Genomic DNA, 72089 nt, shown 5'->3' on the forward strand with positions numbered 1-72089 from the left:
ATCAATACTTTGTTACCTGATCAAATATGAAGGACTGTACTTTCACACATTCATAGTTGTTCAATAAACAGCAGATACAGATTAATTCAGTTCAAAGTGATTCACCGTTTTCATTATTCTAAGGTCATGTTACATATATTTTACCCCTCTGTGTCTCCAATCTGTGATAAATGTAAATCAAATGATGGTACACTGTTGTATTTATTTTGGGACTGTCCACTAATTCATCCATTCTGGTCAGTTTTCTTCTTTTCTTTTTTTTTTCTGGGGTTCAATTCAATTCAGTTTTATTTATATAGCACCAAATAACAACAAAAGTTATCTCAGGGCACTTTTCACATAAAGCAGGTCTAGAACATACTGCGACCGTATGCAAGGAAAAACTCCCCTTTACCATAGGACTCTCTCTCCTGATTCAGCCTAAAAACACATTTTTGGATGTGCTGTTGATGTACACTATTCTCCCACAATATAATGCACAAACAAATGAAACACCAAAAAACAGGAAACAACTGGCTGCAAAACAGTATATGATAAAGATTAAAATTCTGTACTGATGTTGTCTTAAGTGACCCTGCTATTGTCCCTATTTTTCATCCTATTTTTCATCCTGATCTTTGTCTCACACAGGCCTCATTTACACCTGGTATGAAATGTGATCAGATCTCAATATGCAAAATAAGCTGGCAGAGCTGGCTGACTTGTCAACAAACATGACATGTCCAAGGTCAAGTAAACTTCTGCCACAAGCTGATGACATTCTTTTTGTTTTTTGCGAGGGAACACTTCCAGCTGCTGCAACTTGTAGTTTTTGAGAGGCTTTCTGATGCTTTCAGAAGGAGGCGGAGCTAGATGACCTTTCAACTTATGAATGTACAGATTATCTGACCACCTCCAACTGGGGTCTGACTAATCTGATTGGATTCAGATAACAATGTGTTCTGAGTGCATTTACACCTTGTGTTGTCATGTGTTTTATCCAGGTAACGTATCGAAAGTTACGATATTGTAACCCTAGTTAGCCCTCCACTGGACTCTATGGGTAATACTCTCCTCCAATCACACTGAACCTTGCATAAAAGTAGCTGGCCAATCAGGAGTTGCCTACCTGAAAACGTGAGGAGTCCACTGTATAAAAGGCAGCATAACCACTTTCCAACCCCCCACAACCTCTTCAGCAAGCGATGTAGGAGCGGCAAGGCCCGTAGGCGTAGGTGGAGGACGCCGCCTGTGCTATTAGAACTAGGGTTACGATATCGTAACCTTCATTCTATCTCACACAGGCTCCACCCTCCACTGGACTCTATGGGTACAGTGGGTGGAGACCGATGGATGAACGCCCGGCCACAATACAATGTCCAACCCAGCCCCACTGGTCCTGACGGGCTAGAGGTTAGTCGCTGCAGCCCACCTACTTCTCATAGCCTAGGCCGCCATAGCAGAGAGGTAGGGGTCCCAAGTCAACCCAGATATTTTCCCAGGTCATCAAGGAGCATGGAAAAAAATGCAGGTGTATCATGCCTAGAGGGGGGTCAGGTGAAACAAAGCTGACAGACACACACACACACACACCTTTTTCCCCGGGCTTGGGTCAATCCAGTGAGCACAGGCTGTGAAAAGGAGCTCAACATGTCCAAGAGATAGAACTGGCTCAACATTCAGGGCGTAGACCATGATGCTGCCGTGCATATGTTCTCCACACTCATCCCACTAAACAAGGCCACTGACACTGCCAGACTGCATGTGAAGTGTACGTGGACCACAGTGGGAGGGTCTCTTTCTGCCTCCCTATATCTTACGACATCAGGGAGAACCACAGGGTACACTGTTGTGCTGGCTGGCGGACAGATCCACTTTCGCCTTCCAGAACTGGTTTCACAAAGGTATTTCAGACTGGTCTGTAGTGTTAGGCCAGTCTTAATTTTGCTCATAGATTAATCTAATGCAAGTTAGACTGTTTCATGAAAATAAAAACTGACTAATTTTAATCCAAAAAAATTAGACACCTTACCCCCAGGCTAACTCGGGCCTAAGACCAATGTTACTATGGTAACAATCAGTGACACCACCTGATCAGTAGCACCCAACAAAAAAAGAGGAAAACATTTCTTTCTTCGCATCTTGTACCATGTTTTTATATCTTTTTTGAACATCATTGATGCTCCTCTCAACTGTGGGATTAACACTGTTCACTGTCACTGTGATTTTTGTCCATATCAGATTTTTTTTAATTGTTACACTCTTCACTAAATTTTCCAAGTAAAATCTCCTTGTAAGTGTTGAATTCCTCCAAAAGACATATATTTTCTGCTGGGTTAAACAGAGCTGAGCGGTTAGATCTAAGGTCTAGGTCGGCCATTTTTTTTGTTTTGAAAAAGGTCTTAATTTACCCAGAATTCATTGTATTGTAGTCCTACCTAAGATAGTCAAGAACTAAACTGCTTTGTGCAACGGATGAAGACATCTACCTGAAGTCTGGCTATCTGTTATATCTAAGCCATAGTCAAAGTCTATCTTTGTGAAACCGGCCCCAGATCTGCTTCACCACCTGGGGTTCAAGCCTCCACTTGTCTGGCAGGGGGCCACCCCTCGACGTGGAAATAATTCCTGAATATTATAAGTAAGGCTACAGTTTAAAATGAGTGTGTAAATCATTATAAATGCCTCTGTGAGGGGGGTTTGTTGGATGATTAACAAAAGTTTAATGTAATGTCAGACTGTTTCTGCTGCAGCAGAGAGGAGAGGTAATGCCTGATGAGGTCTATCTGAATCCATGTAGGAATGAAAGTAACTGAGTTAAGCCCAAAAATAGCTGCTAACACACTAGTCTCGCTTCATGGTAGAGGCCCCTGCTGAATGCTTTCACACAAACACACACACACACACACACACACACACACACACACAGACGAGATCTCATAAAATAAAGATCTCATTATTGATCCTTTCACATGTTCCCACTGTGGCCTCAGCTGAAGACAGAATGAGAGATGATCACAGTCACTGTCAAGAGTTGCTGAGACAAATAAACCAGGATAAAGTTTCTGTCATGTGGCTGGTTCATTGTGCTACATGACACTTCTTTAAATGGACTGTTTGTGTTTACATGTGACCATGTGTTTGATTACATGCTGCCACGTTGGTCAGGCCCCACATTCATCATATTTCTGATAATTACACTCAGACTGCTCTTAAAAGCAAACTGAGTAAAAAGGTTCTCTGACAACAAAGAATAAGACACTTTCATCAGTGACAGCTTACATACATATAGCTGAAATACAGCATTTAATAAAGTTCAAAGATAAGCCAGATCAGTGTTTTGAAGGCGATACGTCAGTCAAGCAACAGTCTGGACCACGGACAGCTTCAGGAGGAGGGAAGGAGAGAGAGAGAGACTTATTTAGGCTATTGCTGTCTATAATATTTACAAAGAAACATTTGAAAAATTAACTCATCACTTAGTGAGAAATTTTTATTGTCATAGCCAGTAAAAATTTTAGGAGGGTGTTTTTTTACATGTATTATTGTCTGAAATCTTATTTTTCTAAAAGAGAAATCTGCTTCATGACGGTATGTGACGGGATCAGCAGCTAAGTCTGACAGACGGAGGGGACACTCAGATTTAATGCAGAAATGATGAGAGGCTGCTGAACTGAATGCACGGTTAGGATGTGCGCTCCAGCAGCAACACTGCACCGACCGCATGCTGAGAATTGTTGATCTGACATGAATCTGTGCACAATAATTACACAGAGAACAGAAGTACATGACACATTAACACACCCTGAACATGTCCATCAAGCAGGTTATGTTGCACCATGTTTCGCACGCACTTTTAAAATGACGGGACATCAGATTTGAAATAGATTTGTTTTGTTTTTTGTCTTTTTGAAGCCACAACTAGGGGCCATCAGTGGCATTGCACTGTAAGGTACTGCTTTGTCTTCAGCCTCAAAGCGCAGTAGTTGCCACTGAGGTGGAACATCCTTACAGAAGTGTGTTGTAGATAACAGCTCACAACTAAAACTGCTTCACAGTGAGATATTGAGATAGTGATCACTGTGATATTGACCAATGAACTTCAAAAAAGGGCTTGGGTCAGCACATAAATAGAACAACAACTGTTCAGCCAATCATCACAAGACTGGCAGGATATATCCATATAAGTACCTGAAACATACCCTAAAAGTTTAATTCAAATCGACCACTAGGAGGCACTGCAAATGAAAAAAATGGGCACTGCATAAATCAAATCAGACAACAAATCAGAAATTGTTTGTCCAATCATTACAAAACTCGCAGGATATGTTTCATAACAATGTTGAACCACGTGTGTAAAACTATTTTGAAATCGCTTAGTAGGGGGGGACACCATAATCTATGACAGTTTGTCCTAACAGTCTGTGTTGGCTTGAACCCCTGGAATCGCCACTTGCGGCTATATTTTATTTTTTGTTGTATTAAGAGTATGAAGAAATTCTACCCCTGTTCTTTTTTGTTGTTGCTGTTTTTAATGTTGATATTTGTGTTGGTTTCTTTACAGCTATAAAAAGTACAAGACTGGTAGGGATTATGAGTAAGAGTAGAAGTATTAGAATGACACATAACATGCCCTTTTCTTAACAATGAGCTCGTGTCATGATGTGACATTTTCATTATCTTACCTTGGGCATATCCAGGACATTCCTGAATGATTACACCCTGTCAGCTTACAGCACTTCATTAAGTAAAACATCATAAAGCGGCTTGTTTGATGTGTCTCTGTTACATTGTTGGTTTTTATTGGGGTTTTTTTATTTGCATTTTGCAGCAATTATCATGGGATTGATTCATCCGTAGAGAAAAAATATTGTTACGCAGGTAGTTTTTTACCTAACCAGCCTTCCTATCGTTTGGTTGGTTCTCCACTTCTGAGAGTCTTAATTGCCCTTTTCATGTGTTTTAAATTACAGAGCATCCAAGCATAAATCTTGTTTTATCCAGGTATCTTCAGACCTATTTTCAGTCATTATGTCCAGGTATGAGATTTCGTTCTTAGAGATTTTTATATCCATATTTATTGTCCCTCTCTCTTTCTTATTTTCTTTTTTTCACTTCTGATTTTATCAAAATGTGAGATTCCTCTGATCTGTGGTGGCTTTACAATGTGGTCACTTGTCATGTTCGAAGAGAAGTGACCACATCACACCACGCCAGTCCTCGCTGACCTTCAATGGTTTAATGTGATGTTTGGAATTTAAGATATGATTTGATTTTCAGCTACAACCTGTTTGCCGTGCCTCTGGCACATTCTTAGCAGGTCACATCTTGGAATCACATAATGTTTGATTCAGATTGACAGGTCAGTAATACAGAAATAATTTGACTTGTTCTCCAGACTCGTTCGGTTGGTTCACTTCTGAGAGTCTTAGTTGCCCATTGTCTGTGTTTTAGTCTACAGAGCATCCAAACATAACTATTGTTTTATCCAGGTATCTTCAGACCTATTTTCAGTCATTATGTCCAGATATGAATTTTTGTTCTTGGTGATTTTTATATCCATATATTTCAGCCACACTCTGTTTGCTGTGGCTCTGGTACATTCTTAACAGGTTTCTTGCTGATTTGCATATTGTAGCTGGTGTCATTGGATTGACTCCCCCATTGATTCCCCCGTTGATTCCTTGACGACCCCTGGGGGTCCCCAGACACCAGGTTGAGAACCGTTGGTCTACATGTCACTCACTGAGAGTGCTCTTAACACCTTTAACATTGTGTCCTGGTATGGGAACCTCTCAGCTAGAGTCAGTAACAAGCTGACCCAGGTAGTCAACCAGGCCAGCAAAATCATTGGAAATAAACAATTGCAACTCCAGAGTCTATACAACCGGTCCATAAACAAAAAAGGCTACCCAGGTCTATATTGACCCCACTCACCCCCTCACTCATCATTCCAGCTGTTACCAGGGAGAGTGGGTACAATAAGTCATTTGTGCCCTCTGCTGGGTCCATTCTAAACAGACACATTACCCCCGACCCCCAAAGCCCATAAGCACTTCTGCTACTGAAAATGTATTTTATGTATTTCAGCTGCTCTTTACTGTCTGTGTTACACTGTGTTGCCAGTACGCCAAAGGCAAATTTCCATTTCATGTAATGTAAATACAATAAAGTTTTCTTGTCTCAGAAACAACTAATAACTAAAGTTATATTGTTATGAGCCTAAAATTTGTTTTATACCTGTTTCTCACCAATAAAGAGTAGTTGTATCATGTCAGTGACCTTTCCATTTGACTCCTGGTGTCAAAATTATAGGAAAAAGTGAGTTCATTTGTCTTTGTATGTTATCTTGTTCAGGAGTTGTGAAAATCTGTGTTTTTCGCCACTCGCATCAATTCAAGATTAGGATTCTAAACAGGTTTTTAAAAAATGCCACGCGGGTACACTTGAACCTCCTTCTCCTGCTCAGCTATTGATACTTCTACTTAAGTAAAGTATCTGGATACTTCTTTCACCACTGATCCTGATGAATGTGTCCATCTCATTGAGCCTTGCTCTCCAGAATCTTACATAGAAATAATTTGACTTGTTCTACAAACTAGTTTGGTTAGTTCACTTCTGAGAGCCTTAATTGCCCATGTTATGTGTTTTAATCTACAGAGCATCCAAACATAAATCTTGTTTTATCCAGGTACCTTCAGACCTATTTTCAGTCATTACATCCAGGTATGAGTTTTCGTTCTTGGTGATTTTTATATTCATATTTATTGTCCCTCTCGCTCTCTTCTTTTCTTTTTTCACTTCTGATTTTATCAAAATGTGAGATTCCTCTGATCTGTGGCGGCTTTACAATGCAACCACACCACACCAGTCCTCGCTTCACTGGTTTAATGTGATGTTTGGAATTTAAGATATGATTTGATTTTCAGCTACAACCTGTTTGCTGTGCCTCTGGCACATTCTTAGCAGGTTTCTTGCTGATTTGCATATTGTAGCTGGAGTCATTGGATTGATTCCCCCATTGACAAACACAAAACTTTTACACAAGTAGTTTTTCACCTGTCACATTTAATCCCTTCGTGCTGTTAACACATTGTTGAATCATATGATTAGATTCATATGATTTAGACTGACAGGTCGCCATGCAGTCGCCATGCAGTAATACAAAAATAATTTGACTTGTTCTCCAGACTCGTTTGGTTGGTTCACTTCTGAGAGTCTTAGTTTTAAAGAACAAATGGCCTATTTTATGTGTTTTAATATACAGAGCGTCCAAACATAAATCTTGTTTTATCCAGGTATCTTCAGACCTATTTTCAGACATTATGTGCAGATATGAGTTTTCGTTCTTGGTGATTTTTAAATCCATATTTATTGTCCCTCTCTCTTTCTTCTTTCCTTTTTTTCACTTCTGATTTTATCAAAATGTGAGATTCCTCTGATCTGTGGTGGCTTTACAATGTGGTCACTTGTCATGTTCGAAGAGAAGTGACCACATCACACCACACCAGTCCTCGCTGACCTTCACTGGTTTAATGTGACTTTTGGAATTTAAGATATGATTAGATTTTCAGCCACACCTTGTTTGCTGTGGCTCTGGTACATTCTTAGCAGGTTTCTTGCTGATTTGCATATGGCCCCATTCCTCTGTTGACAAAAAAAAAAAAAAAACTATTATGCAAGTAGTTTTTTACCTGTCACATTTAATCCCTACATGCAGGTAACACACTGTAGAATCACATAATGTTTGACCTCACACCCTACGTGCTGTAGGGTGTGAGGTCGGGACTAGCATAGCGTAGCGTCCAGGTTACATCGCTGTCTGGATGTATAAAGAGCTGCAGGTCTGTGTGTCTGTTGACCGAGGGCGGGGCTGAGCTACACAGAGCAGAGAGGCCACAGCGGACAGGATGAAGCTCTGCATTCACACAAAATCCAGCAAGGCGGCACCTTCCCTCATGGTTGTGTGGAGGTGCAGACGTGTTTATGTAACATGGTCAAAACAAGCTTCACAAGTACAAAAAAAACCAGTGATGTTAAATTACTTTTGAGTGCCTGCATATCAACATGGCTTAGGAAGGAATAAAATCTCCAAACTTACAAGTGGAATACAAGAAAATCAAAGCAGATCTTGGTAGTAATCATGAGCAGTGATAGCCACCATGGCAAAAACAGAACAAAGTGCACGTCGCAGTACTGCACTGTACTGTACTGGTTTCTTTGTCATTCCTTCTACTTTTATCATGAGGCACTTTGTGACATCTGTTCTAGAAAGACGTTATGTAAATACATATCTTATTTTACTGCAATATAAAAGATTTAAACTAAAAAATAGAATAGTTTGCCTTTGTATATATGCTGTAAAATCCACAAACAGATCATTAGAGAAGCTATAAGCCTCTGTATTGAAGGGTAGGTTTATAAAGGACACAACTGGAAAATCCAGCTACCACTATTGATCCTTTGCTGGCCTGATCGCTCAGCATGACCTGCCTCACAAAACAGCCTACAAATCCACTATGACATTTACAGAGACTGCCTCATCAATTATAACACGGCAATAAAAACTGCCACACAGTCATTTTGTCTGGCAGAGTGCTGTTCTCCACTGGCTCAGCAATCCATCATCTTCGACTCAACCGGACCTACTATAAAGTGCAACATATTTGCAACATTTTTCAACAGTAAAATCACCACCGTCAGAAAAAACAAAAGTTCTTTGAGTTCTGGCAAAAAAAAGATGTGTTACCTACTCACAAGAATAGGACTTGTGATACGCTTCATTTTGCTCCTGTGGACTCCACAGCACTGGAGGATGCTGTGCTGAAAGCTCAAGTCCTCCACCTGCTGTCTGGACTTACTTCCTACAACGTTTTTAAAAACTGTTTTTAACTGTTTAAATACAGAGATACTACAAATTGCCAACTGCTCCCTCTAGTCCAGTATTTTCCCACATGCTCTTAAAACTGCTTTCATAAAACCATTGTTAAAAAAGAACAATCTAGATTCCTCAAACATGAGTAACTACAGACCAATCTTAAATCTCCCGTTTCTCAGTATGAGTAAGTAAGAATAATCAACTGATTAGCTACCTAATGACAAATGACCTGTTTGATGTTTTTCAGTATGGTTTTAGATCCCACCTCAGCACAGAAACTGCCCTCGTTAAAGTTGTAAATGATTTCCACATAAACACAGACTCCGGACTCTCAATCCTCATACTCTTAGATCTCAGTCAACACCGTCAATCATGGGATTCTGCTTGACAGACTACATTATTGGGTGGGATGGTCCGGTCCTGTTCTAAATTGGTTCAGAACCTACCTACTAGACAGTTATTTTTTGTCTCCATTGAAAACGTTGCATCTGATAAAGTCGCCGTGACCTGTAGGGTTCCACAAGGCTCAATCCTCAGTCCACCCCTGTTCAGCTTGGGCACATCATAAAGAAACAATTTATGATGTGCCCAATTTTGTATTTTATGCAGTATTAATGTGTGTGAATATGTTGTATGACTTCTGCCATTCTGCCACCAGGTTGTGCCTTTGAGTAAGGTGAGAGTTTTGAAGCACAAGTAGTAGAAGAAGAGGAACTTCCTCCAGTTGCAGTAGTTAGCACAAAACTAGTGGGTTTTAACAACAGCAAAAATATGCTGATGGACTGTAAGCTACACATACTGCTCTGTTGTGGTTGTAAAGTGTGCAGATAAAAGAAACTGCAACTTATACTACAGCCTGAGTCTCTGTCTGCAACTCATGACTACTTTGGTATATTTACTCACCAAATGGAAAATCTACCCGCATTTGGCACTTGCACAACGAAACAGTATTCTATCTGATGATTACTTTTTTCTGCTGTGGATTGTGTAGACTAATACATCCATTCATTTAGAACACTGAAATTGTTCAAACATCAAGCATCATCAAGGAAAAATACCATCTTGTTTGCCTGATCTTGAAGGATTGCATTTGTCACACAGTTGATTAAAGAGAAAGAGACCATTCTGCTGTGGTTGAGTTACATTGACTTTGAACTAGTGAGGGACTGCGAACAGAACAGTGAAGCTCTGTCATGAAAAGCTGTCAATTCATAAGCTGTCTTGTCTGAATCAGAAACAGTCTGTTAATATTAAGCTTGAGAGAAAATGCTTTCAACAAGATTTGTGCTCAATCCTGTCTTGCATTGTTTTCTAGGTCTTGCTAGACACTGTCTTCAAAGCCTGGGTTGCAAACACTTCACTAGAAGCCACCCTTTCATGTCTCAAAACGTTAACTGTTAATGCTCAATATCTACAATAATGCAAATAGGCCAATCAGCTAAATAAAAACTGCCAGAGCAAGCTATCCTTTAAATGTGATCAACAAAATCTTAAAACCATCTGTAAAACTGACTGGTATCCTGTGTTGGGATGCTTAATTTGGAGTGATGTAGTAGTCTCTACATTTGGAACCAGTTAAAACTCTGGTGCAGTATTTTGCACAAGCTTTAGGCAAGAGAGTGATTTATACTTGCAGTATAATGTTTGAATTATGCAGAATATGCAGTTTAAAATAAAAAACAAACAACAAATATACACATTATATATAAAATAACGTGATTAAATCCCTATCATGTGTTGCACATGTCAATATGTATGATAACAAAAAACACTGTCTTGGCAGCATCTCACAAAAAAAAACAAATGAAGTCGTCAGCCCTCACAAATAAGTGTATATCACTTTTTTAATGATGCACAGCAGCAAAAAAGGGTTTCAGCCCTAGGCTTTCCTCAACATTAGGATGGAACAATATATATCTAAAAAACACAGCAGTAGAGTGGACAAAAGAGTCATTAAGTTTCATTCAGCGTATTCTGCTCATTCGTCATTCACCACAGTTGGATCACTCATTCAGTATGCAGCAGGTTTAAATGTTTAGTGTGTTCATAATGGAAAAGTGATAAAATTGACTTTTGATTTATTTTTGTGTGTTTTATTGATGGATAATATTCTCCCACAATGCAATACACAAAACAAATTGAGGGAGCTACAGAAAATATCCCTCTGAAGAAGAGTGTCAGATGGATATGTTGGATAGTTGCTTGTAATTACTGTCAAATACTATTTATATACAGTAAATCTCATACATTAATTGGAAAAGTCTGTAGATCTGTTGGATAGTTGCTTGTAATTACTTTCAGATAATGTTTATATAAGGTAATGATTATTAAAATTATGTTTTGTAGGACATTTTTGCATGATCCTATTCTTTTGTACAGTATCAAACCAATATTTTTACCAGGAATTAACTGTAAATAGATGAGATAATCACATACAATTAAAGCTTAAAGCTCTCAAGATACCATTAATGGCTGTTAAAGGAGGATAATTTGAATATAATTTTACATAATTTTTTGTGTTTTACATCCAGAAATTTCTGCTTTGATGGGGCAGTCTTAAGGATGAATTGGATAATTCTATGAATTTACAACAGAATACTGCAAAAAACAAGCCATTATTTAAATTAGGTAATTTTAAGGTATTTCTGCAATGTTTTTCATTTTTTGTGCACATTTATACATTTTTTAGCATTCTAGCAATATTTAATAATTTTTTTTGTTTTTATTTTACAACAGTTTTCTGTTTTTTCTGTGTAGAATAACTAAAGGTTTTTTTTACCAATAGCTGACGGTAAGTGTTTTTTTATTTTTTAAACTTTTTTTTACTTTTTTTTTTTTTACATTAAATTTAAAGTAAAAAAACAGAAAGTTGCTTTAATTTTACATTCAGTAATAGGATGTGTATTATTTGTATTTTTATATGTATAATATTCTATTATACTAATTTACAGATTACAGCCTTTATTTTATGGTGAATATTTTTAACAAAAATAATTTACTGTGTTTTTATGGCATTTACACTTAATGTAGAAAAAAAACTGTAAAATAATACAGTAAATTTCTGTGAAATAACTTTTTTTTTACAGTGCAGGTCAGAATTTTATGTTTGTATTGTGTATTTTTATTGTGTATTGTGTTTATTAGCACTTTTTAATCACTGACTCAGGTGGTCACTTCGTCTGCTATTATGCCTTTGTAAAGCACTTTGTGACTAATATCTATGAAAAGCACAATACAAATACATTTTACTTACTTACTTATTTACACTTTAAAGCACTATAATACCTTCCATGTCATGATGGATTAGACCCTCATGGGAGGAATGTCTGGGTCTGCCTCACCTTCAGGCAGTTCTGAGGATTGTTCTTATTCCTTAGCAACTCCTCTGGATTATGTAATGTTTTCAATATAATGTTTTTTATATATAGCGATCTGCTACAACAGCCTTACAGTAAACACAGCTATGGAAGATGTGTTAAGAAGTCCGTGACTTAAGTAAAAGTATAAACACAACAACAGAAAAATACTCCTTAAAAATAAAAGTCATCTATTCAAAATGTGACGCCATTAAAAGTACAGAAATAATGCAAGTGTAGTGATTCATTTTTTAATTAAATATTCAGCATAGAAGCATATTACAGTAATGATATTAAAGTAAGATGTTACATTTTTACCATTGAGGGCATAATAATTGCCCCATAAAAGATAGTTAATAAAAGATAATTAAATGGCAGCACATGGTTGTTGTGATTTTTGGACAGACGGCTGTTCGTGTAAAGACTTCAGTGGGAAATTTAATTTTTCAACATCATCATCATCATCATCATCATCATCATCATCATCGTGCTCACAGGAGAGAGGAAGTGCTGTCAGGCTGCAGCCTCGGAGCGACCCGCATAAACACAGCACCTCTCGGCCGTGGAAAGGACACCTCCACCGCGCACGTCCACATGTTTGCGTAGACGCGCGCCTCGGATCCTCATCAGACTTTCTCCTCGCTGTGACTCAGATTCATTAACAAAACATCGCGCTCATTCATTCAGTTAATTCCTTCGCTTTTATATTTTTTTACATTGTTTGGTGGGATTATCAATGCCAGCTCCATGTGGATACCAGGAGAATTAGCGATCATTGCAATTCTTCTCCAGTGCTGCCTCCATGTGAGCTCTGCTTAATAGCTAATTATCAGCAGTATTATTTTAGTGATTCTGAAAAACTGTAGCAAGTGAATTTAAACCACAGAGGATAACATACTGTTTGTCTTTGACGCATCTGATGTCTGTCTGATGGATCTCTTTCAACGTATTTGCAGGCGGAAGCCATTCCACCTGAATGCGACCCAAATTACATTTTACTCCAAGATGAGGTGACCTGTTTGGAGCTGCTCGAAGCCAACAGGAGCTCCCTCAGCCCAGGAAAACAAGGCGAGTCCAACATAAAAGCCTCATGTCATGATAACAAATGGGTGAGAAAAAGATGTTCAGAAAAGAGCTTTAAAGCTGCTTTTACACAGAAAATGTTGTTAAAAGCAGTAATATGGCTTCATGGCAAACACAGTGTGAACAAATAACATCAAGGCAAGCATGGGATTATCAAAGGTTTATCAGCATGTGAGGTGTAAAATGATTCTTACTTTTAAACTCTAAGATTTCTGTCTCTGAGCAGCACTGAGAGACTAATGCACGCTTTTATAACCAGCAGGCTAGACTGCTGTAACACTCTCCTTTCTGGTCTGCTGAAGAATACAATTAATCAGCTACAATTAATGCAAAACTCTGCTGAGGAGAGCACACATTATGCCTGTTTGAACGTCTTTACAATGGTTACCTGTTAGTTTTTGTATTGATTTTAACATTCTTTTTTTGAGTTTATGAGGCACTTCATGGCCTCGCACTAGACTACCTCTCAGAAATGCTTTTGGTTTATGATCCAGGAAGGCCCATCAGATCCTCCGGTTCTTCTCGTTTAGCTGCTTCTCAAAGCAGAACAAAAACCTTTGGTATTGCTGCTTTCAGCCGTTGAGCTCAGTGCTGCTGGAGCAGCTGCAGAGGATCTGAGAGGAGCTGAAAATACTAAAAACCCATTTATTGAGTCTGGCTTTCATGTAGTGTATTATAATTTTATGGTTTTATTGTTTATATTTATGTTATTTATCATAATTAATTTTATTCTGTTTTGTTTTATCTACATTTTACTGTTGATCATTATGATTTGTTTCATTCTACTTTATTATTTATTAACATTTCACTAATTTATTAATCTATTTATTTTGTGTAGTATTTCACAATTTCATTTTTTTTGTTATTTTTATTGCTTGTTTTTTCTTTTATTGTTTATATTTTATTATCTTAACTAACCATCTTTTATTGTTGTCTTATTCAATTAACCTTTTTTTTTTTGCTTTTTTAATTGTTTCGGTGAGCATTAGTCTTAATCTATTTTAACATCCTATGTTTTGTCAATTGCTTGTAAAGCACAAAGAATTGCATTTTATTTGTTTGAAAGGTGCTATATAAATAAAGTTTGATTGATTGATAATGTGGTAAAAAAAAAAAAAAAAACTATAACAAAGGTAAACTATTTAAATTAAAAGAAGGGTGCCCTGTGACTGTTTGTTTGCTTACAGGACATTAGATGAAAACAATGAAATTAGCTTTATAACAAGAGAACCAGTTATTGCAACTTGACAGATCTACAGACGGGTTTTTCATTTACAATCAATCAAGGATATGTGCAGCAGGAAGTCAGAAAACAAGTAGCCACAATGTCCTGAAAGCTGATGTATGGACATTTTCAGCATTTTGAAATCAAGTAACTTGCCTGTTTAGAGGTGAATTTGTATGCAACACTCATCTTTCCAAAACTCTTAGCATGAAAACAATAAAGTAACGTCAGCATAAAAATAATAAAGTAACGTCAGCATGAAAACAATAAAGTAACATTAGCATGAAAACAATAAAGCAACGTCAGCATGAAAACAATAAAGCAACGTCAGCATGAAAACAATAAAGCAACGTCAGCATGAAAACAATAAAGCAACGTCAGCATGAAAACAATAAAGTAACGTTAGCATGAAAACAATAAAGCAACGTCAGCATGAAAACAATAAAGTAACGTCAGCATGAAAACAATAAAGTAACGTTAGCATGAAAACAATAAAGCAACGTCAGCATGAAAACAATAAAGTAACGTTAGCATGAAAACAATAAAGCAACGTCAGCATGAAAACAATAAAGTAACGTTAGCATGAAAACAATAAAGTAACGTTAGCATGAAAACAATAAAGCAACGTCAGCATGAAAACAATAAAGTAACGTCAGCAAAAAACGCTCCCATGTTGGTAATGTTACCGTTAGTAGTTGTTGCAATTGCCTCAATACCTCAAAACGTCTCCCAGACATTTCTGAGTTGCACTTTGAATACAGAACAAAATCCAGATACACTTTGCAAAATGTATTAAGTCTTTGTTTAACTGTTTATTTTAATCCCAATTCCAAGGGCAACTTTACACTTTTTAAGGTAATTTTGCATGTTAATTTATGACCCTGTCCTCCACTAGCTCCAATAGATTCATTAGCTAGTTTATTAGCCTGCAGGAAACCTCACTGACAAAGATCCTCATGTGTGGCTGCGTCTGTCTGTTCAGGACAGGCTTGATAGAATATCGTCTATATTGCACTGCTGTCATTTTCATTAGTCATGGTGACAACAGAGGAAACACCACGTACCTTCTCCCGTTATTGAAGCAGGTAATAGCATGATCTGCAATGTATTTGCAGCACAAAAAAAAAAAAAGAAAAAAATTAGTGTTGCCATGGTTTCCACTCCCAGGTCAGCCGGAGATGAGGGAACTAGGAGGAATTGCATTAACTGCTGTGCTGATTGGCGGATTGATGTCTTCAAAATGACATCACACATCTTTAGAGTTCAACAGGGCCGAAGGGCTTCACTCTATCTCCAGTAATGAATAACAGACACATTTCCTTCATGTTTGATGGTTTCAACAGCAAAACAAATCAGGGTGTTTTATTTTTAACATATCAAATCTACTCAAGCACAATCCAACAATTTCAATGTGTGACACTGAGTTTTATTTACACTGAATTTGTGAACATTATGTTTATGAATTAATTTATACTGAAATCATTTTTAGTATAAAATTCATTCAGTTTGAATGAATATATTTATGACTGATTGAAGGAACACAATTAAACATTTTCATGTCAGGACTTGAAGGCAAATTGTGATTTAAAATTCAAGGACAGGTTCATAATTTCTCAAATCTGTTTTAAACCAACAGTCAGGAGCCCAAATGAACATTGAAGCTGTTTTTCTTGCTGTAATCATTCCTCCTGTTCATACTGACCATTAGAAGATCCCTTCATAATGCATTTACAATGGAAGTGATGGAGGACAAAATCCACAGTCCTCCTTCTGTGCAAAAAATGTATTTAAAAGTTTATCTGAAGCTAATATGAAGCTTCAGCATCCAAATGAGTCAAATCAAGACATCTTTCAACGTTACAGTCTTTTTAGTGCCAAAGTTCCTCTTTTTGTTACTATACTTCCACCTGCAGCTCAACAGGGAAACACTGACCGAGGAAACACAAAGAGGGAATTTGATGCTAAAAAGACTGTAAATGTGTCAGATATCCACTTGATATGACTAACTCAGACTGCTGAGGTTAATATAGGATCAAAGAGTAGGTATTAATAAACACAGTATATTTACTAGATGTATGTAAGTGATGGAGAGCAGTCATTATTTTAACACATCCCTGATTCTATTTCATGGGTACGATCAATGAATGTCTGTGTCACACATACTGTACATGCTCTACAGTATTGTACATTATTAATCAATATTATAGTAACTAACTGATGAAAAAAAAACACCACCATCTGTCTTTGGCTGCAGATTTGTTGTGAGGTGTGTTCATGTGTTTGATAATCACCACACTCTCCCTTCTATATTCACCTTCATACAGCCCTTTTACACTTTGTGCATGAAACAAAATAGCAGGTGCACATGGAGACGCCTACACTGTCCGTGCACCAAAGACCTACCACGCCCACACTCGCTGCGCTTGTGCAGTTAAAATAGGGCCCCATATGTTTATATTGTGACCACCAGTTTTTATTAATTCAACTTCTGAGAAATGGCTCTAAATACTACAATACCCATGAACCTCAGCTGCCGTTGCTATGGCGAAGAAGCTGAAACTAATTTAATCTGCAGTTTTTTCAACGCTGCAGTTTTTAGCCTGCTGTTGGTGGCGCACGTGACATAATTTGAAGCTTTGTGATTGGATGTCTCTTGCTGAAATGCACCGTGGGAGTTGTAGTTAACTTCTCTCCTTCACTTTTTATGTGTCACATCCTGCCAGGACATTCTGTTAATGTTTGGACTCTTTGTGTTTTTGTTCTTTTGAATTCCTTGGTTGTTATTATCCATCAGATGCCCTCAGACTTTTTCTGTTTTGAGTTGGACTTTTTGAGGGACTTTCTTTTGTCATTTGTGTTGCCTTTACTGGTCGGACTGTGCTTATTGTGTTATTAGTTTTCTGGTTTCCCTGTGTTTTCTCCTCCTGTGTTCATGTAGTCTTCCTCTCACCTTCATTAGCCCTGCCTTACTCCCAGTGTCTTTCCCAGCCAATCACTCCCAGCCTGCCCTTGTGTCTAGTCACCTGTTCCCCATTCCCTTATTAGTTCAGTCAATATTGAAGTCTTGGTTTGGGAAGCAGTCTTGGTTGGATCATTGTTCTGTTCTGTCCTGACCATCGCAAGAATAAAGACGGTTTTCGTCAACCCTGCATGTTGGGTCTATTCCTGCTACTCCACTTGACATTATATCCATAGTCTTCTAACCTTTTATCAAAGAACCAGATATTTTCTAACACAGTTGTTCATCTTTTGAACAGATGATTCAACCAGGAGCGTTTCATGTCGATCCGAGCGGTAGAAGAGAGAGAACAGTGAGTCACTACTTCAGGAACCAGGGAATAGTGAGTGGAAGTAAAGCCATTTCTGCTTCATTATCCTTCCAAAATCTTAAGTGGTAGCCTATATAAAGGTGATAAATGAAATAATTGATCAGGTTACACCTCGTCCACACCATCACATTTAATAACTTCCAACCTCAACGTCAATCTGAACAGAACTGTGGATTCTGTTTTACAATAACTTGACACAGGAAGGAAACTGAGTCAGTATTTCACTAGTTTTAGGCAGACTTTTCCTAAATTAAACCCACAGCAAGTCTCTGCCTTGCCAGTCTCATTGGCAGAATTAACAACTGGGTAAAGTGGACTACCCAGGGACCCCAAAAGCCCAGCTTTACTCCACATCATTTGGATCTACTCAGTTTGGTTAAACACAAATGAGTTATAAATTGCAGCACTGAATTCCAATATGAACTCTGACAGATCCTCCATCTTATGGTTCTGGTCTTGAAGAGAAACTCTGTGTCAAAATCTAGTTTGAAGTCTGAAATATTTTTGGTTTATATTGAGCTCATCTGTTGTAAAGTTGTGTTTTATCCAACCGCACACATAAACACATAAACAGAAACATCAGAGGAGTACTTTAACGATGCAACCAACTATTATTTTCCTTAATAATCCATTGGTTGTTCGGTGTATAAAATGTCAGAAAATAGTGAAAAATGCTGATCATTATTCATTGAAACCCAAGTGAACATATTCAGATGTTTTGTCTGAGCAACAGTCAAAAACACAAGGATGCTGAGTTTACTATCATGGAAAACTGGAAAACTAGCAAATATTCACATTTGAGAAGCTGCTACCAGATGATTTTTTGCATTTTTCCTTTTCCTTCTCAAAATTGTTGCCAATTGTTGCCAAAGTCAATAAATTATCTAATCATTTCAGCTCTTGAATACCGGAGAGACTGAAGAATTATTAATGTCTTTCTGTCAGGTTTGAAAATGTTGAGGCCCAAACTTTGCGCCACTAAGCTGACGTCAGAAACATTCGGCTGAATAGCAGCTCTGATTTTCATATGGTATGATTTGGATAAAAGTTTGGGAAAAGTACTTTATTGGACATCACCCAACATGAGATAAATGAGTCAACAGATAATGTAAACAGGACACACAGTAGTGATTTCTGTGCCATTCTGCACTGACATTTTCTGGTCTCCGCTTATTTTTTCATCAGTCTATTTTTCACTGTGACTGAGTTTCAAGCCAAAGTAATTTGGCAAGAAGTAAGATGAAGTCTTTGGAGAGACATGTAGTGGCTCAGCGGCCAGACACTTCAGCATGTGATATACTGCTGAGGAGTTATTCTGCCATAAATGGACACATCGGTGCATCATTTCTAAAAACATTTGACGGTGATGGAGGGAAGCAGCAAACACAGCGATCATACTTTTGTCTTTTATTTTGGTTAAAGTTGTATTTAAGGACAACTGGAATAAACTCATTCAAACAGCATATTATTTATGTAAGATACTGTCCTTACTCACCAGAACTGGTAAAGTGAGCTTATCATCAGAGCTCAATCAGACCCTGCTGCTGACAGTGTTGGAAAGTAACTAAATGCATTTACTTAAGTACAGTTCTGAGGTACTTGTACTTTACTTGAGTATTTCCATGTGATGCTACTTTCTACATTTCAGAGGGAAATATTGTACTTTCTACTCCACTACATTTATTTGACAGCTTTAGTTACTTTTCAGATGAAGATTTGACACAATGGATAATATAACAAGCTTTTAAAATACAACACATTGTTAAAGATGAAACCAGTGGTTTCCAACCTTTTTGGCTTTTGACGTCTTACAAAAAGCAGTGTGTAGTCGGGGTCACATTTCACATGTCTATGAGTTGTTAACAGCTCCACCAAATAGTGATTTTTCCCTCTAAACTTCTCACATGCTTTCATTTCAATAAATGTTCAAATGATCCAATATTTCAGCAAAAATCAAAGATTAGAGAAAAAGTCCAAAAACTGAGAACAGATTTGTGTATCAGAACTTTGTTTTTTCTTCTTTCCTCTCCCATTAATCATCTCACCACCCCTCAGATTTATCTGCTGACCCTTTGGAGGGACCCGACCCCTAGGTTGGGAACCACTGGACTAAACTAGCTAACTGTATATAAAGTAGTGTAAACTAGCTCCACCTCCAGCAGCTACAACAGTAACATGCTGCTCTAACACTGATGCTTCACTATTAATAATCTAATGATGTCATATATAATAATATATCAGTCAGAGGGACCAAACCACTACTTTTACTGCAATACTTTAACTACATCAAGCTCATAATACTTATGTACTTTTACTGCAATACTTTAACTACATCAAGCTCATAATACTTATGTACTTTTACTGCAATACTTTAACTACATCAAGCTCATAATACTTATGTACTTTTACTGCAATACTTTAACTACATCAAGCTCATAATACTTATGTACTTTTACTGCAATACTTTAACTACATCAAGCTCATAATACTTATGTACTTTTACTGCAATACTTTAACTACATCAAGCTCATAATACTTATGTACTTTTACTGCAATACTTTAACTACATCAAGCTCATAATACTTATGTACTTTTACTGTAGGAGGATTTTTCATGCAGGACTTTTACTTGTAATGGAGTATTTTTATATTGTTGTATTGGTACTTTTACTTAAGTAAAGTATCTGAGTATTTCCTCTACCACTGGCTTCTGGTATTACGCAAATAAACGTGTCAAAAGATCCTAAATAGAACCAAGAATAATTAGCTTGACAGGTTGTTTTCTCTTGTTGTGACAGTTAATGTTTTTTTCTGCCAGAGTGCAGCGGCTGGTGGGATCATCCGAACTGTTGGCCCCATGCTGAGGTTGGAGAAGTCGTATCTCAGCCCTGTCCCAGATTCCTACACGCTACAGGTTGGTGGGAGGGCTAGCAGCTGTTAAAAACATGTGGGTAGCATTACAGTATATGGTATAGGTACAGGAATTATTATGACTTCATGCATGAAAAAGCATGACTTAAAGGATGAGGCTTTTCTGTATTTTTCTTCTTGCCAACAAATCTCATGTTTGGATCCAAACCAATAATGAACTGATCTACTAACAAGTATTGTGTGTGTATCAAAGCCTGATATATCTTATTCCACTGTTGTTGTCCAGAAACTATTAAAAACGTCAGTGAGTCTCACCGCTGCACCGGGTGACATGTTCCTTCATCATGAAGAGTTTGGTCATGTTTGTCTGTTTAGAAACTGTGTACAACAGACGCTACTGAGCATGTGCGGGAACGCAGTTCTGTTTACAGCTTCACTAGCTTGTTGTGCTACATGTGCTCCGGATACACACACGGTAGTTGTTAGTAGATCAGTTCATTGTTGGTTTGGATCCAAACAAGAAGAAGAAAAATATAGAAAATCGTCAGCCTTTAATTCATTTAATATCTCTTAAACTATCAGGAATGTACAAGAATTAACAGTATATCATTCATGCTTTGATGCAAGAATAATGCGGTAATTAATGAAGCAAGTTAGGTATTTCAGTCATCATCATTTGAGTTATTAATGATGTTCACATCTTCTTCATAGTTTAGTCAGCAATAAAAGGGACGGGCTAAAAAATACTTTTCATGGTAAACATTATACCTACTAATGTTCAACATATTGTCATTGGGAGCACGGTAGCGTGTAGCTCAAAGCACTGATTTGTAGCCTCACAGAGCTGCTAGCATGGCTGCAGACCCTCAGTGTTGTTAAATGAAGTATCAAGGCTGTGGTGGAATTGTTGCAATAAGCAGAAAGACACAGTGAGATTCATCCACCGGTCAAAAGCCTGTTGCATAATCCACTGAAAGCACCCCCATGCTAACACAATGCTTACATAACAAACATGTGTGATTTGGTTTTATTCTGTCATTAAACAACCTACACATAACACTTTTCTTCTACATATTCACCAGGAAAATGAACAAATCACAGACCATGAACATAAAGCGTGACACGCAGAAACACAAAACAAACAAAATAAAACAAACTGTAAACAACATACAACAGAAACAAAGTGTTATGCACATAACTGAAGCATGACAACGGGTCTTAGTCGCTGTAACAATCCCTCCTCTCCTAATGAACCCTGAAGATGTTCTCTGTGAACCAGACAACACTGTAAGAGATGACGGACAAAATCCACTTGTTCCAAAGTTCAGCTGAAGTTAAAGTGAGCCTTCAGCAGTCTCAGACGATATTTACTAAATGTGCAGTTTGTCCAGAACAAAATTTACTTTTTGTTTCTGTAGAATGGGATACTTTATAGTAGTCACATGTAGATTTATTGCAAACAGAGTGAAGGAACGTATTATGTATTTATTTACACAGACCTCCTCGTCAGCTGTTGTCAGCTCAGCCAGTGATGACGCGACCATCTTCTTCAGTTGTGTACTTGCAGCCAGTGGCCTACTGAGTCTTGTAAACGCTGTATCAATGCTCATTTTGACAGCTATTAGCCACAACTTGCTTCTTTCAGGGTCTCTCAAAGGAAAATCTCTGGAACACATTTTGCTCACTTGTTTGTTTCAGAAGACAGCAGATAAACACAGACGTGAACCATATTCATGTCCTACCTCTAAAAACACACATTGCAACTTTCTTCTCAAGACGTCTTAAGTAGTGAAAGCTGGTAACATCAACCAACTTACACCCAACTGTATCCCTCCGCCACAGATCAACGAGGAACTTCATTCTGCAGGAAAAAAAATAGTGAATTTGGTGCTAAACAGGCCGTAATGTCTGAAAATACAGCTGGATTTATCTAACTAAGATCTGAACTTTGGGACGAGGGCTGTGGGTTTTGTCCGTCATCTCTGACAGTGTCGTCTTGTTCACTGAGCTTCAGGGTCAGTGTGGAGAAGAGGAACTGTAACAGCGACCAAGACTCGTTTCCACCTACATATGAGCATGTCAGTCTTGTATAAACTTGGACAGGAGACATATTGTGGCCAGTGAGAATTATGTTTCATTTCTCTCTGTAGGACGAGTGTTCAGGAACTGTACAGAGCAGGGTTGGACAGAGCTTTACCCTCCACATGAGATAGCATGCGAGTATGGATTAAACGGAAGCCTCCCTCTAGAGGTAAGCCTCTCCCTTCTGTCCTCTTACTTCAACTGGCGGTACTGGTTACTACGTCACACCAGAAAGTCAAATTAAGTAAGCAGGAAGGTTCATCATGAGCCCGTCATGTGTTTACGTAACTTCTGTAGTCGCAGTTTCCATCACAGCCAGATGACGAGCAAAGCAGCACGCTGGAAGTGTTGCTGGTTGTTCAGCAGCTAAAAAGTCTTTACAGCCTTCCAGAGGATGGAAATTTATATCAGTAATGTCTGAAATTCATTTTTGGAGACAATCTTCCCTCCGTTATCAGCCAGTGGTTTTACAGCCGACTGTCTGCTGAACGAGACGCTGCAGGATTTTAAACTTGGATGGATGAAGTTTTAAAACATGGTTTCTTTCTGTTACTGAACTAAAGGAATATAATATATCTGTGCTAAAGCTAAGCTAACAACCTCCGGCTACGTTTTGCTGTCTCACTGTTCAGAAACTTCCTGTTGAGTCTCAGCTGAGCAGCAGAAGAATCAGACTCTGCTTCATAGACACTTTATACTGTCTAACATCTCCAGCTGCAGACATTACTGCAGGTAAACATGCTGCTGCTTTCATTAGGGCCTATTCTGATTGGCTGAGGGTGAAGGTGGGGGACACACCTCCAGCCAATCAGAATAGGGACTCATTAATAATGCAGATTTTATGTAAATGGATTCATAAACAGTCTGCTGGAGGACAGAGAGGAGTCTGGGCTGTAAGGAAAGATGGAGTCAAAGATGGACATAATACCAGATCTTTAAGCTTATCATTGTTAAAAGTTATGAATCAGGACCTGAAGGATTCAGGGCAGTGAAGCAGATCATCCTGTCAGTCTGTCAATCTTCTTCTTCTTCTTCTACCAGGCGGAGCATTGTCTCCACCAACTGTCCTTATATTCCTGTTAGCAGTCCTGTATATTGAGGATTGGTGAATATATGTTTCAAAACAGAATTTCCAGAATTGTTTAAAAAGATTGTTGTAAGATCCCCTTTTGTTCCAGCTCATTCCTTAATAACTGTCTTTCTACAAAAATAACATGATCCACAGTCTCTGTTTGACACCTCGGTTTAGTCTGTGAAGCTAATGTTAGCTCAAGCAGCTAAAGTGCACAGCTGTTAGTATCAGATTATTATGACACCTGACTAACAAGCAGTTAATTTATTACCATCAATGATCTATCAGTAAATATAACACCACCACATGTAATATCTTAATAAATGGGAGCTAAACGGTTCAATATGCTGCTTTCATTTTGACGTGTGTTGACATAATAAAAACGAATGATGGCTGATTCCTGGTATTGTTCATGTTGACTCTCTGTCACACTGTCGGGGCTTTTAGTGGGACACACAACCATTTGTCTTTAAAGTTTTGTGAATATCTAATTTATTTAACCCTCACATGCTTTTCCATTTTTACATTTGAGTCGAGTAATAACACCCTCATTACTTTTCTCAAAGAGACACAGAATAGACAAAAAAATTAAAATATTTCACAACTTCTTTATTTTTTTTTTTTTTGCAGCTGATCAATTTGACCTTTTATCCAAAAATTATTCAGTAACATTCAGTGAAATCATGAAGGCTGTTATATTCACAAAGGACCATAATAATATAGTGTGATTGTAAATGTTTTGCCTCCATAACAAACCTAAAGAATACACCCTCTCTCTGCAAGCGTCATTAAGGATTAATCACCCACTAATCAATGACTGATAGATTTATGGTTCAGAAGTTTGGTTTACAGACTAATTCTGAGGAGATACTGTGAAATATATTATAAACAGTATATATTGTGTAGACTCTTCATGCTGTCCTGTAGTTAAATTTATAGAAAATAATTAAATTAATTGTCATTGCATCGCCTTAATTTTTAAGAAATACAATAAAGGTTTTGCCTTTAATGTGTACACAGAGGCGTTTTAGGATAGTTGAAAACACAACACAGCTCACGTGTTAAAGATGGATTCAGTGAGTTATTGTTTAGTTTAGACATCCTGAGATCAGTGGAAATAAATGAGCTTTATTGAGACAACTATTGAGATTAATTGATTAATTGAGAACTCCAGCAACACTTGTAGTATGAGGAACAACTTTAATAGTTGACCGATGTGTTTCGGCTTGTAGTCTTCATCAGCGTCATCGTAAAACACATTACAAACAACATTTAAATAAAGGAAGTTGGGTATGAAAAAAGGTTAAAAAAATACATAAAAGACAACCAATCATATACATCCAGACACATATCAGCCAATGGGGCGTCTACAAAGACGGGTTGGATATATGGTCATGTGACTTCAGGCCAATCGTTGTCCAAGAAGGGACATGGACGACGCCATATTTGGTCCATTAACTAGAAAGGTGCAACTATGGGGGGGTACTTGGGTTTTTGTTAATCCAAAAATGTGCCTATTAGATATGGCATACAGGCTTTATGAAGTGCTGTGTAGAGGGAGCAGAAAGATGCATAATAAAAAAAAAATTAAAAAGTGATAAAAAAATACATGTATCATGATACATCGTTAAAAAATCCATCATAAAAAACACTACAAATCCACATGAATGAGAGGTATTAAAAAACCAACCACAGAAACTCATTAATGGTGAAATCTTCATTCATGCCGGCCCGTAGATAAAGAAGAAAATCCAAAATGCTTCTCTCTCTTTTTCCTAAGAAAACTAACATGAGCACCTCTTTGGGCCGAGCTTAATCGCTTCTACATCTGTGAGAAATAAAGATGAGATGTGATGTTGCTTTTCATTGAAACAGAGAACTAAAGAAACCAGAAAATATTCACATTTGAGAAGCTGGAATCAGAGAATTAAGACTTTCTTCCTCCAAGAAACTGACTCAAAACAATCAATCAACTATCAAAATTAACTGATAAATGATTGTGGCACTATATATATTTTTTTTGTCACAATATTTGAGCATCATCCGCCCAGAATTAAACAAAAAAGTTTGAACTATAATTTGAAATCGTACAATAAAACTATACAGGAGAGCTACATTTGATGACCTGTCCCTTTAAAAGTAACTGACCAATCAGGACGCAGCTCTGTAACACCTGCTCACATATCTTGTATAGTTTTATTCAAAGTTTTGCCTTTTTTTGGTTTCAAACTATTTTTAATCACATTCTATTTACAGTTGTTTTGTTTGATTCTTTGGGGGATTTTGTTGAATTATTCTGAAACTAATTTAATCCCATAATATTGTGATTATATTTTACTCTGAGCAGGAAATGTGCGACTCCTCGCTGTGCTGTTTCTCATCATCACTCTTCCTTCTATTTTTACAACTGGCACTTTATCTCTGTTTATGTTCAGTGTTTTATTTCAGATGAGTGTTTAGCAGATTCCAGCCATTAGAAGTTTATTTGAACTGTTTGGAACAGCAGATGGGGGGAAATGAATCACTTCAGGACAATAGATATTTAAAAATGTATAAATACAAAAGCCACTTATTCAAACAGTTGTTTGGGCGATTGTCTAAACTTTCTAAGAGCCTCCAATTCTCAGTCTAACACACACACACACACACTATATGCTCCTCTACTCATGTTGAAGAAAAGCAAAACAAAATTTGAAGTGGAGAAATTCACATGACTGACTTCAGTTTACATCCCTGCAAGATGGTGTAATTTTATGTTTCTTACTGTCAACAAATCGCATGAAAAGACCAAAACCAACGATGTGTGAGCTCGTTTTCTACTGAAGCTGAATGAATCAATATTTTTATATAAACATGTGAAAGGACCCTCAGCTCAGAGGAACTACATGTCTTACTTGATGTCAGCTCATTGTTTTGGTTTTACAACCCGCAACTTTACTGTTTTGGTTCAGTCTGAGCGCTCTCATCCATCTCGTCTCCAGCAGCAGCAGCAGCAGCAGGCGGCTGTTTTCAGCAAACAAGCTCCGATGAACCTGCTGCAACGTGTCTGCTGGATGTTTATGCTCACACATATTAGCCATTTCAACTTTTTAAGGCAACATGCTCTCTTTAGTTCTCTTTAAAAATATGTTTTATTTGTTTTTTTCTAGATATGAATGGAAAATTAGCAACATATGACAGCATTCATATCAAAACTGCACATAGCACCATAACAAAAACAAGCTTTCACACTGGTGTAGCATTAGTCAGTTATGATGTATATAATATTAGAGATGAAACAATTAGATCCAATCTGCAACTATGTTGTTAGACAATTAATCATCAAAGTCATTTTTATGGTGTTTAATTAGTCTCAAAACCTGTGCACATAAAAACCAGGAGCGTGCACGTGATACGAGTGCACAGAACAGTATCCTTGAGTGGAAAAAACATCCTCGCAGGAGTGTCGAGCAAGTGTCGAGCGGTTACGAGCGCGTAGGGAGGGTGAAGTTCACACGACCACATCTGTACATGTGGAGCAGAAATGCTCCCTCCAGAGGATGGTTTCTGCTAATTAAAAAACCATATATTTACAAAAGCTGCTGTCAAACACAAATGAAACTCACTAATCTTCTCAGACGGAGTATCTTTGGGCTGCAGAGCATGGATCAGACAAATCAATCCTAATAAACTTCTGATATCTTATGAACAATGAAAACAATCCTCAGCTGTAGTCACAAAGAGAATTATGATGTTACCACTGAGTGAACGGCTCCTGATGAACTGATATAATTTATGGATATTTCATATTATATTCAGTGTATAACAATAACAATACAGAACAATTAATAACTGGGCAATGAACCCAAATACTGAGCTCAATACCAGCAGGAAGTTTGTGTAAAACTAACGGTCTGAATGAATTTTGACTAATTTCCCTTATATTTTATTCACTTGGACCAGTTTTTCCTTTAATTTGTCACCTGTCTGTATAAATACATAAGACCATCGTGACCCCAAGAACTCACACAATACTTTAGTAGATCAGTTCATGGGATTTCTTGACAATAAAAAAACTATGAATCATCAGTTATGGTTAAACTGAGAAGGCTTTAGCAGCTAATATTACTGTTCAGTTTACACCTCCACTACAGTATTATCTTCCAATAAACGGTGGAGCTCAGCAGACTGCTGCAGTTAAGCATCATCTCAGACAATCTGATTTCCTTTCTGTCATGTTTGGACTGGAGAGAAGTGGAATAAAAGTGTAAATCATTACGAGGAGCTGGTCTGGTTTTCGTCTGGCGCGCAGTGTGTGTGTGTGTCGTCTTCCTGTTGGGAGGACAGGAAAGAGATTTTAAGAGAGATACAGTATCTACACAACCCCAGTCACACTCTAAATCTCTGTCTCTCACCAAAGGTTACAGAGCAGGTGATGTAACACACACTCTGGCTGCCAGAAAATTCACACACACACATATAAACTTATGCAGAAATCTTTATTTGCAAAGCTAATGCTAACTAATTGTAGCCCCTTGTATGCCTGGTTGAATCCTCTTTATTTCACTTTTTCTTACATAATGATAAGAATACATGCAAGACACACACACACACACACACACACACATATTTGTAACTTTGCTACCATGTGTGTTTATGCCTTCCTCAGGTGTTCAGGTCCCAGAGTTACTTCCTGTATGTGAGGATCATGTACTCTGTGGGCTACGCCGTGTCTCTCGCCTCCCTCAGCCTGGCTGTTTCCATCCTCTGTCTCTTCAGGTCAGTGATGTTTGTGAGTGCTCGGTGAGTTTTCTGTACTCTACTCTTTTACTTGTTTTTAAAGCCCAAAAAGGTCTCTAGCACCTTCATACCTCTCAGATTGTTTGTCAGAATATGTTCCAAATGCCGGCTCATTAAATGTGCCACAAATAAAATGCAATGAGTTACGGTGAGGCAGCTTTTTGCAGCTACGCACCAAAGATCTGGAACAAACTCCCACCACATATTAGACAAACATCCTCTGTTTGATATTTACAAGAAGCAGCTTAAAACTTATTTTTATGGTCTTATGTTTTTAATTAACGCAACTTTTATTTGCCTTTTTACTGTCATCAGCTTATTTACTTCCTGTTTTATCTTTCTTATCTCATGATTTTACCTTTTTATCACTGTAGGTTTTTTATTGTTTTTTTCCTTTCTTTTAATATTTTTAAATATCAAATTTTTGTTGTTTGTTTATGTTATGAAAAGTGCTATATAAATAAAGTTTATTATTATTATTATTATTATTATTATTATTATTATTATTATTATTATTATTATTATTATTATTATTGTCATTGTTATTATTATTATTATTACTAGTATTATTATTATTATTATTATTATTAATAATAATAATAATAATAATAATAATAATAATAATAATAATATTCCAGGAACCAACTAAGACCAAATAATTGCAGTCACCACAAACTTTATTTGAATAGTGATTTATTGTGTTTAAATTACTTTTGACCACTAGGGGGCAGAAAGTTACCAAAACAAACACAGTCCTGATCAACCATTAACTTCTCAAGTTGTTTTTTTTATTTTGAATTTTGTAAGGAAATACCATTTGATAACCAACTTCAAATGTCTGGTATGTATTTAAGAAAGGCCTATCAAAAGCATGATGTTAAAATGTGAAACTTTCAAAGTGGATATGTGTTTAGAAAATAAACCCACATCAGATATATGAAGGGTGAGGCCGGCCATATTCACTATTTCACACTGTTATTCCTCTGTGCTGTGACGTTAACGTCCAGTAACTATTAAAACACACTGATGAGTCACACCGCCTCACTGGATGACATGTTCCTTCATCACCATCAACACACACACACTGTAGTTTATTTTGACTCAATCCCACACACACACACACACCATCCTGCTGCCAGAAATACACACTACAGCACCAAATGTGGATTCATCCGCCACTGAAAATAGACCCCAACAAATGCACTATTTCCTCCTGTTCATTTAAACATTTAATCATAAAAATGACGCCTTTCTTAAAACATGAAACTGTATGTTTATGAGTCGTTTTTAAGGATTTCCATCTTCATGTGATTGGATGAGTGCTACAGACACACATTGTTGGTTTTCACTCTTATGTTCTCTCCACCAGGAGGCTTCACTGCACGCGCAACTTCATTCACATCCAGCTCTTCCTCTCCTTCATCCTCCGAGCAGTGTTCATCTTCATCAGAGACACGGTTCTGTTCTCGACTGATGACCGTTTTCACTGCGGCGTCTATCCGGTACTTTCATCCATCCTGTCTGTCTGTCCGAGCAACTTCCTCTTGTCCGTCGAGTAACCTCATGCTGACGAAATAAGAGAGAGCGTTGCAAAAACTTCTTATTTAAGCTCTTGTGGAGTTTTATGTAGGACAAGGTACCGACACAGCAATCACAGCTTCTCCTGTCCTCATGCTGGTAGAACAGATAGACTTTATTCTAATAAATAATAGCTGCCTACACAGGCTGCATAGTAGTTTGTGTAGACGTGTAGCCAGCCTTGAACGGAAATGTATTATTGTGCATTTTCTTCAGTTTTCCGTGTGTTGGCTTCTGAGCGCTGCCAAAAACATGAGTGACCAGCAGAACTGTGGCTTGAAGGTATCCTGCGTGGCACAGACAGAAGAGGGCTGAAGATACTGCTGACATGCTGTTTCCACTATGCAGCTCATGTAGACGCTGTGTCACTGTCTGACTGTTCACATGCAAAGTAACATAACGCCTCCTCTTCCTGAGATTACCCACCAGGGAACCAGATGCATAAATGATGTGTGTGACACAAAAACCATACAAAACATTGAGAGTGTGTGTGTGTGCAGTGTGAATGTGAAGACCTCTTCAGACCAGCGATGCACATTCTTCTGAAGTGATTTCTCTCAGTGCTCATGATTCTTTCATCGTGAAGACTAAAAGATGTGGTTGAAATTCTAGAAAAAAAAAAAGCTAGTAATTTGTAACTCTATACTATTTCCATCAAATTAAGGAAAATTCCTCCACTTGAACAAAACCAGAGGGACATACTGGTGCCATGCTCAAGAAGAACTCTCTCTAAAACCATCACACACATAAAAAAAGAAAGCTGCAGTGTGAATGTGTCATTGTGATGTACAGACAGCTGTGGGATACGTGCTCACCTCTTCTACCCTCTGCCGCTCCCTTTAGGTGAGTTGTAAACTTGCAACGGTGCTGTCTAACTACTGCATCATGGCCAACTACAGCTGGCTGCTGGCTGAAGGCCACTTCCTGTACAGCCTGGTCAGCGTCTCACTGTTCTCCCACACGAGACACTTGTGGTGGTACATCATCTTCGGCTGGGGTACGACTGTTGGACTAACTCCTTGTTTCACAGCTCATATCCTTAATTTGCTCCAGAATACCTCAAATAATTGTATTTCTGATCACTATGTCTGTTAGTGGATAGTAGTTAAAGCTTTATACCGACATTATCAGGCGTTTCTTTCTCACTAAAAGTCTATTTGAGTTCAGCCTCGTCACAGACAGCTTAGATCCTGCGTGAATATGATTCGAAAACATATTCAAGTAAATTCTTGTTGAACCTTAATAATCAGATGTCCCTTGTTTAAAGGTATAATATATAATTATTCCACATTAAAATGTCTAAAAACAACTAGACCTATGTTATATATGTTGTTGAGTTGTGTACTTACATTATCCCAAATGTTTCCAACAGTTTTCAAACCCAGAGAAATCTGTAATTTAATCAAAGTAACGGACCGTTTCATTTGGTCGCCTGTCAATGGCGTCATACCTCCTCTACCAAAGAGTAAACACACACAAGATGCATACGGCGGCGCTGTGTTTGTCCGCTACAATGGCGTCTACCAAAGAGTAACTTACACACATACAAGATAATACATCGGCGTTGTGGTTGTTCCACACAAACTGTTATAAATGGACTTTTATTCAGTTTTAAGACACATTTTCATGATAAATTTAGGTGGTTTTTAACTATATCTTGCCGGAAGAAGGATTTTAGTCATTGGACGTCTGGATCTTAAGTTATCAGAGAAATAAACTGGGCAAATGTTAGCAGCAGCTCGGCTAACAGCCCCTCCAGGAAGTCCGGTGGTCACCAAACATCATCGGAGAAATATAGATTTTTTAGGTGAAACAGCTTTATTCAGTGTTTTTACCTGTAATCTCCGGGTCCGTTTGTTCTGGAGAGGAGGAGACCTCTGCAGGTAAAAACATCCTGAATGATGAACACTGGAGTAATCCTATCCCGGTGAAGCTGGTTATTTAACGACGAAGACAACAACTCCCATGATCCCTTGCTACTTCACACCGTCATCACACTCCGTCTTTTGTTATTGTTTTGATTGAGACGCCTAGTGGCTGAAATGACATATTGTGAGTTTAAAATCATTTATTCTAAGTAGAAATTTTATTTTAAAATATTTACCATTTAACTACCAAAGCAGGTCATGAGAACTTTAACATCGGCCGTCATATTTTATCAAAATTATGCATTAACATTAGAATTCAGTTAGATTTTTATATTGTTTTTTTTTTTTTTTTTTTTTTTGATTATCTTGTAAATTGTACACACAGTTCAACAAACATTAACCTCATATTTCTTATCATCAATATATCATTAAAACGTATCAATTAACAGGGTTGAACTCAGCATGACAGTTAAAAATGATCAATATTTTAATAAGGTAATTTATTTACCTGTGAAATTAATGATATAACATGCAATAAAACAGGAAGTGAATTTTATAAAAGTTGGCCGGTGTGGTGTGATGGGGTTGAAAACAAACTGGGGGATGTGTATCAATATTTCAATTTCGTAAATAATTAATGTATTTTTCACAAAAAAACAAAATTTTTTAGTTAAAGTAGACAAACATATAATTATATTAGCAGCAAAATTTTGGTATTAATTGCAATTTTTAGTTGTTTGAGTGTTTGTTTCAGTGTTAATGTAATGGTCTACTACTTAGACAACGCATTTTTTAAAAATAATGATTTGTTTTGCATTATAATGCAAAGACAACTGGTTCTATTAATCGATGGATTTAAAAGGTATTTAGTGGTTTCCTTCAATTGAAGCTAGTCTGGGGGATTTAAAGGTGCTCGACTCAGAGAATCACTGTTTTCTGTTTTATCCAAAGTACATTTCAGTCTGTAAAATTGTAGAAGTCGATGGTTTAACTGTCAAAAAAACAAACCATAGCTCAACATTTCTTTACTTTCAGGCTCTCCAACGATTATTATGATCGGCTGGAGTTTTGCCAGGTACCTCCATGAAGACGAAGGGTAGGATAAACATATATTCATCCATACAGCACATACACACTATATGGCTGAAAGTCTGCGGACGCCCCTTCATTCCAACATCCTTGTATAAATCCCTCTTTTCTCAAGATTCAAAGGACTCCAAACAAACTGCTCATAATTAATCCTAAAACGATGTTTATTCTAATAGAGTAGTGTATGATACTGGTATAACAGGTCTATGCCAGCAGGGGGAGGTCAGGAAGATATTGTTTCTGCATCTATAATTAACTCCACCTGTGTGTATTGATTGTGAAATTATCAGTACTCACACTGAAGAAGGGCGTCTTGCCTGAAATGTCCGTGTGGCAGTTAAAAAAAAAAAAGTCAATTTGGAGTGCTGTCCTAGTCTTTCTTTTTCATTATGAACTACTTTAAGGATCCAGCACCCAGTTTTCATGGTATTATCATGAGTTGAGTGTGTATCTTATCTTTTTTTTTTTTTAAATCCAGAGGTTCCATCTGTGTTTCTCTTTTGATATTACATACATTGATATTTTAGACAATAGTGTGCTTCAAACTCTGCTGGAAGGAAGAGTCGAAGCTGTCATAGCAGCACATCAATGAACATGGGTTTAGAATCGCTCGGTGTCCACATACTTTTGGCCATAGAGCATATTACTAGTGGGAATGTGCTGACCGGTATGCATATGTCTGGCTGACCTTGTGTTAAATCTCTGAACTCTGAAGCTGCTGGGAGACGAGCAGGAGCGAGTGGATCTGGTGGATCCTCAGACTTCCTGTCCTGCTCTTCATCACAGTCAGTACCTCTTAAACCTTAACCCTAACACATGATGATGTAATGCTGAGCGAGGTTTATGAAGCTGACTCTAACAGATGTTTTTTTTTCAGGTGAACTTGTTATTCTTCCTGTGTATTATAAGAATACTGGTGGCCAAGCTGAGGACACAAGGCATGTCAGGCTGTGAGTTCAACCACTACAGGTCAGTAACACAAAATACATATATTTTATTTATATATATATATATATATATATATATACATCATATTGTGCTCGATCAGGCAATTATATTAAATTTATCCTATCCGTCAGAGGCTGTACAGCTTACAAACGTTGATATAAAGCTTGTTCCCCTTTTCAACAAGCCCACGTTATGCTGATTATGTGCCGTTAGCGACTGAAGACATCTGGAGCGTGTTGCAGCCGCCACTCATCAAGCTTAGTGTCATTATAATGTTATGATGTAAGTGTTGACTAAGTGCAGATTTACGCATTATTTAATTAAAAGCAGTTGCACCACACAAACTAGTTCTTAGGTAGAGATGAGTTGTTATTTAATATCCTACTAACTGCAGGTGGAACCAAATTCACTCAGTAGATGTTACTCTTCATTCGTGTTAAATTACTTGAAAAATGTAATAATGTACCCATTGAATATTACTCCTTTAAAGATTAATCACTTTACTAATTATTCATTGGTAAAAGTAATTCATTACATTCATTACATGACTTGCCTTTCATTACTCAGCGCTTGAAAACCAAAGTAACTAAGTGCATTTACTCAAGTATTGTGTTTAAGTACAGTTTTGAGGTACTTGTACTTTACTTGAGTATTTCCATGTGATGCTACTTTCTACATTTCAGAGGGAAATATTGTACTTTCTACTCCACTACATTTATTTGACAGCTTTAGTTACTTTTCAGATGCAGATTTGACACAATGGATAATATAACAAGCTTTTAAAATACAACACATTGTTAAAGATGAAACCAGTGGTTTCCAACCTTTTTGTTGGAAAGTTGAGTTGTTAACAGCTCCACCAAATAGTGATTTTTCCCTCTAAACTTCTCACATGCTTTCATTTCAATAAATGTTCAAATGATCCAACATTTCAGCAAAAATCAAAGATTAGAGAAAAAGTCCAAAAACTGAAAACAGATTTGTGTATCAGAACTTTGTTTTTTCTTCTTTCCTCTCCCATTAATCATCTCACCACCCCTCAGATTTATCTGCTGACCCTTTGGAGGGGCCCGACCCCTAGGTTGGGAACCACTGGACTAAACTAGCTAACTGTATATAAAGTAGTGTAAACTAGCTCCACCTCCAGCAGCTACAACAGTAACATGCTGCTCTAACACTGATGCTTCACTATTAATAATCTAATGATGTCATATATAATAATATATCAGTCAGAGGGACCAAACTACTACTTTTACTTACATTAACGATCTGTGTACGTCTTTCATCACTGTTGAAAACCTCCACAACCACAAGCTCCATCTTTCTGTGTTTAACAAGTATAGAAGAAGAAAAAGAGACATTGTGGTTTAACAAACAGCCACAGTGACTCCATAAAGTTCCCTCCTCTCAGTGAAGCTTCATTGTTCTCACAGCCTCCAACTCTGAACTAAACCAGCTGATTCCTGAATGTAGCCTCACCAGTGGCTAACATTAGCAATCCAGATAAAAAAGACACATGTAAATAAGACAAGTCCCCATACCTCCAAATCTCACCAATATGTATCATGTGACGATGGGCAGTGATTGTCTCTGCCTCTGTTTTTGTTATTCTTGTTTGTTGCAGAACTATTCTGCAGAAAGACATATTCAGAACAGGAATGAAGTGGAGACGGCAGGGTATAAGAAACCAAAAAATGAAGCAAAACACAGGTTAACTGGTTGTGTGGTTGTTGGTTATTACAAACTACTTTTAGTGCCCGCTCCCACAAGTATTGGACCAATCAAATTACAGTACAGACGCTGAACCTGCCCAATGTAAGGGGCGCTGTTACTCCAGAAAATAAATAAAACTTAAAGTCTCTCACCACTCAAACATTTGTTCTTCTTCTTGTCCTTTCAGTTGGATGTTTGTTCTTCTTCTCTGTGCAGAGTTTGTTTTCACATTCATCTGCTGAAAGTTTCTCTGAGCTCATTAAAATCTGATTTTAAGGGGCCTACGAGCAGGATTTGTGACATCACAACTAGTTTGGCGCCAACCCTGGTTCAATATTCAACTCTTTCAACAAGTGTGATGTGGAGACTTGAAGCATCCAGAGCACAAACACTGAGAATGAACTTAACAGTGTAGGAGGAGACTTTAGAAATCAACAATGTTTGCATATTTATAGCAAATGTTTAATGAGGGAGAAGGAGGAGATGCCATTTTTAAGGATTTTAATAAGATAATTGAACTTTTTTGTGGACAAAACCATATCAGACACAAATTATTAGTTAAAGCAGAGTATTTTATATACATATTAAAACATGTCATGTCTTTGACCAAATAAGTACACAAGTCAAAGCAAACACTGAAGATTTATGTTGATTTCTTAGAAAAAAATGAATTTGTAAGTCAGATAAACTATTTAAACCAGTCGTGATGTTTCAGACAAAAACCTTTGATTTCCTTCTATTACTCAGATGCTGTTTTTTTTTTTTTTAAACAACAGGAAACTTGCCAAGTCATCATTTCTCCTGGTGTCACTATTCGGCTTACACTACATCCTCTTTGCATTCCTTCCACACAAAGTCAACAACAAGACCTATGAAATCTGCAACTTTATTGAACTGGCTTTTGCCTCCACTCAGGTACAGTAAAGATTTTCTCGTCACTCAGCAGGGTCGTTTTTTTTCACTGTTAGTTTCTGAGATATTATCCTCATGCAGCTCTGAGAGAGCAGTTAGCAGAATCTGCAATAATGAATGTACTGATGTTGAAATCATTGTTACTGGGAGACTGGAACAGGAAGCTGCTAAAAATAAACATGCATGCCTGGTCAGCAAACTTTCCTTGGAAACACGTCTGTTATTGTCTTGGAAACAGCTGGTGTTTCTGTATGTGCTGTTTCAGGGGTTTGTTGTAGCAGTTCTGTACTGTTTCCTGAATGGAGAGGTAAGGATTAACTCTCACCACTTCCCAAAATGACAGTTTGCCTTTTCACTTCTGTATTTAAGTTCCATACTGCTCATTATGGATATCCTGATCAGGGTTTTTTTTGCTAATCTGGTTCCTCTAATGACTAAAAATGCCAATACTGAGCCCGATCTGATACTTATATTTGCCTGAATGTTGATTAAATATGCATCTTACACATTTAAATAATGCAGCTTTAGATTACTGAATTTGGCACACCTTATTTTACACAAGCTACTTGATCCAAACACTGAAGGCTAAACTATTAAGCTGATAAGGTATTGATATGATGTGAAGTTAAACTGAGGGAATGTGACTCCTGAAACTGACATGAAGCGATCAACTAGAGAGAAGACGTCTCACTCTGTCGGTCTTCAGAAGTTTAGACAAAAAATTCACCGACTGTGATTACAAATCGGTTCAGTGAGGAAACTGGAAACTAGCTGTAAAATAAGTTGGCCAGAAAAAACAAAGAATCATCATTAAAGATCAACGTACGGTTCTCATAAGAAGAACAGCAATGACAATTATTCAATAAACATACAAGAGGAAAAAGAGGAAAATACTAATCAGTTATCACAACAGTAATTTATAATGTGGCGTTAGCAGCACATTAGCGCCAGATAGCTAATAAAGGCTAGCTTGGTTAGCAGCAGGCTGATCATAGAAGAACTAAATTCTACTTAATCACACATCAATAATCACAAACCAGCTGTAATAAAAGCTGTAATAGAAAGAATACCTACATATATATATATATATATATAATTATTATTATAATTGTTTTTATTGAAACTTTTACAAATCTTTTGTTTGTATTAGCTACATTTGGAGCCATCATAGACTATGGGAACCACCAACATGTCGCCATATGCTGCTGCCATTGGCTTGTAGCTGTTTGGAAAACACTGACGTTCTCTTATGAGCTGTTCAATCACGTCATAAATAATTAAATTCTAAACAATGTAAATGATTGTTCAGGTACAGAATGAGATCCAGAGGAGGTGGCGGAGGTGGAGGCTGAAGCAGCGTCTGCCGGTGGAGTCCAGAAGACAGTGCGGCTCCATGAGCCAGAGTGGGGGCGGCCCCACCAACGTCACTCTGCTCATCAAAGCAGCCACATCACCCGAGTCTGACCTGGCATAGCAGGAAGCTGGGGGACTGTACAAGACCACTGAGGTCAAATCCAAGACCAAGTCCACATTGGGTCCAGAGGAGACAGAGACCATCAGCTGCTAGCTGAGACCTGAGCAAACAGAGTCCTGTTCAATAACAAAATATGCAATAAACCAAACATATTTTTTCAAAAGTAAAGATAATACTGAGTTCATTAGCAAGAAAGCTCTTTGCATTCAGGTTTAAGGACTGTTGCACACACAGGTCTCTGTAGGAGAAATCCCCACAAACTGCTGGGAGTGCTGGGAGAAGTTAGACATCCGTGGAAGAATTAATTTTTAGCCACTTAGATCCAGACTGAAATATCTCAACAAATATTGTATGAATTGCCATGAAAGTTGACATTCATGGTGCTCAACGGATGAATTCTACTGGCTTTGGTGATCCACTGACTTTTTTTATGCAGCGCCACCAGCAGGTCAAAGTTTACATTTATCAAGTAAAAAAATATCTCAACATATACTAGATGGATTAGCATAAAATGTTATACACACATTTGTGGTTCCCAGATGTATAATAATGACCTAATGGATCCGCTAGAGGTGGAAATTACAAATGACTTATTAATGTTATTGAACATAGAAACCCAAACATAGAAGATCCCATATGTTTACATTATGACCACCGTTTTTTCTATTATATCAACTTTGTTTCCGAGAAATCATGTTTTGTCCGTGATACAACTACCACAATACCAATGACCCTCAGCCGCCGTTGCTATGGAGAAGAAGCCAGTCAGAGGTGGCAATCGGAGCGTGATGAATTCAAAACGCTGTTGTTTTTAAATTAAGAGTGAATTAATTTACACTGTTATCCGCCTGCTGTTAGGGGAACATGCAACTAACTTTAATGCTGCGTTCATGTTATATTGGAGTTATCGTAATTATGAGTTTCCAACTTGTAAATAGTGTTCACGTCAACAACAAGTCATAATTAAAGCTACAACCAGCGTTGGTCGGGACCTCGCACTCTGGCCCGTCAGGATCAGATCATTTTGCTTTTTAAAAATGAGGGATATTTCTTATAAGTGTGGTGTGCTTTTATTTTGAAAGTTTGATTGACATGTGTACTGTCAGGTGTGTAGAGACAATAAATAACTGCAGCTGGACACAGAAAAATACTCATATATTTGAATGGAGAGTGTGAGTGAACCCACACCTTTTTGAACATTTACTGCTTTCACATAGTTTTAGATACAAACTTCATTTGAACTTTAAATGAGTCACGAGACTTTGACCTACAAATCTTGAATTTACATGTTTTTTCTATCTTTTACTGTTTTTGAGATATTAGAGTGTGAGTTTTAAAGTCTTTTCTTGCTCCTCCTGTGATTTTATAATGAGTGTGTATTGCGGAATGTTTCACAGCACTGAGGGAGTGACATCACCAGGAGCAGTTGGAGAGGAGGATTTTAGAGTACACTTTTTGTGAAATATCCTCATAAATCCCATGACTTTGGCCAAATCTTACATTAAAAATCATATTTTAGTAGGAAATTTCGTTGCCATTCCATTGATACAGGTTTGAAAGTGGTCAGACTTATAGTTTAGACGTCAGAAGCCTCTGTTTGACACAAAGTTCATGCCCATAGATTGCCTCCCCATTGGTTTACATTGTAAGGGTGATGTGGCACTGCAACTTTCAGGGCTTATAAAATCCAAACCATTCGAGTCATTACAAAGTTTTTAACAACTTTTTTTCAGCACAGTGTCATAAGTCATGTATTAAAGTTTGAAGCCAATGCCATTAACGCCGTCAGAGGAGATAGCGTTTGTTTGGGGTCCAAAATCGGAGCACAGTCTTACTTTGAAAGGCTAATTGTGGACTTCCTGTTGGTCAGGGGTGTCAGCATATGATTTGTAGGTCTTGATGAGACGAATAATTGAGTTTTGGTTTGATCTCTCTACGACATTCCTACAGGCCGTGGCAGCCATTTTAGTTATATAGGTGGCGCTAGAGAGCACATTTTGGCACTTTGGGGGTTAATTTTTACACAAATTTTTCACCAGACCTGATGTGCGTGCCAAATTTGGTGAGTTTTTGAGCATGTTTAAGGGGTCAAATTTAGGGTTTAAGTGGCGTAATAATAAAGAAAGAAAGAACAAAAGAAAGAAACAAACACACGAAAAACAACAGGGTCCTCACACTTAGGCTGTTTTACAGTAGTCCTTTGCCTTTTGGGCTCGGTCCCTAACTATGAATCTGGGAATCTGGGATTTTTCTGAAAGCTGTGATATATCTGACTTGGCTGTCGCCACTCGATGTAATTAAACCAGAATTTATTGTAATTTTGACAATGCAAAACATTTTTAAACCCTCACACGACCAACTCAGTTATCATACAAACTTCTTGGGTTGTCAGATGATTTGAACTCACAAGTCGTTGTATTCTTTTTATCAAAGATCTAACACAGTTGTTCATCTTTTGAGCCAATAAGTTAACCCGTCACCTAATATAGAGGAATGAAGGAAGAAAAATGAAGGGGCGGCTGAAATAGGTCCTCCCCCTTGCAACTCTATTGCATCACCATCCAAATGTGACAGTAAGTGAACACATCACCACTCAGCACTGATTCTGACTGACTTCAGTTTAGCTGTGAGTTCAGTTCCGTGCAAAACTAAACCTACAAAAGCACTTTTTATAAGGTTAACCGCTCAGTAGCGACCCGAGTTATCATGTCATGATTGTTTCTGTGGCCTTTGAGGCCTTTCAGAAAGCTTATAACAGGAAGTAACACATTGTGTATCACAGATCAGCTGACAACAAACAGCGTTGACTCCAGATACACCATGAGATCGACATTTTTAGTTTTTTAGTGAAGCGTCTGAACAGCTATTGGATGGATTGCCATGATTTAGTACATGGACATTCATGTTCCCCACACAATTACACATTTTTCATCTAACATCATCACCAGCTCAACATTTTAATTTGTCCAACACTTTAGTTTATGACCAAATACCTGCAAAACTACTGACATTCCCATCAGCCTCAGCTGTACTTTGTGTTTATTAGAGTATGTTAGCATAATAACACACTAAACTAAGATGGTGAACAAGGTAAACATTATAACTGCTTATCATCAGCACGTTAGCATGACAACATTAGCATGTATCTAGATGCATGACTGTGAATGCAACATGCCCAACTTAAAAAGACTCAACAAAAAGAACCTTTGCTGCTGCTGTAAATACTTTCTAGTGCTTCTAGTTGATGTTTAACTATGGAATGTGTTAGATGTGTGTGTGTGTGTACGCTGCTGCACTGATTGGACTAGCAGCAGTAAAGTACAGTAGATATGTGACTTGAATAGATCATAGATAATACAGCACCAACCTGGGAGAACAATGTGCTTCACCTTAAGTGGTAACAGAAACAACACATCTGAAGGAAATCTCTCTTCAAACTATAATTTATTTTTCCTAGAAGCTTTTTTTTCCTGCATGTTCAGTAATTATTGGTAAGCCTCTCTCTGGCTGGTGGGCTGCCTCGCTGCTATTCAAGTTTTCTGTTTTTTAGTTTGGTTTTGTCACTGTGCAGCAATCAGAATTAAACTGAGAAATTTTTTTAAAAAGCCTCGATTCAGAAGGTTGGACAAAGGTAAATAAATGCCTCAAAACCTTGCATAGTGTAGGTGTAACACAGGCTTGTTGTTCCTGTATTACATAGTAGACAAACTAATCATCAAGTTCTTATCAACTGACCTTTAAACTCTGTTCTTATTATGTAAATGTTCACTGACAATACCAACAAGTCATTCTGGCTTCAGGTGATAAGTCAGCTTACAGCATGATTATTACTTTTGGCTGACATAGTGGTACACACACACACACACACACACACACACACACACACACACACACGCATTTTTACTTGAATTCATTTTTCCACAGGAAAAGGTTCCTAGATCACTAAGCAAAGAGCTCCATTGTTGTCCAAAAACTGTTAAAAACATTGAGCCAGTGTGCTCAGTCAGAGCAGTGGATTTGGTTTTGCTGTCCTGCTGCAGAATTCAGGGTTAATCTTCCACAGCGAGGATAAGACATATAAAATAGGCTGAACACAGCGGAAGGATTTAGGGTTTATTTGAATTTATTTAAAAAAAAAACAGAACAGCGACATGGCCGTGGTCTCTCAACACTACCACTTACAGTCCATGACACATCCTCTTTTAATGAAGGCAGACAAACAAAAGGTGTGAAATAATCATGACTTTAACTCTCAGTCCACACATCAGCGTGTTTCTTATTTGTTACAGTCAGACGAGCGATTACTAGAAATCAGATAACCAATCAGTATCTATGAGCAACAGCAATTTAGTAACTTTTCTGATTCTTCAGACATGTCCGATGTCATTTTTGTCTGCACCAGGCAGCTGTTTTCAGAGTAAAAGCTCTGCAGCACCAAACAGACACAGTTAGCTGTAGACTAGCTGGTGAACATAGTGGAGCACTTAGCAGCTAAAGAGCCAGATATTTCCCTCAGGAGTTGGTAGAGAGTAAAAACAGAGCTAAAAGAGAGTGAATATTGGACTTACATTCACCAGGTGGACAGAAACACGACTCCACATGAATGATAATGTTGCTCCGTAACTGCTGGATGTGGAAATAAGCAACTGTTTGCTAACAAGTTCAACAGATCAAGTGGCCAAAAAATCAGTTAATGCAGATTTAGGAATTTACTGCAACACTCCATTCATAGATAGAGACATGTCTCTGTACGGTGACCTCGCAGTTCTAGCCTACGACATGTCATCCAATCACTTGTAAAATTAAAATGTCAAAATTAAAAGTTCAAATAACTTAAAAAGACCGAGGATTTGACTGAGAATTGAGTAATTTTACGGGAGGCTCCACCATCACCCTAATCCATCCTAAAGATAACTTTTCTTGTTTTAGACAACACCAGACCTGTAAGAACATTCATAACTCCGCCTCTTCCTGCTAGCTGAAACAAGCCTGGAAAAAGCTGCAAGTAGTAGCAGTAACTCCAAGACACTCATCCACAGTGCTGCTCCCTTGACATGGGACACTACCTAATTTGCATATCATGATCTGATCACAATATGCAACACAACAACAAAAGAGCTGATTAATAGCAGATTTAAATGCAAAAACTCATGCATTGGATGTCATTATCCAGATAATGGAGCAGGATACAGATGGCATGTTAATAACTTCACCTCAAGTCCCTGGAATCTCCCTCAGCATGTCTGCAGGGAGCCACTCAGCGGAGGAGCTGGCATGTTCATGAGATGGATGCGGCGTGCTGCCAGGCCATTCAGGACAAAGAGGAAGACTGCGTTGAACTGGCACCAGAAGGTGATAGTGAAGCCCGTCTGCGACACGAACCCTCGAAGCAGAGCCACGAACACAACTACACCTGACGCAGACAAGGATGCAGCCACCAGCATCAGAGCCGACCCCAGAACCCATCGACGGGCTGAATCCTGGCCCTCGCTCAGCCGGGATATCACCTGCAACTCCAGGCCAAAGATGGCAGAGACCACAGCCAGAGAGACGAGAGCACGACAAAAGCCCATCCCCACCTCCACCCCCTCCACACCAAACTGACCCAGCTCGGTAGTGCAGCGCGGGGAGGCCAGAGCTTCAAAGGCTGACTGGTTGTGATCCATCAGATGCTCATCTGTTATTCTCCCATCCACACTTTCCACAGGCTGAGCGGTGCAGAAGCGCCACAAGCCAAACATGTGTCCACTGGGAGTCTGAAGCCAGCGGCCGTCGCACACGGCGATGGAGGAGAGAACGATGGACAGGGCCGTACACAGGATGATCAGGCTGCGGACCAGGACCTCCAGGAGGTGGCCATGGGGTTTCTTCTGCAGAGAAGATCCTTTGTAGACCTTCAGATGACATGGAGAACAGTATGTAGTGGAGAACATGTCTTTAAAAAACCTTCCTCCATCACCTGATTCATGTTACTTCTCTCTACTCCAAACAAGTACAGAAGGCTAATAGATAGACCAGTTATGTACTTATATCAAATATAAAGCTGAAACAAATTGTCCATCAAGTAGTTAATTGACAGATAATTATCAGCAACTATTTTGATTATCATGTAAGTCATAAGAAAATGTCACCTTGGGCTCTGGAATAAATGGGATATTTTTTTTTCTATATTTTGACATTTATTAGACTAAATAAGAAATTGATTAGTTGAGAAAATAATCAGCAAATGAACTGAAGTAGGTGGAATATTCTATTTATCTACAACCACAATACTCTCCTCTTTGGCCAATAACTGGTGAATTACTACAGCAAAAGTTTTCATCTTTTTATTTGACACTGAATGGCTGAATTGAAATATATATTGTGTTAAAATCTTTAAAACACAAAACATTAATAATGGTGCATTTGAAGATTTAAAAACACTCTTATTATTGTAATGGATTAGATCAATAAAACATGACAAACGCTTAAACAGCTACAGTCACATCAGTTGTGTAATGCAGTTAAGTTCATTAAATCAAGTACGACCTTGAGATACTTGTTGTACATTGTGTGCTTTTCACTGCATTTATTTGATATACTTACCATTGGGAAGAAGTACTCAGATGTTAAAGTAAAAGTAGCAATACAACAATGTAAAAGTACACATTTAAAATCCTACTACAGTAAAAGTACATAAGTATTATGAGCTTGATGTAGTTAAAGTATTGCAGTAAAAGTACATAAGTATTATGAGCTTGATGTAGTTAAAGTATTGCAGTAAAAGTACATAAGTATTATGAGCTTGATGTAGTTAAAGTATTGCAGTAAAAGTACATAAGTATTATGAGCTTGATGTAGTTAAAGTATTGCAGTAAAAGTACATAAGTATTATGAGCTTGATGTAGTTAAAGTATTGCAGTAAAAGTACATAAGTATTATGAGCTTGATGTAGTTAAAGTATTGCAGTAAAAGTAGTGGTTTGGTCCCTCTGACTGATATATTATTATATATGACATCATTAGATTATTAATAGTGAAGCATCAGTGTTAGAGCAGCATGTTACTGTTGTAGCTGCTGGAGGTGGAGCTAGTTTACACTACTTTATATACAGTTAGCTAGTTTAGTCCAGTGGTTCCCAACCTAGGGGTCGGGCCCCTCCAAAGGGTCAGCAGATAAATCTGAGGGGTGGTGAGATGATTAATGGGAGAGGAAAGAAGAAAAAACAAAGTTCTGATACACAAATCTGTTTTCAGTTTTTGGACTTTTCCTCTAATCTTTGATTTTTGCTGAAATATTGGATCATTTGAACATTTATTGAAATGAAAGCATGTGAGAAGTTTAGAGGGAAAAATCACTATTTGGTGGAGCTGTTAACAACTCATAGACAACTAAAAACTGATGTTTTTGTAAATGGTCACAAGACAAAATGTTTGGTTTAATCTTTATCACTGAAAAGTAAAAAAAGCTTTCAGATAAAAGTGGTGGAGTAGGAAGCACAATGTTTCCCTCTGAAATGAAGTGGAGTGAAGTTTAAAGTAGCAACAAATGGAAATACTCAAGTACAAGTACCTCAAAATTGTACTTGAGTTCAGTACTTGAGCAAATGTAAAGGAATAAATCACATTAGACGAGCTTACCTTGACACTGATGGCGGTCATGGTGTCTGCAGACAGAGTCCAGTGTTCAAGTCAAAAGTTCAGGGAGAGTCTTACATTAATGTATGATTAACAAGCAGTGCAGGACAGCACTGAGGGGTCCTGCGGGGAAAGAATAAGCAGCTGAAAGTGCTCCTTTCCTCCTGCTCAGTCCTTTCCTGTTGCTCCTGGATCGGCCTGATCTGTGGGAAACTGTCCAGAAGAGCTTGAATGAGCCGTAACCAGGAGAGAGACACCAGCAGGGGAAGTATGTGAGGAGTCGGAGGGCCAGTGGCAACATCTAGTGTTCAAATGACAGAACTAATAATCCAAAAATCATGATTCAACAAATGTAAAATGGACAAAACAACTGAAACACTTGACTATAATGAAATCTGACACACTCGTCCCTGCAATCACTTCCAGATTAACGGTTGTTGTCGAGCCTGTTAAAGCAGAGCTTCTGCAGCTGTGATCGATGATCCTGTTGCTTTGTTGTTGTAACAGTATGGTGGTTAATTGATTTTGTTCACCCCTGGTGATAAAAATCATCAGTATAAAGCTGAGAAGTCCAAGAGTCCAGACTACAATAAAGGTGTGTTAATTATTCTGCAGTGGTAGAAGTATTCATAAACTAAACAGTAATAACCAGGTAAAAATCCTTTAAACGCTTCCAAAGTTTGTAAAAGTATGTATCTGAAAAATATAATTCATGGTTCAAAAGTAAGAGTAACCTACTCATCATGCAGAAGAATGCACTACTTTTAACAACCAGTTTCTACTACTGTATGCAAGCACTGTTTTGATGTTCTTGGTGATGAAGGTGGAGCAAATAACTATTTTATGTTCATATGGTGAGTTTAAAATCCTCTCCAAACATGTTTAAAGCTCCATTCAGTCAGGATGAACGTATTCTCTGTGCTCCTCAGTAATTGAACTCATGGCTCTGGACAGAGTTTTAACCACGAGGCAATGACAGGAACATTCAGCAGGACAAATCGTTCTTCTCTGAGTCATAACTCAGTCAAATCTGAACACGCAGACATGAAACACATGTTGATATCATTCAGTGTGACTTATTCTTACTGAGGATATCATTATCTCTGATGTCCAGCACCAATAAACCCCCATAAATCCACTAAGAGGCTTCAGAAGTTGCCTGAGAATCGTCACATTTGAAAGTTTTCTTCAGTATCACAGTGATCCAGTTGTCTGTACATCATGTTACACTGCAAACAGGAGCTGCTAACAGCTGATTTACATGACTTTTAATGGAGACTTTTTGCCAAAATGTGAACAAATCTGGTCTAAAAGCAGGTCTGAAAGAGAACAGCAGTAACTTCCTGTAGGTGACATTAAAACAGCACATCTGATTAGTTTTTATGGGATGATTTCAGCAGACGGATGTGAAAACAAACTCTGCACAGAGAACAACATCCAACTGAAGGAACAAGAAGGAGAACATGTTTTTTGACTTTAATCTATAACAATGTGTTGTAATTTATGAGCTCATCATTGTCTTTGTATATAAAATCCTAATCTAACGATGTAAAAGTAAATGTAGTGAGTGTTCATTTTGTATAAATGATCCTGACATGAGGGTGACAGTCTAATGACTAAAAGTTCACTGAAACAAAATGAAACATAATTCTTTTCTCAGATGAAGAGCTCTCTGTGCTCCTATTGGTCAACATCACTAAATATGTGATAGTGGTCAAGTTTAGTAACAGAAGACAAAATCTTGTTTTTCTAAAGATGATGTGATGCATCCCAGATGCTGCGTCTGCTCATAAAAACGTGCTCTTCAGACAACTATTTATCAACCAACCTGGAGCTGCAAAGACTGATCCAATGAATCAGCCATTATTTTATTAATTGATTAACCATGTGAGTCATATTGTCAAACATTCCCCAGTTCCAGCCAGTCATGTGTGACAATTTGTCGGTTCCTATGTGATAATAAATTGAATATCTAAGAATTTTGGACTGTCGGTTAAACAAACCAGATAGTTTGAAGACGTCATCCTGGACTTCAGGAAACCATGACAGACATTTCATTTCACTGTTTTCAGAAGTTTTATAAAGCAAACAATTACTCGATTTATCAAGTAAATCATAAGATTAATAAATAACTAGAATAATCATTAATGGCAGCTCTAAATCAATCATTTATCAAACGTAACGTCAGAGTTCTTTCAGTAAAAGTTGCTCTCATCAGCTTTGTGTAAGAGTCTAAAGGAGAAACTACTCAAACTTGAAGAGGACATATTCTGCATATTTCCTGCTCTATATTTATATTCTGGGGCTCTACTGGAATATCTTTGCATGATTTCCAGCTAAAAACTCCTTATTTATCTTCTACAGGTCCTTTATGCAGCCCCTCAGTTCAGCCTCTGTCTGAAACAGGCCGTTTTAGCTCCTGTCTCTTTAAGGCCCGCCTCCTGATGAGCCGCTCTGTTCTGATTGGTCAGCTTCAGGAAGCTTCCTCCGACTCCGGAGGCTACGTAAACAAACTATAGTAGCAAGATTTCACTTCTTTTTCTCCTTCTTTACTCCAAATGTAAACTTTGTAAATCCATCCGTACATGTTGGAGCTGAATCACATCTGAAGTATGAGAGTGGACAACACATGGAAACACCTTAGCAACCACCTTAGCAACCACCTAGCAACCAAGGCTACAGAACGAGTGGCCATTCATGGGCGTGTATGATGAGCCGACGTCAGCTAACGAAGTTGTAAACGAAGTGTTCAGAGCAGGTTGAAGCCCTGACTGTTGACTTGCAGGCAGCATTTCTACACACGTTCACCTCAAATTTTGGAACTTTGACCATGTTTAACATCCAACAGGAACAGGATATAAATAACATTCAGTTAACTGGATGCTAACTGTATAGAAATATATGTTGTAACCTTTCAATCATTTTACAAACTGGTTTCTACACCAGTGTCACCACCTCTACTGTATATACAGTAGATGTTATAGGTCCAGGTATCATCGGATAATTCATAATTCATTTGTAATTCAAAAACCAAAAAACGGTAAATCTGTTATTTGTTTCAAAACAAAAAACAAAAAAACATTTTTGGTGTCAGAATCAAATAACGAAAAACCAATCAAACCCGACCCGTGTTTGGTTTCTGACGATTCGTTTTTATCGATATTCCTTTTTGGACTGAATATCGAGCAGGTCTGCGGACATCAAGCTAATTCATTTTTTCATTTTAAACCAAAAACTAAAAACAAAATCACGTGATCTATTCCTTTTTTTGTTTCCAAACGAAGAAGGTTTAGAAATCAAGTATTTTTGTCAGTTTTGTACGATAGCGGAAGCGGCTACATTAGCCTACCCATGATCCTCAGAAACAAATAACAGATTTTTGGTTTTTGAATTATCCGATGACACCCGGACCGTTATACATGAGGATCACAGTGACTCTGGTTCTGATAGAAATATGAGAGTGGACAACACGCGGATATGAATACCAGAAAATCCCAAAAAGAATATGTCCCCTTTAAAATGTAGGATCTTTAACAGCTCCTGCTCATATCCCTGAAATATCAAATCCACCGTGAATCATTTCCTGTTTCAGTTTGATCGTGCAAATAAAAACGTGTTTCACGTGTAAAACTAGAACACATCAGAAAATCAGAGTCCACCAAACACAACAGGTAGAGAAGAGGGATTTTATATTGAAATGACAGGATTCTGTGCAGATACACATGGTTGGAAACTGCAATATGAGGTGGTCCGCTGGTGGAGGACAGTTTCTATTCGTCCGTCAGTGGTTCTTCAGCCCAGCTTTAATCTCATGGAGACCACTGGTGTAGCAGTCCAGCAGGCGTTCATATTTGTCGTGTAAGGACACATTGTTGGGGGGTTTTAAGGCGTTTCTCAGTGTCAGGATGAGGGCCGGCTGGTGGTGGTGGTCCCAGCCAGAACTCTGTCCGTCCAGCAGTTGGGCCCTGGTCAGTCTGTGGCTCTAATGTGACGTTAGACTCCGTACTTCTGCTTCAGCTGCTCCACCAGGGTGATGTACTCGTTCATGGCGTCGTCCTGGCTCTTGCCTGGTAGTTAATAAAAAATAAAAACCCAGAAGGCAAATAAGTAAATGAGGACAAATTAATGAGTAAATTATTTAGTTAATTTAGGTCCAGCTGAGAACTCTGCTGGTTTCTGTCACATGAAGCTTAATTACTGGGTTTGAAAGCGACCTCAGTTGGATGTTTGTTCTCTATGATGAATGATGTCTGTGCAGAGTTTGTTTCCATTTGTAGTCAAGTACCAGCCATCTTGTGCCAGCTGTGATTTAATGTGAGCACAGAGAGAAAAGTTTCCTGTAAAAACAAACTCTGCACATACATCATTCTGCACGGTGACGAGAACAAACATCCAACCGAAGGAACGAGAAGAAAAACATGTTTTTGAGCGGAGTGAGGACTTTGAAGGATTAGCTTGACTATGTTGAAATCACTAACTGAGAGTGATAATAGGCTTTCACTCTTTAAAGTGTGATCAGGGACTGATGCAATTCATTGCATAAGTGGAGGGAAAACCAGCAGCGCTCTGTGACCGTCTGGTGAAAAGAGGTGAAGCTGAAGGCGTCTCTACCAGTTTCTGCTCCGTCTGTGCAGAAACTGATTTATTAAAAGTGAAAGTTTGTTCTCTGTTTAGTTGAAGCATCTGGAACTGACAGTCCACAGCTGTATGGGATAAATTATATACTGCAGTTTGCACATGCAGGCATTAATATACGACAATCAATTTCAATCTGAATCGTCTCTAAGCTTTTTTTTTTTTGCTCAGCTGGACTCTTTATTCTTAAGCTGCAATTTGCGTCAAAAGTTGTGTTTACGTTTCATGAAGCCAATTTGCCAAAATGTAAACAAATATATCCATGGCAATGTTTTACTTCCTGTTCACAACTCCCTAAGCATTATGGGAACTGTAGTGCCAAAACTGAGAGCATGATTATTATTCCCCAACTTCGAAGTAAGATAAGCAACAAAAATTAATAACAGAAGTGACAAAAACCATTAATATGAACTTCTTTCACTCTCCTCTTTTTATTCATATACAGGTTTAAACCTGCAGTCTGGAACTTTTACATATAAATGAACGTCTGTTACATTCAAGCCAAACGAGATCATACAATGTTAATTAAGTCCATCACCGCCAGATAAATCTCTCTGGATTTCACAGTTTTTTTAATCTCATGTCAGGTGCGACTTTCCTGCGTCGGCCATTAATCACACAGCTCTTCTAGACTTTCCAAATGTTATCGGACTGAATGGATGAAACAACTCATTTTGCAGGAGTTGTGTGATGCTCAAAACTATTTATCCACCGTTTTACAGCTGCAACAGAAGGTTACGGCCATCAGGCATATTGGGACAAATCCTGGTGGACCATCAAAACATATCTGTTGTTACCAGCCGAGCACCTCCCTTCACTCTCACCGCCAGAAGGGGGAGACAAAGTCCTGCACTCAGTGGATTGGGGGTCAGAGTTTTGCTGTGAGTGAATCTGGAGACTTATTATCCTGTAATAAGATCATTCTCTACACAGAAGGACTGCAGGACCTGAGTAGTCATGTTGTAACAAAAAGCATCAACCATCTACAGGACTGTAGTTTACCTTTCTGCTTCTCCCAGGCATCCCATTTGGCTTTCCCAGTGAAGTCAAACATCCCCGGACGAGCTTCAGAGAGAGAGAAGAGACACAGAGCGATGTGAGTGAAGAGCAGAAACCTCATGGACTGGACGATAGTCTACTGACCTGCTCACTGTAACTATTACTACTCTTCACACCAGAGGAGGCTGATGCATAGAGGAAGAGGAGGCTGCTCCTCCTCTATTTTTGAGAGGTAAGAGGGAGATCAAAATATTTAAAAAAAGAATAATTGGTTGAAATAAACTATCACTAATCTCTATATCATTTATAAAATATATTTCTCTCTTCTTTGGAAAAAAATCCATTATTGAAATTCTGTTTAAAAAGCTTCAACAGCGACACCTGCAGGGCGGGAGGAGAGAGAGCAGCGTGTATGAAGAGGAGGTGAGGAGCAGAGGAGGAGCTCTTTATATCTCTTATATCAGTTTAATGTGTTGATCTGTTCCAGTCAACAAGCAGAATATAATACTGACATCACGTTGGTCCAATCTTCACTTCTCTCCACTGGCTGTTGTAGATTCATACAGTAGCATTTTAGAAAAGACATCATGACGAAGAATTATAACATGCAAATAGTGAGCTACTTTTAAAACATCACAAAAAAAGTACATTTTATTTAGGCCGTTTTTAGATTTATGTTTCTTTTTTTCCCTTTTTTTTTTTTTTTTTTTTTTTTTTTTTAAAATCGAGCAGTAGATAGCCGTTTACGTTAGCCAACGCAACAGTTAGCTTGTTGTAGCAGGACTGAAGGACTGGATTTCAGCTGACGTGGTGACGTGGTGTCGTGGTGACATGGTGTCGTGGTGCCGTGGTGACGTGGTGTCGTGGTGTCGTGGTGACGTGGTGACGTGGTGTCGTGGTGTCGTGGTGACGTGGTGACATGGTGTCGTGGTGACGTGGTGTCGTGGTGCCGTGGTGACGTGGTGTCGTGGTGTCGTGGTGACGTGGTGTCGTGGTGTCGTGGTGACGTGGTGTCGTGGTGACGTGGTGTCATGGTGACATGGTGACGTGGTGTCGTGGTGACGTGCTGCTGCTGCTCTGAGGTGAACTCCTCTCATCAACAATAGAAAGTTAACAACATTATTTAAATGAAACAACCAGGAGAGTTAGCTTGTTTGTCGTTGTTGCTAACGGTATCAGACTGGTTAACCAGCAGCCATAAATGCAGTGGGAGGTTATGACATGAATACTTCATCTTTATGAAGGATAGAAGAAGACGTCAGATAAGGTGAGTCAGGTACAGCTTCTCTCTCTCTCTGTCTCTTTGGTTGTTAACTTCTTCTCTGATGGTTAAATGTCTGTGTGGCTGTTGTTGTCCTGAACAAGAATACAGTAGAGATCATACAATGTGCTGCAGGTAGTTTACCTGTTGAAGAGTTACAGTCAGCTGTCTGGACTCACGTGGAAAGAGTCTGATTCATTTGGCATTTATTTGTATTATTGAAGTGAAGATAAAGTGAACGGAGGGCTGGTGACACTGTTGGAAGGACTGCAGAGTGTTTTCTCACCTGTGTTGACATCACCAACGGTGGCCTGCTTGTACAGCGAGTAGACCTGCAGCATCTCTTCATCTGCAGGCTTCGCCTTCAGCTGCTTCACCTCTTCTGCTGCGGCATCAAATTTAGCCTAAAGAGAAGAAGAAGAAGAAGACAACACTGTCATAACAACACTCATCACATTTTCATACTATTGAAAAAAAAACAATTATTGTGGACAGAAATATCATGATAATATATTTATAACAGTAGTATCACAAAAATCCTCAAACTTTTCTGAAATGCTGCTAATAGAACAATTCAGAGCTGCAACGATTGTTGTTGAGACTTTGCTGCTTTTCTTGGTTTTACATGATAGTAAATTAAATATATTAAATATTTAACAATGGATGATGTTACTCTGTGCTGCAGGATATTGTGATTGTTGAGAAATTAATCTGCAACTATTTACAGCAAGTTTTACAGCAAAAAATGCCAAAACTTCAAAAGTGACATTTTTCTGACATCTTATTGATAAAAAAAAATCCTTGATTAATCCAGAAAATATCAGGCTGATTAATGGATAATGAGATAAATGTTACTTGCAGCTCTTCTATGAACTTGATGACGGAGCTTTGTGTTCACAGTACCAGTGTTACTTTGTGTTTCACCGCAGCTAAAACTACAGACGAACGAGTGACTGTTACAGCCTTCATTTAGGAAGTAAACTGATGAAAAGATTAGTTCAACCAGTATCAATAGTTTCATGTTTCGAGCTGAGGGGGAACGTTCTCTGTGTGTGCGGGAGACGTCTTCTCTTTAGTTTAAGCAGCTGCAGTGCAGATCTCTGTCACCTGAGCTGACATCATATACGCTTTATGTTCAACATGAGCCTTTATCGCAATAAATCAACGTTCACTCCTCCACCTCCAGAGTCTCTGATAAGAAAAAAAGATAGATGTTGAGTTCAACTTTGCTCTAAACTGATGTCACAATTCTGCACACAAACGGATTTGAGGCTACACCAACAGAGCTTCAGCGTGACCTCAGATAACCCTGAAATCTTTCCATTCAGATTGTAAATCTGGAGACTAGTGCTGTGCAACTGCAAAAGAAAAAAAAAACCAAAAACCCTACAGGCACAAAAAGCTCATTGATTCACTCGGACCCCTCCACAAACAACAAACCCCCCCCCCCCCCCGAGCTGTGCCACTCTGTGCCAACTAGGCCAGAGGGTCGGACCATCAGAGAAATGATCTGCGACAGCTCTGGATCCCTGCCAGCGGTGATCCTGTCGGTCTGGGTATTACCAGAGAAGCACTATGGATGTTTTTATTTGAATAAATGCAGACAAAAGCCTTCATGAAATAGACCAAACTGCACTGCAAGAATCTGTGCTGCTGGTGTAAAAAGAGAGGTAACTGCCAAGATGTTGCAACATCTGTGAGGAAATCTCAAGCACGCACAATGTGAACAGGCAGTGTCACCTGCTGGATGGCTGTAGGTCAAAGGTCAGGGACACTTCCCCTGGTGTCTTGTACTGGTCAGCTGCCAGATGTGTGTGTAACTGGGAGGCAGCTCATGAACTCTCCCTTATATTACTACTCAATCCTGCAGCATGTGACTGGGCTTGCAGAGCCATAACGTATCGGTTTACTTCTTTAAAGTCTGATTTTTTGATTTTATGCTTCCAGTTTTAGTAACAGATTAATCTCTGAAGTACATAAATATTATGAGCTTGATGTAGTTAAAGTATTGCAGTTAGATTATTAATAGTGAAGCATCAGTGTTAGAGCAGCATGTTACTGTTGTAGCTGCTGGAGGTGGAGCTAGTTTACACTACTTTATATACAGCTAGCTAGTTTAGTCCGGTGGTTCCCAACCTAGGGGTCGGGCCCCTCCAAAGGGTCAGCAGATAAATCTGAGGGGTGGTGAGATGATTAACGGGAGAGGAAATTAGAAATTTTAGCGCTGATTACACACAAAAGATATTAACTGTTGATTTAGGTATAAATGAGTGAACACGTGACCTCACGTAAAGAAGGATAACGATGAACACCTCATTAATAAACACTCATTAACAACACTTTGGTGCAATTAAGTCATTATCGTACATCATACTATCAGTCTAGAAACAATAACACTCTTTTGTTCCGTTGCCATGTGCTGACTGAAGGATTCATAACCGGAGGCGCTGTCATTTCCGTCAGCTAACCGAGAACACCGACTAACAGCTTCCTTTACCGCCCGTTTAACGGGACGCGGTAACGTGTAAACTTAGCTTTTAAATGCCTAAAGTTTGCTCACTAGCTCCATACACACCTTGAGATCAGCCATCTTCAGATACGGGTCCGACAAGGCGAGCTGGCAGGAGAGATAGTTCCGCGGACGGTGAAAGGGTAAAAGTCCGCCCGTCCGTCCGTCCTACTCGATGCTACTCCACTGTGGCACCAGCTCAATCCCCGCCCCCTTCTCAATGTGATTGGCTGACTCGACGCTTTGTCATAATTCCATGGTTGTTCATTGGGTGGCGTGAAAATTGTAACCAATCATGTCTCTAGGACTGGGAAGAGTAATCTGATTTTTTTTTAATGAAACCCTGCCTTCTTGTGTTTTTCCTTATTATTTAACGGTGTATGTATTTATTCATTAATGTAACAATTTACTCATGTTAAACTTATTTAAGGTTTTTTTGTCTTTTCTATTTAATACTATATTTTTGAATGTTATCAGCACCCTTAAATGGAGCAATGACAGATATCTTGGACTGTGATCAATAACACGTCTTCCCAAAAATCATTTGAGTGCAAAAGAAAATTTGGTGTGTGGTTTTGTCAGCCTTTAGAGTAAGTACAATTATGTTCAATTTTAAACCTTAAGAGTAAATGATGCTGAGATCAGGGCTCTGTGGGGACCAAACCATCTGTAGCAGGACTCCTTGTTCTTCTAGTTGAGGAAGATACTTCTTCATGACTCTGACTGCATGTTTGGACTCGTCCTGCTGCAGATGATCAGACGCCTCCCTGATAATGGATCCAAACATCTAAAGTGCCTCAAATGTTTGCACAGTACTGTACATGTCAGTTTGTTTCAGAGCCTACCACTAAGGCTGCGACTAACGATTATTTTCTTGATAAATCGATTAGTTATTTGGTCCATAAAATGTCAGAAAATGTTGATCACTGTTACCCAAAGCTCAAAGTGATGTCTTCAAATGTCTTGTTTTGTCCCAACAGTCAAAAGATATTCAGTTTACTGTCTTTGAAAACCCAGAAAATATTCACATTTGTGAAGATGGAATCAGAGAATTTGGACATTTTCTTAAAAAAATGACTCAAAACAATTGATCGATAATCAAAATAGTTGGGGATTTATTTAATATTTGGCAGCTAATCGATTAATCAATTAATCGTTGCAGCTCTACATACAAACTTTTACATTTTGTCCACTAAACACTAGTTGAGGAGTTCTAAATGAATCAAACGGAGCACATTGATCTCACCTTTCCTTCTAAACATACTGACCTGACTGCAGCATGTATAGTGCAGAAACTATCACTGTTAATACTTAAAAAAAAAAACAACATTCAAAAAAACCTCAGCTGTCAGAAAACTTTATTCACCATATTTTAAAATAACATATTAAAAAAAAAGACTTACCATGGTCACAACTACCAGAAGAAAAAAAACATAATAAAACAGAAATAAAAAGGCAAACCAGTGTGGTGGATAATAACAATAATAATAATAATAATAATAATAATAATTATAATGATAATAGGCCTCAACTTTAAAAACAAACCCACAAATTAAAACATTATGGCGTCATTCTTTTTTCCCCCAGCATGCTTGACCTTTGATCTTTGTCCTTTAAGGCTTCTTGTAAACGTAAAATACTTTGGTCACCACGCGGTGTGAGGATTCGCCTTATAGAGACCGTAGTCTTCTTTCCTGAAGAAGGCCACTTCTGTCTCATTTGCTGAAAAGACAAAACACAAAAGTTGAAGATAAAACTGTGATGAAACTACTTCCAGCAGCAATGCATCAATATTAAGCTCTTAGTGTTGGAAGTAAAAGAAACGAATGTTTGATATAAACCAGAAAACATTTGGATCCTGCTGCTCAGTCTGTTAGAAGCCGGAGGGCATTTTTTATTGGTTTGATGAACTGGTCTTGTTGACCTTTGAATGTAGGACAAAGGCTGAGACGGAGCGTCAGTCATTAACTGACAACAAAGACTCTGTTGTCAGTCTATTAGGTCCACAGTAATAAATCCTGCCTTCAACTGTATCACAGAGGTGTTGATTTATCTTCATGCTCGTTTTGGAGGCTGCGGTTTATGATATTGTGTAAATATGCACTGCGTCTCTCCTGGAAGGAAGTCAAAGTGTTGCTCACATACAAAGCCGCCGCACAGGTGAACAATCGCTGCATGAAGCGGGTGTGAGGTAGTATAAAACCACCTGAACCACCTTGTTTAAAACTAGACGATACAAGAAAAGAAAGGTTGACTGAAAACTGAACATTTAATCACGAGTGGACTGAGAGATACGCGTTCATTTTGCCCTGAGGGAAGTCTGACACCATCGTGTTTGAAGTGTCCATAGTGAAGAGAGGTAGGATGATGTAAAACACCACTATGACACTTCACATGCCTGTTTTGACCAAAACTATCTCCAGAATGTAAAGAAGAACCACGAAAGTTGTGAACTGGTTCACGTCGTCATATCAAGCCTCCAGCAGAATAACTCACTGATGAACATTTAAACCAGTGTCTCTGATATCAAACCTTGTAATGCTCAAGTTTAAAGACCCAGTTACACAACGAAAGTGTCACGTCTCCTATTGATAAAGAAATGCTGGTCATGTACAGAGTTCTGCAGGTTTTGTATTGAAATATCATCATATAATGCAGCCTTACTGGTCCTTTGATGCAGTGGAAATTTAAAGCTATAATATGTAATTATTCCACATTAAAATGTCTAAAAACAACTAGACCTGTGTTATATATGTTGTTGAGTTGTGTTCTTACATTATCCCAAATGTTTCCAACAGTTTTCAAACTCAGAGAAATCTGTAATTTAATCAAAGTAACGGACCGTTTCATTTGGTCGCCTGTCAATGGCGTCATACCTCCTCTACCAAAGAGTAAACACACACAAGATGCATACGGCGGCGCTGTGTTTGTCCGCTACAATGGCGTCTACCAAAGAGTAACTTACACACATACAAGATAATACATCGGCGTTGTGGTTGTTCCACACAAACTGTTATAAATGGACTTTTATTCAGTTTTAAGCCACATTTTCATGATAAATTTAGGTGGTTTTTAACTATATCTTTTAACCGGAAGAAGGATTTTAGTCATTGGACGTCTGGATCTAAAGTTATCAGAGAAATAAACTGGACAAACGTTAGCAGCAGCTCGGCTAACAGCCCCTCCAGGAAGTCCGGTGGTCACCAAACATCATCGGAGAAATATTGATTTTTTAGGTGAAACAGCTTTATTCAGTGTTTTTACCTGTAATCTCCGGGTCTGTTTGTTCTGGAGAGGAGGAGACCTCTGCAGGTAAAAACATCCTGAATGATGAACACTGGAGTAATCCTATCCCGCTGAAGCTGGTTATTTAATGACGAAGACAACAACTCCCATGATCCCTTGCTACTTCACACTGTCATCACACTCCGTCTTTTGTTATTGTTTTGATTGAGACCCCTAACGGCTGAAATGACATATTGTGCGTTTAAGTGGACTTTGAAGACTTGCACTAAATACTAAACACTGTCTGGATGCTTCACTGCTCTTCAACATAACGTTATGAACTAACCTCGTCTGTGAATCCATTCAGAATCATAGAAGAATTGTGATTTTTTTTTGCGAACTGACTTTTAGGATAAAGACTTCTCTGTACACAGTTTTCAGTGAGCAAATGTACACGTTGAAGGTGTTCGATGAAGAGCGATGACAAACTTACCAACGCCAGCAGCGCTGAGCGTCAGGCCATCTTGAAGAATCAGCTTTTCATCGTCCTCTAAACTCATCACCAGCTCATTTGTCTGCCAAAGAAAAAAAAAAAGTTTCCACTTAAAAAGCAAGTTTGGATTCCAAGAGACCACAGAATAACTACATGTAAAGTTAAATCTATAATTAACTATAATACACATCTAATCAGCTGGTTCAGTTGTTAATGTATATGTCCAGCTGTCATTGATGAAGGTTATATTTTTATAATAAAATAAATAATCATAGCTACATATTAGCATATTATCCCTGTTTGAATGTCAAAACCAGAGCTGCAACAATAAGTCCGTTAGACCAGGTCAATCACATTAGAATTAATCAGCAACTATTTTGATAATCGATTAATAATTTTGAGTCATTTTTAAGAAAAAATATCCAAATTGTTTTATTCCAGCTTCTTACATGTGAATATTTTCTGGTTTCTCTGGTCTCTATGACAATAAACTGAAGATCTTTGAGTTGTTGATTGAGATAAAACAAGACGCTGATGACGTCATCTTGGGGTTCTGGGAAAAAATGCTCAACATTTTTCACCGTTTTCAGACATTTAATTGACCGAACGATAAAATGATTCATCAAGAAAACAATCGCCAGATTAATCGATAATCAATATCATGGTTAGATGCAGCCCTAGTCAAAACTATAAAACTGTTTAGCTTGACTCATTTTTATGGAAGTGGTAGTTGGGACATTATTACAGTAGTTGTACCTTTGCTCCATGTGCTTGGTGGATAATCTTCATTGTGTCTGTAAATACAAGAGGATGGAATCATATGCAGAGAAAAAATAAATAAATTAAATTAAAACCTCTGATTTACATAACATGTTGTCTCATTTAGCTTCCTTCACCGCATCACTGATGATAAATGATTCTGCAGTTCTTATATTGTCTTATCAGTTTCACATCATTATAAACTCTGATCACTTTGAGATTTATTGGGGACTACTGGTCAGAGTAAATTACCTATTTTAAAGCATTATATTGACATTACATGACACTACACAATATATATGAATCATAACATAATGTATTTCTGCAAAAATGTGGAACCAGTGGTTCAATCTAACAAGCATGAGAGATGCATGAAAGAGGGTCACGGGTGTAGATGAACGTCCAAACTGTAGAGGAGTTTGACCGGTTCTGTAATCAATCCAAACATTAATCCCTCCTCTATTAGTGGATCAGGAGCAGAGTTATTATTGCATATGTGTCATTAATACATGGACATTATTTATAAGCTAAATTAGCCACAGCAGGTCCAGCTGTTTAATTTGTGACTGTCAGGCGTCATCCTGTCGACAGCAGCCTGAGCAGCACACGGACAGGTGAGTTCTGATGTCACAGACACACACAGACAGGTGAGTTCTGATGTCACAGGGACACACAGACAGGTGAGTTCTGATGTCACAGGGACACACAGACAGGTGAGCTCTGATGTCACAGACACACAGACAGGTGAGCTCTGATGTCACAGGGACACACAGACAGGTGAGTTCTGATGTCACAGACACACAGACAGGTGAGCTCTGATGTCACAGGGACACACAGACAGGTGAGTTCTGATGTCACAGGGACACACAGACAGGTGAGCTCTGACATCACAGAGACACACAGACAGGTGAGCTCTGACGTCACAGAGACACACAGACAGGTGAGTTCTGATGTCACAGGGACACACAGACAGGTGAGCTCTGACATCACAGAGACACACAGACAGGTGAGCTCTGACGTCACAGAGACACACAGACAGGTGAGTTCTGATGTCACAGACACACACAGACAGGTGAGCTCTGACGTCACAGAGACACACAGACAGGTGAGCTCTGATGTCACAGAGACACACAGACAGGTGAGCTCTGATGTCATAACGGCAAGAATCTCAGGTGAGGTTTGAAAGCCTTACAGCAGATTCAAACAGAGTAACTCATTACCTGCAGACTTTTATACATTTATTTTCGTGATGGTCCATGAAATGCCAATTTTAAATATTAATTTTGGTCTCAGATTCACATCAATAAAAATCAGATGTGTGCATATGAAAGAGAAAAGTGAGATGGAGACCGAGTTCACATCTCACAAAAAAATGTCCCTACTGAAGTTAAAACCAAACCTCTGATTGGTTCTAAAACAACCTGACACATAACCAGGAAAACACACAGATTCAAACCATAAACATAACATAAACATGCAGAAAGACAAAACAACAAAGATCATACCATACGCATATTTCCTGAAAGGTGGAGGAAGTCCTGGTCTTGTTGCAATATCTGGAAAATAGAAGAAGATTGTTTGGTTGATTTCTACTGATAATAACATGATGATACATTTACATGTGTGCAGTAGTGCCATTATGGCCAATATCGTGATGAAGACATTAGTGCGATTACGCCGTTTACATGATTGTGAAGGTGACAACTCCCTTTAATAATCCGGTTGTCATATAGTTAGTTTATCCACAGAGAGCTGTGACGCTGAGTAGCTTTGTTTACTTCCTGTTGTTGTGTTTTATTACTTTTAAGTCAATAATGAACACATGAGAGCTCTATTTAACCCGACTGGTGTTATGTCCACGCAAACTCTGTCTCCTCAAACTTCCAGTTAGTCAACACTACACCACACAGACGCTCCGTCACCTGTTGCACCTTCATCAGAGTTTCAGTGATTGGACTCAGGTGTAAACATGCTCTGACTGGCTCCATATAATGCCAGTAACATCAGAGTAAATATCTTACTGCGATTATGCTTACATAAGGACTATGAGCATAATCCCATTAATTTAGTCAGATTATGGGGTTTAAATTTCAGTCTGGTTTTGGTAAATTACACTCCTCTGAAACGGCTTTCCTTAAAGGTTTCAAATGACATCCTAAAGGCTGCAGATGATGTGTTCGATTTTGGTTTTATTGGATACTGTTGTCCACCACATATTAATCCACAGGCTAAACAGCTGTTGGCAGCTGGTAAGAAAAAGGATCAAATATACATAAAATACTGCCTATATAACTTTAAAAACATATACATCAGCGCATATCGGACCAATATGCTGATATATACCGATATATCCAGGAAAGACCGATATCTAGAGATGCACCGATTGCAATTTTCTCAGCCAAATCCTATTTCTGATTTTTTCCACAAACATTTTTGTAACATTTCTTTAATGGAAAATATGTTCATAATAAAAGATTGACCATTAAATTACTTACATTTTCTCCAAAACTGCTCCAGGTTAGAGAACTTTCTCTCACTCAAACAAATCAAACAACAACAACAACAAAAGTTCTCAAACAAATAAAATCCAACTGAAAATGAGCTGCAGTATATCTCACTTTACCTGACACGTTTTACTTTCCCAAAAGAAAACAGGTGCAACAGATCTATATAACAACACATCTAATGTCATTTATTTACATGGAGCCCAGCCCGATGTGAATGGAGATGTCGTGGTGCCATCTTGTGGTGAAAAAAAAATCACTTTTTGTTTTGAGTCTGGCTGAAATAGTATCTTTACATTCAAGGAACTTGTAATTCCATTACCTTTAAAAATGCACCAGATTGCAGGACCTTGAACTTTTTATCTTTTTGACACATCTCAGAAAATAAGTGCACCGGATAACAGGACAACACAAACCTCCAACTAAAAATGAAGCGCAGTATTTATATTTTTCCAAATGAAAACAGGTGCGACAGGTAATCTAGACAAAATAAAGTTACAAGGCACCTTTAGGTTGTTACCTATATATGTTATGTATAAGCCTAATGCAATCAATAGAGATCAATAGAGATCATGAAGGGCTGGCCAGCAGTTGCTCCACCTCATAATTCTCCTTCAGTATTACTTCATGTACTGAGAGAGCAGTAGACTACATGGCGGCTTTTTGGCTGCAGCTGCTTCTGTGACAGGTCCAGGTGCTGTGGATGCTTCTGAAACAGGTTCGTCAGGTGTGTGTCTGGTCATCCAGTGTCATGGATTCCATGACTTTCCTCGTACTGGTTTTGGTCTTTTCATTACTGACACCGATGACAGATAGCAGAGGCTGCTGACTTGTGGCTGGCTCTGTGCTCTCGCTAGCTTTTTTTTTTTTTAGCTGTTTAGCCTTTGTTCACTGGGATGATGGTTTTTTTTAAGTGTGTGATTAAGTTAGTTGTTCCAAATGTCTTCAGTATTGATTATGCGAGCTTTAAATCGTCTTCACTCACACTGAGGAACTTCCACACTGTGTGTGTGTGTGTGTGTGTGTGTGTGTGTGTGTGTGTGGCTGTGATGTTATGTGTACTTCTACCAATATCGGCCAATAATATCAGTCAACAGATATATATCGGTCGGCCTCACTGAAAAACCCATCTGTTCAGACAGGCATTTAGGTTGCATGTGGTATTTTATGTTTTAACGTGTGTTTTCTTGCTGTTTTTCCAGTTTTATCTGTTGTTTAACTTTATTTATTTGACTGTAAAGCACTTTGTGACTGGTGTCTGTGAAAGGTGACATATACATAAACTTTTCTTACTCTACATGGGTGATTTTGTTTACTCACCGTCTCTGACCAGCTGAATAAACTGCTGCACCGTTTGCTCCAAACTGACTCCGTGAAACACGACCGGTTTGAAGTTTCTGTGCTCGAAGGACCTCACGAGACGAACCGTGACCACGGCTGAAGAGGCCATGTCCGGCTGCTGCTCAGCTCTGACGACGGTGAGACTGAGACTTCAGAGAAATGTCGGAGTGTTGTGCTGTGTTTGACATGTGAGGGAATCCTGTCACTAAAGGATCCGAGTCAACCGGGGATGTGAGTCGCGCATGCGCAATCGGGTCCGCCATCTTAGACAGCTAGGTACGGCAACACTACTTGGACAAACTACATGTTGTCACCACACACGATCTGAGCAAAGTGTCAACTATGGATTTTACGCGCATTTTTTTTTACAGCATATGAGTTATTACCATGGATGTATCATAAGAGCAGGATAGGGCGCCGCCGCTCAGCCTTGCAGCCAATTTTCCCCAGTGGCCACTCGCGGTATTGCAGCGAAAAATCCCCCTGCGGCCCAAAAAATTATGTAAATTTATCGGTTTTCCTCCAGACGTTTCAGTAATCAATGTATGGTAAAAGGAAAATTAAGTTACCAAACATCTTAAAATTTGACAGTAAATATTGACATGTTTATTAATATTCATCTTTAATTAAATAGATAAATAATAAGCACTTTTTACGAAGCAAACATCCGCTTTAAGATGTTAAAGTTTGACGCTCGCCTTGAAAAAATCTGATCTCATATATTTATTTAGATAAAGCCTGAGTTTAATGTAGATATTTTAAAAAAATCAATGAACCAACAATAAGAAGAATGACCAGATTGTGACGGACTTACAAATAAATGAGATAATTTGAATAAATTTCAACAGGTTTTGTGTTGTTTTCAGTTGGTTTGGGACTCAGGTTAAATGTTGCTACTTGAAATTTTATAATTATCAGTTTTATTCTTAAACACTGTAAAGAATCAACTGATTGTGCCTCATATCATCCTGTATCTTATATAACTTCTCACCCTGTTAGAACAAAACAATAAATGCTCATGCTGATATTTAATGCAGAGAAGGTGTTAAAGGCTCTTTTGTTATTATATTTGAACTAGAAATGCATTTCCTGCGGGAAATGCGTGTGAATGCTGAAAACTGGAAGGAATCGCAAAGCATTGCTGAAAAAACTTAACACTTGTTCAGGATCCCCATCTGTACAAATACAATGTGAATACCATGGCATGTTACATTTAAGAGATTTGGCAGTTAATGAGTAGTATGGCGGTGTTTTGTTTATGACCACAAGGTGGGGCTATTGGTGCCATGATTCAGTATGTCGTGCAGATTCTCATGTAAAACATTAACATTAAAGACAACAGAATTGCTGAAATATCATGTTATAAGGTTACTTTAGCACCCCCCTTGGGCAGAACTTTATGAAACGTTACACACATCTGTTATTGACCATTGACCAAGTGCATTAGGCCACGCCTTCAAAAGTTTGCTAACCAGTAACAGACAAACCGTAAGAGATATCTGAAAACAAATGAATAAGTTGTGTTCGGGGTCCTTTAAATATGATTTATACCACGTTTGGTGAAGATTGGATGAAATATGTGCCAACATAAGCAAAACATGTGTTTATTAAAAAAAACAAAATGGCGGAAAAAATGTATAGGCGCAAATGGGCGTGGCCTATATCAATCTAATCAGCATCATCCAATGAACATGTTGACCAAATATATTTTTGACAAGTCTTATGGTTCATGAGTTATTAGCCAAAAGGCTAAACGTGTAATAACAGACCACATGGTGGCGCTATTGGTACAATGTTTTTATATGTTTAGCACTTCGACATGGGACACATGTACATCAAATATTATCAGTTTAGCACATTTAGTTTTTGAGATATTAGCTTTCAAACATTCCTCCCATAGACTTCCCATTATAAATTTTAATATTTTAAAAAATTATATAAAATCACTGAAATATGCTAGAAAGCTGAAAATAGTAGTGTAGATGTCCTTAAAGAGCTGAACGTTTTGATATTTGAATGGTTTCTGTCACTCAAAGTATGGAGGAGTAAAAGCTTGCAAAAAACGTGCGGAAGAATAATAAATAAAGATTTGGATAACAACATGCTTTCAGCATTCACACTAACTGTGTCAGAAATTCTAATTCAGTTAAAAACCAGATCAGTCAACTTATATTCTTTCACATAAATAACAATTACAAGTTGTTAAGTATTAGAAATTCAAATAATCAGCATTTAAGGTAAAAATTGAAATTCTGCCAACAAATAGCCGACAATTCTGCTTTTTTTGTGGAAAACGAATATCAGACACACGTTATTGTTTCATGCAGAGTATTTTTATATATCTGGAGGGATTCATTAAATAAACTTTGCTTTTATTATGAACTGAGTGTCATTAGAAACTCAAACCCATTTAGTCAGAGAAAAGTTTGTGTGTGACAGAGTTCAGCTGCCTCCATCAGTAGGGTTAGACTAGTGTTTAATAATGAGGAGATCTATTGCTCTGAAAGTGAAACAAAAAAGAAAGTTTTAATGTGTTTTTATGTATGTTATTTTCCATTCTTGGTTCATTTCTTATTTTAATTGGAAAAAAATATTTTCAAAGCAAAAGTCGCCTTTATTTTCTGTCATTTGCAAACATGTTTTTAAAGGATGAGTTCACAATTAAACCAACAGTCAGGAGCCCAACTGAACATTAAAGCTGTTTTTTTTTGCTGTAATCATTCCTCCTGTTCATACTGACCATTAGAAGATCCCTTCATAATGACCTTACAATGGAAGTGATGGAGGACAAAATCCACAGATGCTAATATGAAGCTTCAGCGTCCAAATGAGTCAAATCAAGTAGATATCTTTCAACGTTACAGTCTTTTGTTACTATATTTCCACCGCAGCTCAACAGAGAAACACAACACAGTTTCTGAAATGTGGGGATTTGCTGCTTTTCTCTTGTATATATATATATAAATGTAAATTCAACCTGTTTGGGTTTTGGATTGTCGACGGGAAAATCAAATCGTTTCAAGACAACATGAAATCTAGAAAGTGTGATCACTGTTTGTAGACTAAATGATTCATTTAAAAATATATCAGTGAATAAAATGAAGTGCTAGTTGCTGTCCTGGTCAGACAGTGAGGTTTATTATACATACATATATATATATATATATATACACACACATCTTTCCTTTAATGGTTTACAGCAGCAGCACAAACCTCTAAAATAACCTGAGTTGAATGAACGTCTCCCAGAAATGACATAAAATGAACATTATGACTTAAAAACAGGATTTATTGCTTGAAACATATTATACAACATATTACACATCATACAGGCGTCTGTTCTCATATCCAGCAGGTGTATTTAAGACACCTTAAAGGCACTTTGATCTTCAACTGGATTTTCAACTGATTGAAGTTTTGGTTTCTGCAGGTGCTGATCATGGAAACATTATTCATGCTAATCACCACTCCTTTATTTCTTCTTCTACTTACATTTTTCATGCATCAATTAAAGGCTCAATCGTTGTTTTATCAGCTGGATGTAGAAGGTTGCAAGTGTGACAAACAAATATGTCCGATTACATTTTCACAAACAAAGCCAACGGTCATGGTGTACGTCCCTTATCTATATCTATATTATATCTGTATTATAAGTATTCACATCAGAAAGGTTGAATTAAAAACCTTTTGGACACAAATTAGGAGAACAGAACATTAAACAAATAAAGATTCATGATAAACATTTGTATTAAAGTCACTTTTTTAAAAACTAAAGGAAAGAGAGTCCCTTCAGTGGTCTTATTAACTGAGTCCAAGAAGCCCTCAAACGCTTCGACATGTACAAGTGATTTAAGAAAATTTGTGTTATTCATGAATTTTCTTAGAGGTAGAAACAAAATGTTTGAGTTGAGAGCCGAGCGCTGAACAGACAGTCTGACTTTCTTCACGAGGAGAGAAACACTTGTTTCAATCATAACGTCTTCATCTGAATTCATCTGGAGTTTAACTATCGTACACAAAGAGGTTTTTTTCCAATTGATGATTTTTATATATCAGCAGTAGTAAACAGCTGACGGCAGCAACCTCTAATCCTTCTGTTCACTCTTCTGGAACATTTTTGTGAATAAGTCGCCTTATACGGACGTTTCAGGTGACGTTTATCAGGCTGAAACCACAGATTTACCGGAACGCTCGTCTGAACAAACCTCACAGAAAAAAAGTCAGAGAGATTTAGGAGAATATGAAAATGTTCTTTTACTACTTGGCTGACAAGTAAATTCACTAGAATTAGATTCATATGAGGTATATTCAAATAAGAGTGCAGGGTCTTATTACCGGATTGAACCAGTGTGGAAACACACAGACGATGTTGGATTTCATCATCAAGTAAATTATCCTTCACAGTAAATTAAACTCAATAAACTTTACTGTGATTGTCTGAACTTAAGCGCCACCCGTCTGGCACAGAAGCAAGACAAATGTATGCAAATAATCTTGAAAGCTCTAAACACTGATACAATATTAATATAATATTATAATAAATACACCACTAGAGAGTCGTTGAGCATGAATACTATCGATGGATCCGTCAGCAACACTCACAGCAGGTTTCATGTTCTGCTGAAGTGAGACCGGATCTGTGATGAAGCTCATAAACCAGCTGACAAGATTCATATGTGAGCGACGTTTTAATGTCGTAGGCAGTGAATGTGGACTTCATTTTAACTTATTTATATATTCATCATTAAAAGCTGTTAGCAACTCCTGTTCCACTGTCAGTGGATCACTGAGGATGTGATGATTCTCAGGAAGCTTCTGGAGTTTTGCGATGTGACATCAGAGGTATAAAATATCCTCAGGAGGTGCAAATCACACTGAATCTGAAAATATGTTCATTTAACAGTTAAAGAGTTGAAGAAGGAAAACGAACTTTGATGTATATCGTGTCGATCAGGCACTGAGGGGTTTTTTTTACGCTCAGCAGTAACTAAGCCGTCTCTTTCACCTCAGCCAGCATCTTTAACCTCTTCCACACATAGCTCACAGTAAATTACTGAGTTAACCTTTAAAGGCACCGCTAGTGATGTTCACTATTCACACATGCAGCTACGTTCAGGAACATTTCCGTATCGACGGCGGAAGAGCAAAACCTCCGATCTGAAAAATGCACTTTTTTGAGAAAACTAAAAAAAACACTTATTTTCTTGCAGAATGCTATTTGTTAAGGATACCCAACACATAATACACTGTTTTTGGACTATATTATTATATTATGTGTTAACAATTGTAGCATTGTAGTAAACTAGGGTCAGAATTCCTTAAATTCAGTGTATTTGCTTCCTCGTCCGCTGGACATGAATGTTCAGTGATTGGTGCTGTAGCCTCTCTACACATCCAGGGACTCTGTGTTGTGTTTTTGTTTTGTTGTGTGACTTTTCTGTCACATCAAAGGGCGGGATTATCTTGATTATCTCGCAGACAGACTGAATATGAGCAGCCTTCCTTGTTCTCATCATTCAAAGTGAAATCCACCAATCAGAAAACTCTGTAGATAGGAGGTTTTGCGCTTTCGATATAACAGCAATGACGGAATAGACTGTGGGCGAGGGAGAGTCCAGCAGGTGGCGGTGATGCAACACTTATGGATGTCAATAACTATACCACTCAACAGAAGAAGAAGAAAATGTCTCTTATTATCTTCAAAGACCATGATGGTGACCAGCTGTTTTTTGTCCGGTGTCAGTGTTGTTGTGATGTATTTAATATTTCAACAAGTTTGTGAGACAAATCACCTGCGAAAGCGTTGGCAAGGCAACCGTAAACAAGTCGCAGATTCAAATACGTCATCGGCGGAGTCTTTTGTGTGATTGGTTCGCTCGCTCCGTGTGAAAGACGGATGAAACCCTTTTACATGCTTGTCCCTGCAATTATGTCACCAGGTCTGGAGGTGTAGTGACTACTCTAGGTGTAGTGTCCTCGTCTCTCCCTCCTCGCTGTCCTGGTCACGGTTTGAAAACCTCTGATTTAGAGACAAAACTGCATATTTTACAAACTGATCCTACATTTTGTGGAAAAAAATCTGAATCTGTAAAGTAACTAAAGCTGTCAGATAAATGAAGTGGAGTAAAAAGAACAATTATTCTCTCTGAAATACGGTGAAAACAGTAAACAAGCAGAACCTCAGAACTGTACTATGGTTAATGTACCTGACGTCCACCGCTGGTATTAAGGCTTATTTGTGTGTTAGGAGGATAATTGTGAAAGTGCATGGCATCATTTCTGTGTAATAAAGTGTTCAAAGAGTCTTTTTACCTTCAGGACCATTAAAGTGCACATCTGCTTTCTGCAGCTTCAACCAAACATATGAAGAGTTCAGTTATACAACACTTTCCTCTTGTCAGTGGTCTGGAGTATTTGTCCTGACGGAGATGCTCTTTGTTGATTAGAAGACTGTCTGCAAGTAAGTTTTATGAAAATAAAAAGTGTCAGAATTAAAGCTCCGTGCACGCGTCACGCTATGAGTCGCATCTCTCGGGGCCCCTACGACTGTATCAGGTGACATTTCTACACTCATTGTCACTTTCTCTCTTCTTCCTGTTAGTGTAAAGGAGGAAGGCTGCAGTCATGACTTGATGTCCGACTGCAACCTCTAAAAGCACAGAGGAAGTGGTGTAAGCGTTTTCTATTCCTGCTTTTAAAGGCTGTTATTACAGTGAAGTTATGTAATTCTCTGAACTCAGACTGCTCTGTTATATCTACATTACTGGTGATTATTTATCAAAAATCTCATTATGTAAATATTTTGTGAAAGCACCCGTAGTCAACATCAATATTGAGGTATTTGGTATTTGATTTTGTCCATGTGGTCCAGTCCAGACTGGTTTCCCTTACAAATCAGGAACACTAGCAGTCACTGAAGTTTTGAGAAGGCTCCGCTTGCCCCTGGGCGTTTGCGGGTCGGTGTCGTGCGCTCTCCCAGCCTCTGCGGATCTTCGCCAACCGAAACGCCAGACACGGCAGAGCCAAGAGGATCCGTCCGACCAGGACGACGCAGGGCAGGATGAGGGACAGCAGGTACGCCGGCGGGAGGTAATAAGGGTAGGCCTTAGCGAAGAAGGGAAAGTCCCAGGCGAAGAAGAGCGTGTGCGTGATGGAGAGAGTTAAGGCGGTATAACCAAGTCCTGACTGGAGACACAAAAACCTCTTTAACAATCAGAAGATGACAAAATACACCGAGGAGAATTTCAATTATTAAAACAAATAAATGATTTACTGGAGAAGCCTCTTGAGATGCATCTCGTAGTCAAGAAAGTCATTAAATTTGACCAACTATTGGTTGGTACATACAAATAAAATTAGCTGATGCAGGTTTAATTACGATTGATGAACTGGCAGGACAGACAAGCGTTAAAAACAATGATCATAACATAATCTGCTGACCTGAACGAACGTAAACTCCCTCCAGTTGAGAGTATTTCCAACAGAGGGAAGAGATGTAATCGCCACCAGCGTGAGGACTCCTAATCCCAGAATCCCACAGGACAGGTAAAGGTCAGCCCTCCAAACCATCTCCGATGCCCCGGATCCTACCTAAAAAAAAAAAAAACAAGATCTGAGCCACCACAGGTGCAACACTGACCCAAACATGCCCATACGTGTGTGTGTGTGGTCTTACCTGCTGGTAATCAGCAGTCAGCAGTGATTTCCCTGAAGACCTCCGCAGCGACAGACACATACTGTACACGGCGTGCAGCGCGGCACAGAGGAAGCTCAGCAGGCCGAGATGCTTCCTCCTGCACATCCAGAAGTCCAGCCAACCGGGAAATCTCTGATATTTGGTTCCCCTGCTGAGCTGAAAGACAGCCGCCAGCAGACCTGAAAGAACAGGAGACTGAGACTACCCGACTGACATCAATGTTTCTGCCTGAGGTGGATAAATGTCAAGTCAAGCAGTTCATTTAGTTCAAACAGGTGTAACAGGTGTTGGTAAAATGTTGGATTATATTACATTTGAATATTTCACTCTGGTTGAAGGTGTCTTCCTCTCAAAAACATGCTCTTCTTCTTGTTCCTTCAGCTGGATGCAGAGTTTGTTTTCATTCATCCGCTGAAGGAAAGTTTCTCTGAGTTCACTTGAAATCTCAGTTTAAACACGCAAACCTACGAGCATCATTTATGACATCACAGCTAGTTTGGAGCCAATTGTGGTCCAGTATGCAACTTACACGAGTGTGATGTGAAAACGTGAAGCCTCCGGTGAAGAAGAAGACATTGTGTCCAGCAAGTATAAATATGTCTTAAGAAGAAGAAGAAGAACAACAACAACAAACTTTTTGCTGGAAAAATCCTGACAGACACAAATTATAATTCAAACCATTGTCATGTCTTATAATATATCCTATTTTTGAAATGTTAACAGTTTAATCATACTGGAAAATGAAACAGAATTGTCTTGATTCTACTAACTCTCTGGAGACTTCAGATAAAGACAGATCTGTTCAGGAACAGTTTG

At 38.3% G+C, this 72089-nt stretch overlaps 5 protein-coding genes across 9 annotated transcripts in view; 1 reads left to right on the plus strand and 4 right to left on the minus strand.

Annotated features, from left to right (window-relative positions):
* Positions 1-1285: 1285 nt before the first annotated feature.
* sctr (secretin receptor) lies at positions 1286-38235 on the plus strand. 3 transcript variants are annotated; one of them, XM_067602804.1, is made up of 13 exons: positions 1288-1392; positions 13170-13281; positions 20668-20763; positions 22871-22971; positions 28523-28632; positions 30023-30155; positions 31075-31228; positions 33135-33195; positions 33904-33973; positions 34066-34157; positions 36626-36764; positions 37027-37068; positions 38071-38235. In XM_067602804.1, the coding sequence occupies exons 1-13, from the start codon at positions 1306-1308 to the stop codon at positions 38233-38235; spliced, it is 1362 nt and encodes a 453-aa protein (XP_067458905.1). In that variant the 5' UTR covers positions 1288-1305. The 3 variants fall into 3 exon arrangements, with proteins under 3 accessions (XP_067458907.1, XP_067458905.1, XP_067458906.1); XM_067602805.1 differs by lacking the exon at positions 1288-1392 and adding an exon at positions 12572-13017; XM_067602806.1 differs by lacking the exon at positions 37027-37068 and having other exon boundaries at positions 1286-1392.
* On the minus strand, positions 38206-46419 carry tmem37 (transmembrane protein 37). Of its 2 annotated transcripts, XM_067602809.1 has the most exons (3): positions 45855-46419; positions 43449-44129; positions 38206-38335 (listed from the first exon to the last, which is right to left on the minus strand). In XM_067602809.1, the coding sequence occupies exons 1-2, from the start codon at positions 45873-45875 to the stop codon at positions 43470-43472; spliced, it is 681 nt and encodes a 226-aa protein (XP_067458910.1). In that variant the 5' UTR covers positions 45876-46419; the 3' UTR covers positions 38206-38335; positions 43449-43469. The 2 variants fall into 2 exon arrangements, with proteins under 2 accessions (XP_067458910.1, XP_067458909.1); XM_067602808.1 differs by lacking the exon at positions 38206-38335 and having other exon boundaries at positions 42358-44129; positions 45855-46410.
* A 3104-nt stretch (positions 46420-49523) lies between these two features.
* Positions 49524-55451, minus strand: dbi (diazepam binding inhibitor (GABA receptor modulator, acyl-CoA binding protein)). Its single transcript, XM_067602811.1, has 4 exons — positions 55322-55451; positions 53033-53150; positions 51489-51551; positions 49524-49918 (listed from the first exon to the last, which is right to left on the minus strand). The coding sequence occupies exons 1-4, from the start codon at positions 55334-55336 to the stop codon at positions 49845-49847; spliced, it is 270 nt and encodes an 89-aa protein (XP_067458912.1). The 5' UTR covers positions 55337-55451; the 3' UTR covers positions 49524-49844.
* An 897-nt stretch (positions 55452-56348) lies between these two features.
* On the minus strand, positions 56349-63832 carry c11h2orf76 (chromosome 11 C2orf76 homolog). Its single transcript, XM_067602810.1, has 5 exons — positions 63557-63832; positions 61238-61288; positions 59730-59767; positions 58974-59055; positions 56349-56977 (listed from the first exon to the last, which is right to left on the minus strand). The coding sequence occupies exons 1-5, from the start codon at positions 63684-63686 to the stop codon at positions 56901-56903; spliced, it is 378 nt and encodes a 125-aa protein (XP_067458911.1). The 5' UTR covers positions 63687-63832; the 3' UTR covers positions 56349-56900.
* A 3013-nt stretch (positions 63833-66845) lies between these two features.
* Positions 66846-72089, minus strand: part of steap3 (STEAP family member 3, metalloreductase) — an 11019-nt gene continuing 5775 nt past the window's right edge. For both annotated transcript variants that reach the window (XM_067602802.1, XM_067602803.1), the window contains exons 4-6: positions 71253-71452; positions 71018-71167; positions 66846-70762 (exon numbers count right to left, since the gene is read on the minus strand). In XM_067602802.1, the coding sequence (XP_067458903.1) occupies positions 70481-70762; positions 71018-71167; positions 71253-71452 (632 nt within the window). In that variant the 3' untranslated portion in view covers positions 66846-70480. The remainder of the gene's footprint in view (positions 70763-71017; positions 71168-71252; positions 71453-72089) is intronic.

This window comes from Thunnus thynnus, chromosome 11 (genome assembly GCF_963924715.1).
Source record: "Thunnus thynnus chromosome 11, fThuThy2.1, whole genome shotgun sequence".
Lineage (NCBI taxonomy): Eukaryota > Metazoa > Chordata > Actinopteri > Scombriformes > Scombridae > Thunnus > Thunnus thynnus.

Bases quoted from the DNA above. Each gene is read 5' to 3' on its own strand.
- dbi (XM_067602811.1), bottom strand. The intron at 51,552-53,032 runs GTGAGAAAACAC...CTCTCTCTGAAG, and splicing joins CGTTGGTGATGTCAACACAG to CTCGTCCGGGGATGTTTGAC. The intron at 49,919-51,488 runs GTAAACTACAGT...ATTAACTACCAG, and splicing joins TGCCTGGGAGAAGCAGAAAG to GCAAGAGCCAGGACGACGCC.
- tmem37 (XM_067602809.1), bottom strand. From the start codon at position 45,875: ATGACCGCCATCAGTGTCAAG. The intron at 44,130-45,854 runs GTAAGCTCGTCT...TGTCATCTGAAG, and splicing joins TGACCGCCATCAGTGTCAAG to GTCTACAAAGGATCTTCTCT.
- sctr (XM_067602804.1), top strand. From the start codon at position 1,306: ATGGGTACAGTGGGTGGAGACCGATGGATGAACGCCCGGCCACAATAC. The intron at 13,282-20,667 runs GCGAGTCCAACA...TTTTTCTGCCAG, and splicing joins CCTCAGCCCAGGAAAACAAG to AGTGCAGCGGCTGGTGGGAT. The intron at 34,158-36,625 runs GTCAGTAACACA...TTTAAACAACAG, and splicing joins TGTGAGTTCAACCACTACAG to GAAACTTGCCAAGTCATCAT.
- c11h2orf76 (XM_067602810.1), bottom strand. From the start codon at position 63,686: ATGGCCTCTTCAGCCGTGGTCACGGTTCGTCTCGTGAGGTCCTTCGAG. The intron at 59,056-59,729 runs GTACAACTACTG...TTTCTTTGGCAG, and splicing joins ACCAAGCACATGGAGCAAAG to ACAAATGAGCTGGTGATGAG. The intron at 56,978-58,973 runs GTAAGTTTGTCA...TTGTCTTTTCAG, and splicing joins GCTCAGCGCTGCTGGCGTTG to CAAATGAGACAGAAGTGGCC.